This window comes from Epinephelus fuscoguttatus, linkage group LG8 (genome assembly GCF_011397635.1).
Source record: "Epinephelus fuscoguttatus linkage group LG8, E.fuscoguttatus.final_Chr_v1".
NCBI lineage: Eukaryota > Metazoa > Chordata > Actinopteri > Perciformes > Serranidae > Epinephelus > Epinephelus fuscoguttatus.
This window is the reverse complement of record NC_064759.1, coordinates 31,366,326-31,427,273: the sequence shown is the minus strand read 5'-3', so window position 1 is coordinate 31,427,273 and position 60,948 is coordinate 31,366,326. Positions and strand designations below refer to the sequence as shown.

At 40.0% G+C, this 60,948-nt stretch overlaps 3 protein-coding genes across 5 annotated transcripts; all 3 read left to right on the top strand.

The window, feature by feature from the left end:
* Positions 1-1,006: 1,006 nt before the first annotated feature.
* On the top strand, positions 1,007-16,245 carry gapdhs (glyceraldehyde-3-phosphate dehydrogenase, spermatogenic). Its single transcript, XM_049583528.1, has 11 exons — positions 1,007-1,099; positions 10,217-10,272; positions 11,677-11,773; positions 12,207-12,313; positions 13,112-13,202; positions 13,300-13,418; positions 13,566-13,647; positions 14,770-14,921; positions 15,031-15,193; positions 15,513-15,610; positions 15,753-16,245. Exons 2-11 carry the CDS (start codon positions 10,244-10,246, stop codon positions 15,820-15,822), a joined length of 1,008 nt encoding a protein of 335 aa, XP_049439485.1. The 5' UTR covers positions 1,007-1,099; positions 10,217-10,243; the 3' UTR covers positions 15,823-16,245.
* An 8,051-nt stretch (positions 16,246-24,296) lies between these two features.
* Positions 24,297-34,031, top strand: tmem147 (transmembrane protein 147). Of its 2 annotated transcripts, none has more exons than XM_049583531.1 (8): positions 24,297-24,377; positions 25,187-25,292; positions 28,116-28,185; positions 29,288-29,353; positions 29,506-29,642; positions 29,752-29,836; positions 30,248-30,369; positions 33,186-34,031. In XM_049583531.1, exons 2-8 carry the CDS (start codon positions 25,216-25,218, stop codon positions 33,304-33,306), a joined length of 678 nt encoding a protein of 225 aa, XP_049439488.1. In that variant the 5' UTR covers positions 24,297-24,377; positions 25,187-25,215; the 3' UTR covers positions 33,307-34,031. The 2 variants fall into 2 exon arrangements, with proteins under 2 accessions (XP_049439488.1, XP_049439489.1); XM_049583532.1 differs by having other exon boundaries at positions 24,302-24,377; positions 25,190-25,292.
* Positions 34,032-41,383: 7,352 nt separating this feature from the next.
* On the top strand, positions 41,384-57,821 carry sult2st3 (sulfotransferase family 2, cytosolic sulfotransferase 3). Of its 2 annotated transcripts, none has more exons than XM_049583530.1 (6): positions 41,384-41,771; positions 53,737-53,945; positions 54,580-54,706; positions 54,902-54,996; positions 56,094-56,274; positions 56,552-57,821. In XM_049583530.1, the coding sequence occupies exons 1-6, from the start codon at positions 41,636-41,638 to the stop codon at positions 56,665-56,667; spliced, it is 864 nt and encodes a 287-aa protein (XP_049439487.1). In that variant the 5' UTR covers positions 41,384-41,635; the 3' UTR covers positions 56,668-57,821. The 2 variants fall into 2 exon arrangements, with proteins under 2 accessions (XP_049439487.1, XP_049439486.1); XM_049583529.1 differs by lacking the exon at positions 41,384-41,771 and adding an exon at positions 46,758-46,912.
* Positions 57,822-60,948: the final 3,127 nt, after the last annotated feature.

Genomic DNA, 60,948 nt, shown 5'->3' with positions numbered 1-60,948 from the left:
GAACATGCCGTGTGTGCAAGTAATGTTGGTTAAGGAGCGTTCCTTCCTACTTGCGCAGACTGCACTGCAGGGATTTCCCATGTTACACTACTGTACTGTATGTACGCGTCTTCCCTCACGTAGGCTCGTTCACACTCTGACACGTGCTGTGATATGAGGAGAGGAGAGGATAGCAGAGGAGAGGACCAAAAAATTAAAGGGATAGAATAGAATAAAAATATCAGAAAAGAGTAATTCGACCTCAGTGTAATTAAAATACACTTCTTTTTTTAAATCGTTTTTCATCTACTTTATATTGTGCTACATGCAAACATAGCCTACAATAAATCAAGCCTGTTTAGTGGCAGGATAGCATCTCTCCATGGCAGCGTGACATGTTAGTTTCATGACCTCTTACATAACAGTGCTGCATCCATCCATAGGTACACTGACACACACACACAGCATCCATAGGCGGTCCAGTCTACAGTCCTTCACAGATCAATGCACAGTGGATGCCTGGTTATAAAACATGTGCCTGTATAGACCAACAGTCTAACAAGGCCCTGCCACATGCAAGGAGACCAGCCAACCAATTGCACTAATACTGTGTGGGTTTTTTTTTCACTATTGTGACCTCCAGCTGCTCGTTTCCTGTCTCTGCCCATTACAAAGAAATGGTGTCCATGTATATGCTTCCCCAGTTGTCCATCATATGCACGTGACCAGCTCTACACATGGTGGGAATGAGACAAAATGCTTCATCATTCCCCCCATCGCTTCCACGTTGGCACCCTGCCAGTGTCTCTGTCCCTTTGATGTCTCATCTGTCTTTTCTCTCTACTAAATATCATCTTCCATCATCGACACAACCCTCGGCTTTATCATATGAATAAGATGTGTGAAAAGGATGTTAACCAGACCAGCGTTTCATCTAGTTACTATAGCAGCCATTAAGAGCCCGTGACTAGTCCCTCGTTCCAAATGGAGCCCAGCAGCAAGAGATGACGTGACGTCACGTCGCCAGGGCGACCAGGCTCCCCGAGGCACGTGTCTTGTATAAAAGCGGAAGGCGGCACTGTGAACTGCGCACACAGACTCAAGAAGCATCAGCCGAGAGGTAAGCTGCAACACCGACTCACCCTACAGTGTGTAGAGGCCCTTGCGACGACGAGCTGATACACATTTGTTCAGACTATACTAAACTGAAGACGTTGAAAGTATTTGACAGGATTCAGACGTCACTAGTTTCAAATGTTAGCTTATGTGTCGGTGCACTACAGTACATCACCTTGGTTAAGATACTAATGCAGTAAGCTGACGCAGTTTTAAATGAGAAATTTAACATATAACGGTAAATTCGTCGTGAATTTCCCCCAGACTGTTGCTGCTAAAAGTCGAAGATGAAGTGCGGAAGCGACCTTGTAGCCTTGAATTTCGTCTAATTACCATCTTTAATTTAATCAGCCACGCAGCCGTTAAGTTAGCGCACGAGACACAGGCACGAGGATGAGGAGAAGAATAAGGTTAGCTCAAAGTTCATATAGCATAGGGGTCTGTAAAACAGCCTCTTTCGCAGGATGCACGCTGTAATGGTACAGGAAGAGAAAAGCGAGGGTGGGAGGGGATGCAGTCGTGGCCTTGCAGTCTGGGGAGAGGCTGTCCGTTGTGTAATGCTGTGTACTTGAGTCGTTTCGTTGCATCATATGAAAAATCCAATGAAGCTATAAGCATCCCGAAGCATTTGAATGATTTAGCCTTGTTGTAAAGAAAATCTGTATAACTGAGTTATAAAGCATTCATAATGTATAATTCATTCATCTGAGGCTAAATTGTAGCGGGTAACGTGACATTGGCAGCTCCCATTGCTGCATCTTTGCGGAAGTGGATTAGACTCCATGTTACGTAACGTTAACCTAATACAAAAAATATATATTTATCACAGCAGAACAATAACCTATATAGGTAGACATGTAGCCGGGATTAAAATGGGGTTTAGCAAAAGATGTAATTTTACTGTAATAGTCGCGCTAAAATATTGTACAGAGCTGTAATGATGCACGAGGTGAATGAGTGCATGTGAATGGAGGTGAAGCTACGTGCTCCTCCTTGTCCTCACGATGAAGTCTGTCGTCGTTGCGTCATTAGATTTCAGAGATGAATTGTACTCTCGCAATGACAGGAAGCAGAGGTCTTAGTGATGCAAGAACCGAAACGGGTCAAACGAATAACCTTGGTTTTATTTCATGTCGAAAGATGAGAGAGGCGTGCTGAAAGCCTTCCTGTGATGACTCTGAAGGGCACAGAGACAGTGTGTAATGTCGCATGATTCTGCCGCAGTTTGACTTCAGACTCGACAGACCTGTTGATGCGGTTTGCAAAGAGGCCTGTGCTTTGGAAATTAACAATAGACAAAGCTCAAGTTAATTTCCAAATTATAAGGCTGCTTTATCATACACACAGTGTACTGGTGCAACGACGGTCTAATTAAAAAACTGAATAGTGGAATCAGTCAAGCTTGTTTAATGGGGGAAATTAGGGGGACACTAACAGGAGAATGATGTTATATAAGAGTAATTATGTCAAAGCTACACAGTCCACCTGTGCAAAAATAGACAATACTAATGTTTATGAACTCATTAAGTATTTAGTTTTATTTATCAAAGCAGTAATACAGAACATACTATTGACAATCCTAATGTTTGCTTAACATTAGCCCCATTCAGCTCATGTAGGTGTGGTACATGCAGATGCAGCCATGTCTGGCCTTGTCTCACTCTTCAAGGTCATTACTCCAGCTGAGGAAGGTCAAAGTAGGCCCAGTGCTTCTGTTGTGATGCTGACCAGCTGCTAACCCATATTCTCAAACTCCTTATTAGTTTGAATAAGGTTATTCTTACTGTGCTTATGGATTTATGGATGGGGAGCCACATCTCCTAGCTCAGACTCCCTGGATGAGTGAAGGTCAATAATAACAGGCCCGATCCTGCCTGAGAAATGTTAAGTATTTAGGCTGTCTGTGTTGCCAAGCTTCAGGCTCTATGATAATAGTTTAGGAACAAAATTACATTTGCCATGCATCAGCAGATAATAGCTTTGCAGTATTTTTAATTAACATGATTTATGATTATAGTCTCCCTCTAAATTGATTTCTGAAACTGCCTTTCAAAGCACACGTATAATTTTATTTAGAGTAGGCATTTCTTGTCCAAGATCCTGCCTAGTGAATATATTAAAATGGCACTAACAAGAACTTCAAATGAAATTAATCTACTAGTTTCATCAATACATTTGCAGTAATAAAATGTTTCACAAATACATCGTGACAGGATAGTACTGGCCGAAGATGTGCCTGCTCTGAGTAATATTATTATTATTTATTAGTTAATCCTTGCATATAAGGTTCAGAAGTTAGTAGCTTGTCATATCATGCACAACTGACAGTCATTATGCTTTTGCAGGTGTTGCAGAATAGGGTGTCAGCTGTATATCTGAAGATGTCAGCTAAAACATACAAGCAATACACAGGACATGTAATTATAGCTTACCAAGGACTACAGCCATGTTATTAAAGAGATATGAACAACCCACACATGCTACTTGTGATGTCTCTATGACACTAGTCAAAGAGGTGGACTAGGTTTTCAAGTGCTTGCCATTAGAAGTATATATGCTTATTTTTCTTGTAGATTAGTGTCTGCGTGCTACTCATGTTAGTCAGGCCAGAAAACTTTCCTCTTTTCTCTGTTACACATGTCAGGGCAGGCTGCCTGGGTTTCTGCAGTTAGTAAATACGTCACGCCCAAAAGTACATTTTGTTATGAGACTAATTTACATACAGTCATTCGTTCCTCTTGAGTTGGTTATGACTTGTACTTTCTTTCTTAACACAAGTTTTCCACTTCAAGGTAGTGTGGCTGTTTCTAGATCGAGGTTTGAATGAGTGTCCCTCCCCATTATGCTCTGCAGCTGACTTATCAACCAGCCATCCTGTCCAGGATGTGTGTGTGTGTGTGTGTGTGTGTGTGTGAGTGAGAGAGAGAGAGAAGGAACTCCAGAGTGACTCAGCATTCTGCACCAAACTGTCACCAATTTAAGGGAAATAAAACCTAAAATAGGGAAGGACAGACACAACTGGGACATAAAATGCCCTTACTTGTACTACAAAGCAGTTTGGCCAAGTTTTTTTATACGGTTATTCAAAGGTGCAGATGTTTGCTACATTTCTTATATCATGCTAGCTCTGCAAGCACAGCATTAAACTGTATTACTGTCCATTACTTTGAGAGACAAGAGGCAGATGACAGGGTGGAAGTCTTAGGAAGGATATCTGTCATCTGCTTGCTGACATAAGCTCATACAGTGGACAGAGGGAAGTGTGTGTGTGTGTGTGTGTGTGTGTGTGTGAGTGTGGTCCAGCATTACCTCTGCAGAGTAGTCACATGTCTCTTTCCTATTAACTCTTCTGCGGTTTGATAGAGCACACCTTTTAATAATTCATAATGGGTGGTGTATGTTTGTTCTTGTGTGTGCACACGTGTTTGTGTGCATGGACAAGTCCTGGTTGAACTGCAGTAGTAAGTTACTACATTCATAAAACCTCTCTCTTATCAGCTTTATCTATTCTTATCATGAATATATAAAGTTATTAAATCATCAAACTACTATAAATTCAGTTTATGCTTATCATGTTAATTTGCCTCTGGTGAATTGTCTCATAGAAACAGTGAACCTCCTATGCGTTTGTCCCTGTCAGCAGGAGATCATGCCTGCTGAGTAGGACACACAGCCTGCGGTGTTGTGTGTACATGTATCTGACAGGTGATGTAATGGCGTTGGACACTTAACTGACTAGTTTACGGCAGCAAAGTGACATTGTCTCAGTGATGAAACTATTAAAAGGAAGGAAGCAGGTATACTGTTAAAGAGGAGACAAAAGAAAAGATATGCAAAAGAGAAGTTGCTGAAGTTGAATACATAAAGTTTGACGCCACTTGTGCGTGTATGTAAGGGTGCATAACTGGCATTTATGGTTCAGTCACGAATGTATATGATTTATATGTTTCAATGAGAGGCGTGCAAGGAGAGAGAACATTACCTAATTGGATAGTTTGTCTGGCCTTTAGCCAATCAGCCTGCTGCAGTGGAAAAACACCGGAGGGAAAGAGGGTGTGACAGAGGAATAAAAAGCTGGAGGACGGTCTGAATAGGCAAGATACACTGAAAGAAGGGCGGACGAAGGAGGAAGGCAGGGGGAGTGGCGTAGTGGGCAGGAAAAGCGAGAACGGAGTCAGTGAGTTCATTGACTCACAGTGGCAGTTTTACTCTTAAACTGTAACAGCTTTAGAAAACAGTGACTCGACAACATATTAATGGTCATCACTCACAGCATCACCATGGATAACTGTATGAATATTTTATTTAGTCTGTATCCTGCTATTATGAAAAAAGAAAGGCCTGGCCTTGACTCAGTTATGTGAAGGGAAAGGTGTACGGTGATCTGTCTGTGCTCCTCAAAACTCAGGTCCATATAAGGGTGAGACTGGAGTCCACACAATGTCTCACTGCTCGTCTAAGACTGTTGACATATTACAGGGAAAAGAGGAATCAGTGTTTGTTTGGCAAAGTGTTGGTGCTTGACAACAGAGAAGGTATTGGCAGAAGTGACATACCCTGTCACACTCTTTCCTCTCCTACCTCTTTCATTCGCCCAGCAGATTTTGTCTCAATTTTAAGATTTTACCACCTGATGCAGCCAGATTTCTTTGTGCTTTTCTGGTCGACTAGTTATGAGTCATCTTTCCCGCAGTGGGCCCTGCAGGGCACACGCATACGCGCTGGCATGGCGACCCTGTCCTGCACCCCCCGTGGTTAAACTTCATGTTTGTGTGAGGAAAATGGGTCGCAGCTCAGAGGGAGGGTCAGGCTGTGCTAAATGAGGAGGATCAGACTGACAAAGATTTGCGAGGACAGGGAGAAGGAGGTAGCGGGTTGAATTTTAATGATTAGTTTGGGTGGTGAGGCAAAGAGGAGGGGAGGTTGGATATTCATGAAGCCCAAAAAGTGGGGAAGAGACAGTTAAGAGTGAACCAGGGGAGGATTTAAAGGGAAAAGAGAGATGTAGCAGATAGATGAGAGCAGGTGGACGGTGAAGCTGAATAAGCCAAACAGATTGAATGAGACGAAATATTAGGATGGATGAAAAATAGGTAGAGTATACAAGTGAGTTGCCGGGTGTACTCCTCATTAATTAGGATTGAACACAAGTAAAGCTCCTCTGGTTGGCTGGTTCCTCGCTTTATCTAACCAATCAGAGGAGGAGATGGGTGCACCACCCCTTGTCAAGAGACTGAGTCCCAGGTTTGGTCTGATCTCAGGTTGGTGATAAAGGAGATGTGCAATTTATGGATCAGGGAGGTAAGACAGAGGAGGTGATGATGGGGGGTGGGGGGGATGGGGGGGGGGGGTGAACGGTGAGATAGAAAAAATTGGCTGTTGACTGGCCCGCCAATCAGAAGAGGAGGTGGCTGCACTGCAAAACAGTTTTGACCAAAATTGTGAGGAAGTAACTTTACTACCACTGTATACATCTGGCTGTCTGTCTGCCCCTTCTTCCTACATTTAATGAGTGTCAGCAGATTGCAAACTGCAGTGAACAACGTGTACCCACTTTGCTCTGCTCCACTCAATACTCCCTCTATGAGCTGAGACATGTCTGTGTGAGCTCTGCCACAGACTGTGTGCTGAATACCAGATCAGGGCTGATTGGCCTTCAGTCAAAAGAGGTGGGACGATGTGGTAGAGAAGTAGAAAGAGCTGTTGGCTATATAGTATGCATCAGAAAACATACCACACATAAAAATTATAATGTTAATGCTCGACATAGAAATCCTATTATATTTTGATTGAACCATATTTTAACCATTTTGAGCAGAGTGGTTGTAAAGGTTGCTATCAAAGATTACAAATTGTATTACAACATATTTTGCATATCTCACGACTGCCTGAGACTTATCAAGCACTAATTTGTAAACTAAACAGTGATACTGAAGTAGAGTATGATGTTGCAGCACCAGGTTTTGGTTCCTTTTATTCATTCATAAAAGCTGCATTGAGCAGGGTTTTGTCTTGGCTGCTCAGTGTGACCTCTCCCTCTTCTTTCTTTGATTGGCCAAAGCCCCACACTGTTGCTAAGCAACAGTAACGGACGGACGGGGGGGGTGTCAGCAAGTTCGTACTGTGCAGGCAGTGAAAGCTTGCGGATATGGATTAAACAGAGCAGTATCACCAGAGATCGTGAAGGCAGTGTAGTATAGTTCAAACGAGACAAGACCGTAGGACACCACGAAGACATTTTAAAAAATGACATAATGACACAAATCCACAATATAGTGAAAAGAATACTCCTTCCATACATCGTGATGTATTTAGTGACCTCACAGACCACCACCATCTACAATGCTGCCTCGGTAAAGGTACAATGTTATGGCCTCCTCCGCTGTAGCCTTGTTTCTTGTTGTCTGAAATTTTTGACTCTGCCCTCGAGTGCCATCTATCGGCTATAGCTATACTATCATAAAGGACACATGGAACTATGAGGGCACTGACGTTTACAAGGATTGAAACGGACATATCTATTTTTCGTAAGTAAAGGGAGGATAAATGAGCCTTGATGAAAAAACTGTGGCCGCCAAAGGGTGGGGAAATTTTTGTGGACTGACCAACCAACAGAGGGAGCTGTTGAGCTGCTGACTCAGCTAAAAATCATTTTTGATGCACAGTCAAGTAGTCAAGTTGTTAAATTCTCTACATTTGGAGCCACAACCCTGTGTCTGAGTCAAACTTTCCACCTGCTTTAGTGAAGCAGAAGAGCCCACTCAATTCATTCAAACAGTAGTATCATTTGTTTATAGAGCAGCCATTTTCTTTTGGAAAACCAAGGGCAACTGCGCTGTTTAGAGAAAAAGGAGAGGTTAGCATAGAGAGAGAGAAAGCCAGCAAGTGAGACAAAGAGTGAAAGTGCACAGGCAACAGGGGGAAGGAGAGTTCAAAAGAGAGGAAAGAGAGAGGGTGACTGCAGAGTTTGTGAATGCACAATAGGTAATGGTGGAAACCAAGTATAAAGGAGAGGAATAGAAATGTGAGAACAACTTGGTCATACTGTAGGCACCCTCTCTCTCCTTTCTCTCTACCTCTTTCTCTCCTTTGGTGACCTTGTATAATGGATGCTAGCAGCAGAACACAAAATGGCTGCTCTATACCCTGAAAGGAAGGTGCTACAAAAGGCACACACAAAAATGCCCCAGAGAAGTGTGACCCTGTTGGAAAATTGACTGTTCACAATACATTCATTTTGACTGGCATCAGGCTTACAGTTCCAGTGAGACAAAGCATCTGATTGTGCTCAATAACAAGTGAATAAATCCAGGTTAAAATGGTCAGTAATTATCGACCATTGTTAGAATGAGAGAGACGATTTATCCTAATCTGGTTGCCCCTTTTGTCTATTTAAAGTGCTCCCACAATGCATTTCACCAGATCGACAGCCTGTCCTACATGCTCCCCACTGGGACACACACACATACACTCACAGAAACACACACACATACACTCACACACACAACAGATTAGGAGATTACAGTAGTCTAAAATGACAACCAACCAGTTTCAAGGACAATCTGGGTTGCCCTTCCTTACTTGACCTGCGCCTGTCTCTCTTACTCACACACATTAGCTGCTGGTCAGGCTAGTACCTGGTCAGTGCAACTGAGCTGCCTGCTCATCTGCATGAGTAAATGTTTGGGTACATGTTACATGTAGAACTGTAACAAATCCTAAATGAGTCCATGAAGTAATTAAGATTTTTAGATATTGAAACACTCCTCAAATCAGGCAGTTAGTGCTAAAATATAATGATAAACTGAAGAATCAGCTCCCTTTTTATGCCTAAATTAACCTACTAGTCCACATACAAAATCTATAATGCAGTTTTAGGCAGTTTTCTTTGCCAAAAGGCAAGTCACATGACTTTGGAATAGATTTGGAGCTAAATATAATATCAAAGTGCGTATCCCTTCTTGCACAGACAGATCAAGGACAGTGAAAGAGAGGAAGGAGGTGGAGTCAGAAGATGAATGACACGAAGGAAGGAAAGGAGAGGGGATGCAGTAGGTAGAAAAGATGAAAGCTGGAAAAGTAGCAGGCGAGGACAGAGGAGGTGTGGAGAGGAGAAACGGGCAGTATGAGAAGGAGGAGGAAAGCAGGAAGAAAAGGAGGTCACATAGTTGAATCAAGGCCAGGCTTTCTCTTTGTTCCCTTGGCAGACAAGTCTCTATTTGTTGCGTACCAACCGCTTTCTCCCTCCCTCCTTATCCCAGTTGTTTTCTAAACATAGCCCAGCATGATGCACCTCCCTACTCCTGCAGCAGATGCACATAAAACATGCCATTTGACTGCCTGTATTTTTCTGTCACTGACAACAAACAGAATCACACCCCTGCGCAGCTGCAGTTTGGTGTTCTGGTGCTTCAGCTCAAGTGCACACCAGTGTACTATATCACCTGGGTGTGTTTTCACCCTTTAATGCTAATGTGTCACACTGCCTGTCTATTGCACTGTAAGGCTACAACTACTGCATGTTATTATAGCATTTTCAAATGTATGAAGCTACATGAAGACAGCACATTACTACTAGCACATTACTACACTTTACTCTGTGTGTTTACACAAAAAGATGGGGAGGACAAGGCAGTGGAGAAGACATACAGGGCAGATAGAAGAGCACAGATGGTGGCAGTGTGAAGTGCAAATTGCAGGCTTTAAAATAGCACATGGAATAGATATTTTTTTCCTAACGGTTTGTGGAGCCTGAACAAGAGAGTGTTCACAATAAAATAGTGGATTATGCATGGTCATGTTACAACAATGTAACACACACACTCATTGTGTGTTGCCAACAACTTAACTAACCTGATTATTAAAGCTACCCCCTGCTGCCAGGACAACAGTTTATCTCACTACCAAGCACTCGCGTATACTTCAAATGTTTAAACTCTGTGTAAAAGAAAAGAGGGCATTTGTTGGCACATCGTTAAGCCCCAGTGATTTTTGGTCATCAGACTGAGCATGTATCCAGCTAGCTAAATGAGATTGGATGCATTTTCATGTTACTTGTATCATTTTGTTGCTGTTATTTTCTAATGTCATTGGTTTCTCTGTTTCTTTTATTTCTCCCTAGTAACCCAATCCCCCCCAAGCAGCAACCATGTCAGAGCTCTGTGTTGGAATCAATGGGTGAGTTTGAAAACACACACACACACACACACACACACACAAATTATATGTACAGGATGGTTCAGTTATATAGATTATATGATGAGGTTAGGATGTTGATGAAGCACATTTTTGGGATGGCAGTTCACCATTTTTTACAAGTTGACGGTCTTAAAGAAAAGGGCAAAATGCATTAGCTGTCAGAGTGAAATACATTTCAAATAATTTTAATAAAATTCACCCTTAATTTAGTATGCCAAATTTTGATATGACAGTGTGCCCTTGTGGTACCATGTATGAATATTATGTAGAACAGCACAAATGGACTTTATCAAATAATAATTGTACAGTAAAAACTGTACTTTGATCACATGCTGGTGGTTTGAAATTTGCCTTGTCACATGCAGCTCTTCACTGTGGCTACATGGTCTTCTTCTGTTTCTTCTTTAACTAAAATGGAAGGAGTCTCTGTCTGTATGTCAGTCCTTCAATTTTCTCAACAACCGCTCACCCAAACAAACTTCACACTTGACACATGTATTGCTGAGGACCCAAGGGAACTACAGTGTCCAGTTCAAGCCCTAGAGAGCTATGGGACATATTTATTAGTTGTGTGTTATGTACAAACTGTGTTGTGTATTGAGAGGGAACATTTATTAACTGTTTCATCAATAAATGGCTCACTCTCCACTGCTTGCTTCAGTACATTCAAGAACAGATGAGGAAAGATAGAATGGAGATGGTTACTGTAGTAAATTCATAATTTTAAGCTTTAGGGATGTAACTTTCAAAATAAAGGATTATTTTCCTGGAAATAGCCTGATCCCAAATATCTGGCTGTTAGCATATGATGTGTATACTCTAGCATTGCTTGGGGATGCAGCAATGTCAGAGCAGGTGTATTGAAGCACAGTGTTAAATGTGACGTTGATGAGGATGAGCGGTTTTCAAAAAAGCTGCAAACAGCAATTCTAGAGGCCAAACCATCAACTGTTACAGGCCAATTTTGATCGGGCTTTGCACACGTAATAATGATATGTCAAAATGACCTGACAACAAAAATGTCCCATGAGTATGGATTCTCTTCCTGATTCACAATAAAAGCTTTCAAGCTGTTGGTCATAGAAAAGCTTTTATTGTGAACTAACAGTGAAAAGTGTTTATCTGACATTAATCAAAGCTTCAGCAGTACAGCTGCAGGAGTGCAAGAACTCACGATTTCTGTTGATTGGCATTAATGTGCAGGGCTTCTCTGTAGCAGGTAAACTACTGGAAGTTTTGTTGGACTCTAATGACATCACAGATTGTGGCTTTGTTAGAGGATTCATGTGAGCTCCCACGAGTGGTCCGACATCCTGAGAAAGTTTCCCACCATTTTCCCAAAATAGCTATTATTAATAATCTCTCTCCCCCCTCACTCTGCAGTTTCGGTCGTATTGGCCGTCTGGTCCTGAGGGCTTGCCTTCAGAAAGGCATCAAGGTTGTGGCCATCAATGACCCTTTCATTGACTTGGATTACATGGTGAGAAAACTTACATGCACATACTTGCTTACAAATAATAAACATTTATTTATATTACAGTGGACTACTGTATGAGATTTACATCATAATTACCTTCTTAAAATGTTGGATAGAAAAACAAGATTTAAACTGCAGTATGTTGTTGAAAGAATCTGGTTCACAAAGCAACAAACAAAAAAACTGACCCATAGTTTCTACATGATCAATACCTGAGCTGAACGTGTTGCGTTCTCAATAGCTTGTTTGTCATTTGGTTTTAATTCTCTATCAAGATTACAAACCTAAACACTACCAGTAACTCTCCAAATTCAAAAAAGGAAACAGAAACTGTCAAGTATATGAAATAAGATACTATAGTGTGATAGTAATAACTTAGAGTGTGTCTCTCCCATCCTTGTCCTTATAACCTCATTATTTTCCTCCTGTCTCCTAGATCTACATGTTCAAGTATGACTCCACCCATGGCCGTTACCATGGTGAGGTCTCCAGTGAAAATGGCAAGTTCATGGTTGATGGCAATGCCATCTCTGTCTACCAGTGGTAAGTGAAGCTGATGTTTAGTTGTGAGTAGCATTTGCTGTGAAGGTATCAAATATCAATGAGTTGCTGTTGATGTAAACTGGTGGCAACAAGCTTAAGTGAGGCCAAAATCCGGCCAACCGATTTATAATGAATGAAATATTTACTCACGTGCCACTTATGTACAATTTTTATTGTATCAGAGAGATCTCTGTAATAGATGCAGCCACCTCAGTGTTCAGTTTGAATTATTACAGACGTTTTGGTTTCCTGAGTGAATTCCAGGCAGTGGAATGAGGCTTTCTGTTGACTGGGGCCTCACTCATACAGCTAACCCTCCACTGACTGTACAGGCTGTTGTTTTAGTCCTTTGAGTTAATGGCACCTCCCCTCTGCAAAAGACAACACCAACAAAAAGGAGGGTTAGAGAAGAGACATTCCTGTTCCACTCTGAGCACTGAGTGTAAATTATTGAGGTGCCTCTCCTTGAGTATTTGGTTTTTACAGCACCATCTGCTTTTTTGGCAGACTCTTAACCTCTACATACCAAGGTGTTCATTGAAAAATTATATATATGTTTCATTACATGCATGATGTTATCCAAAGAGGCTCTGCAGACAATTTTAGAAAGCACAGGATGTACTGTTCTAACAAGATTAACCCTCACTTCTCTCTCACCATATGTAACTTGCTCATTATCTCTTTTCTTCTGTAGTATTCTTGTGTTCCTTGTCTTTTGTCAACCCCAAGTTTAACATTACTAAATGGTAGTTATAATAATTTCATCTTAGACTGACTCTGTTCTTTATCTCACTCTAGTATGAAGCCAGCAGAGATCCCCTGGAGCAATGCTGGAGCCGAGTACGTTGTCGAGTCCACTGGAGTCTTCCTCACTGTGGAGAAGGCCTCTGTATGTACACGCATGCACATATACAGAAACAATTATACAGGCTGCCAGATGGTCCAGTTTCTAAATTGTGCCCTTTTTCTCTCCTGTCCAATTACAGTCTCACCTCCAGGGTGGAGCTAAGCGCGTGGTTGTGTCTGCCCCTTCACCTGATGCTCCAATGTTTGTCATGGGAGTTAACGAGGACAAATACGACCCTTCCTCCATGAACATTGTCAGGTAACACCCCCTTGGTCTTGAACATACGTTCACACTGTACATTATTAATTTTAACAAGCATGTTCCTTTATGTGGAGCAATGTCATTACATATGTCAAGAGAAGTGACTGTAGTAGTTAATGAGCATGCCTGTTGTTCTTTTCATAGCAATGCCTCCTGCACCACCAACTGCCTGGCCCCCCTGGCCAAAGTCATCCATGATAACTTTGGCATTGAGGAGGCTCTCATGGTAAGTCACAGTAAATCTGTGTCCAAATGTAATGGACCTTTTTCACGGCAGACATGTTGACACCTCAGAGTAGGAGCAACACAGGTGTGTTCAATGACACTAATGACAGCTGTGTTCCACTTAGGGGAAACCCTGGTATTGTCCATGTTGGCTAAATGTTACTAGCTTACTGGGACACTGAATGGAACTCAGCCATCCTTAATGTTATCAATTTCACCTGTGCTTTTTCTACTGACACAAGTCAAAATGTCTGCTGTGAAAAAGGTCCATACTGAGATTTTCAGCCATTGTTGTGAGGAGGCCTTTTTCATCAATGTTACTGTATTTGCAGCCTTAAAGAAGTATTTCACTGCTGGAAAGAAAGATGTTTGGCTGTCTATGCAGTAGAAAGGCAAAAATACTGTTGAAATTGGTGTTACATGACCAGAGAAAACAGAAAAAAAGGCTGTGGCATTTGCTTTTGCTTAAGTAGTAGAAAACTTGTAATGACAATAAACAGTCCTGTGGTGGTGGGTGACATAATGCAAGTTTCTCATCCAAAAACAACATGGTGGCCAGCTGGTAACAAACAGTTTTTTATTACAGTTGTACTTTAAGTGAAACTGGTACTGCAGCACTGCCTACTTTTACTGTTTGATATCACTTTTATTCAGCCTATGTTTGCACAATACAGGAAACAGTATGGAGCCCACCTCCTGTTCACAAACTCTCTAAACTATGTTTCAGCAAACATTTTAGGCGAGAAATAGGCAACGCAGAAACAGAATATCGGTTCATTTTTTATCAGCACAGCCTAGTTTTACTGTTTGATCTGAGCTTAGTCCCAGTTTGAGGTCTCTCTCTGTCTCTCGATCTGCTTTTTCACTCTTCGTGTCCTAATGCAGAAGTACATTCTGTAATTTGAGCAACAGCCCTAGAGCCAAGGAAAATATGCAGGATGATGCGAAATCTGTCATCTGGCAGATTGACGTTGAGACATGATGGAACGAAGTTTACCACAGTTTATTTACACATACTATGCACATTGTAATGATAGAAAGCTGGTTGAAAATCAGTGGAGTATCCCTTTAGATGTATACTAGAGTTACTGATGTTTCATGTAATATACTCTCCACTTTGTAGACTACAGTCCATGCATACACAGCCACCCAAAAGACAGTGGATGGCCCCAGCGCCAAGGCCTGGCGTGATGGCCGCTGTGCCCACACAAACATCATTCCAGCCTCCACCGGTGCCGCCAAGGCAGTGGGCAAAGTCATCCCTGAGCTCAACGGGTAAGGACAAACACACTTGCTGTCAGCCTGATAATCAGCTGCACCTTTTGTAATTTTGCAAGCAGGTTAATAAAAACTAACTTTTTCTTCTTTTTTCTTCTCTCTATAGTAAGCTGACAGGCATGGCATTCAGGGTGCCAGTTGCTGATGTGTCAGTGGTGGACCTGACATGCCGTCTGTCCAAGCCTGCATCTTATGCTGACATTAAGGAAGCCTGCAAGAAGGCCGCACATGGGCCCATGAAGGGAGTGTTGGGTTACACCGAGGATCAGGTAACACTCAGTGTTATTTCACATGTACTGTGAAGCAAATACAGGGCTAGTGATAATGTAAGAACTAAAGCTTTAAGTTAGTGGAAGTAGAGTGAGGTGTGGTAAAGAGGTTCAGGATAGGTTATGTGCTTTTGTCCATTTAATTTGGGTGCCTGGATTAAGATGAACATTTATTCCTATCTTTACTGGATTGTGATTCATTTAATTGAATGATGTAAATGGACACTCAGAGATATGCCCTTTGTGATTATGAATGAGGTTGTTTTTTCCAGTTAATAATGACTTGAATCTGACTTGTAGTGGGGTTTGTGTTTTGCAGGTGGTGTCCTCCGACTTCATTGGTGACACTCACTCCTCCATCTTCGACGCTGGTGCCGGCATCTCCCTCAACGACAACTTTGTCAAACTCATTTCCTGGTTAGTTTTCAATGTCTTGGTCAGTCTCATATGTGAAACAGGGAGTTAGTGTTCATTTAAAGAGGAAAATGAATAAACAGTTTAACTTTTTCAAAGCCAAGCAATTAATTTCTTCTCTTCTTTCCACTCTGTCTCTCTCCAGGTATGATAATGAGTTTGGCTACAGCCACCGTGTCGCTGACCTGCTGCTGTACATGTACTCCAAGGAGTAGACACTTCCTGTCCAAAAAGGAAGTCAGGAAAGGGACCACCCCAACCATTATCCCTCACCCGCCCTTCTCTTTTACACACAGGCCCCACCCATAGCCAAGTCATAGCATCACAGCCCTTAGCTCTACTACAGTATACGTAGGCAGCAGCAACAGTGTGTTTGAGTGTTCTGAGTTTATCTGTTTTATTTTCCTTTAATGAGACGATCGGTGACAGTATTTGTGTCCGTGTGCCCCCTCTCCACCTCCCACTGCCACTTTAGATGTGTCCTTACGGCTCAGTGCTATGGTAACTACTGTATCCATCTCGTTGTTGGTGTGTTTTAAAGGCTTAATCACCAGTGGACGGAGGAAGCTGAGAGGCAGAGCTACTGTAACTCCGCTTAAGAGTAATGAGACCAAGAAATAAAACTTAAAAAACCTTAAGCTGTTGTCTTGTTTTATTGTCATTTTTCTGTGTACTGTTTCCTGTGGAGCCTCGAAATGGACAAAAGGTAGAAAAAGGTTATCAGACCAATCAAAATATAACTAAATGCATCAGTAATATTGTTAGTGAAACAATTAACTTGGAGCACAGGAACTATAAAGCCTTGGTTGAAAAAAAGGCTTTTTTTATTACTGCTGCTCATATCATGAAACAAATTAAAACTTAATTTATTATAGTTTAATTTGGGACTAGATGTTAAAACCCCTGATGCACATACTTGAGACAATGAGTGGGAGTGATAGTTTCCAAGTGGGAGCCAAAAAGTTAATGTTAGATGGATAGATAAGTAGGAAAGAGCATAGGTAGGTAAAATAGTATGGAGCAGAGGGAGGGCAGAGCCAAGGAGAGATGTCTGTGCAGACTTAACTCTCCTCTGATGGGCCATGCACTCTACCTCGCCCTGCTCCCTTATTTGATGAGGGAAGAGAAGAAACTTTAAAATTCCTTAGTTTTGGGGGTTTTTTTGGTATTTGTACATGCTTAATCATTTACCTAGTCCCTATTTTCCCCATTCCCCATTTTCCTCGCCTGTCAAGGGAGAAAGATCATTATTGTGAAGACATGTAAAAATGATGTTAACATAAATGTTATATAACAGGGGTCTTCAATGTTTTTCAGGCCAAGGTGCCCCAAGCTGAAAGATAGATGAAGCAGGGACCCCCTACTACATACATAGTATAAAATTAAGGTTGCATATTTAACTCGATCTACATCAATGTGTAGGTTCGGCCTAAAGTGCCATGTAGACATAAACCATTATATGGTGCATACAATACTAAGCTATTAAAATTATAATTCTTCACAGATTCATTAATTAATGCATCATGGTCTCATTTGTCATGGATTCATGGGTAAGCCTATCATCAGTGTTGTGTGCTGTATATTAAATAGGCTGTGATTAATCTTTGACAGTGATATGTTGGATCCATGTTCATATGTAGTTTCAGACATGACAAGAAAAAACTTCCAAAAAATTAACCCATGTACTCAGAGCATTCCCCTGGGTGCTTTCAGTGTCATCTATAACATCTTTCCCAATGCATTGTCTAATGAGCAGCTCCTTCACTTTATACCCTATGACATCACAAATTTGAGTTTTAGCATTCTAGTTTTTGGATTTGGGAGGGAGCTGTTAATGTTCACTAAGATTTTTGGACTGTTTTAGATCTTAGTAGTAACATGTATACATTTTGAAAATGGGCGTAGTTCCACTTTAAGACGTATACCATAACTAATAAGTCAAAAGCTCAATTAAAGAGGGAGAGGACAGATAAAGGGAAGTATTGTTGGACTGAAAAAATTAAAATTCTCTCCTCTCGGCCCAGTCACCACCTCTGTATTCTTAAAAACTAACCTTTTTCCACTCTATGGGTCCCGTTACGCCTCCTATAGGAGCGACTCAGCCAAAACATTTGCAGGAGTAGAGGGAGAGTGACTCCACTGTCACCCAGTCCCCTATTTCCCCCAAGTGATCCTCTGTGAGGGAGGATGGATGGAGCACCCACTGTTGGGAACCCTCAGAGCCACCTGCTGCCTGTTTTAGAGCACTGCAGCCAAACTCAGCATACAGGATGCATCCTAATATAGAAGAAATGTCTCCCCTCTGCTTTTTATTGCCTTCACCACGTTATTCCCCATATAAAGGAACTGACATGAAAAGCTTATAAGATGTTTAGAGCAAGTTTGCTGCAGCACCACCTACTGTTATACTGAACATACTGCAATAGAAACAAAACATTTCACACATCTATGGGCATGTCTATGAATTGGTTGCATATATTCAGAACAATATCACTTTTTTTTTACTGACAGAATTTAAAGTCATGTTCACAAAGACTAAACAGAATGTCTCCAGCTTGTTCAAAATGCTACAATTAGAATTTTAACATGCACTAAACATTAAGACCATAGTACCACAGCCTCAGCACATCTGCACTGGCTACCACTAAGATTCAGAACTGATTTTAAGATTTAAAAGCATTTTTTACTGATTGCTTTTAAATCCCAGAAAGGTCAAGCCTCTAGCTATTTACTGAACCTTTAACTCATTATGAGCCAGAATGCAGCCTTACATCCTCAGGCAAGGCTCATTTGGTTTGGGTTTAAATGTTATTAAAGCACTTCTTAAACACTGATTTTATCATTCTGCTGACACTCACATTTCAGACTGGTGTCAGCTGCTTTTGGAGTAAAACACAGTGACACATTTTGTTTGAATGGAAAATATCTTGCTGAAATCTTTAGGTAAAAGGAGCCAGGTGGATAGAGGTCAGCCAAGGATGTGACCTTTACCATCTGTCGACTGGAAAGATTAAAATCTGGTCATTTGCCTGCAGCCTGATTTCCCCACCATGCGTGGAGACTGGACAGTATTGAATGTCGAACATTTGAATTTAGGTTTCAGATTCAGGGGAACAGAGCCTTTCACTGCATCACATGACTGAATTTGGGTCCAATTTGCTTTTGTTTTTGTAATTTGTTTAAGTACACCATGCACTGACATGAAAAGCAAACTGAGGCCACGCCAACACTATGGTTCATTGTATTTTTTTTTTTTTTTTTGTATTGCATTGTATTTTGTGTTTTTTCTCAGTAGATTAGATCCAATGATTTCTGGTTGTCTCCTGTTTCCATTAAAACTTTGATGAGTGAAAAATAGAGATTTCACTTAAGGCTAGAGAAGAAAAAATGAACATCAACACTTGCATTAATTTGTGTTCCCCCAGACTTCATCACAAATGGTCCTCCTTTTATGTAAGTTTTATGAAAACTGTTTGTGTTTAACTCTTTTCAGAGTAAAAGTTAATATCCTTATGATTTTAAAGATAGGCTTTATACTATGCAGGAATTTCCTGTATGAATATGAATATATAGACTTATGCAACGGCCAACAGCCAGGTGCCAGACCTTAAGCAGCAGGCATCCAAGAGACACAGTGCCAAAATAGCGAGGCAAAATGCCAAACGAGAGTGAATCTGGGGTTGGTTTTTAGTTTCACTTTTACTCGTGAGAAAGTTTACAAACAATAACCGACAATCCTTCCTGGTTCACCTTTGATGAAATCAAACCCGACTTTTACTTTATGTATGGCCTAAAATTCTACATGGCCATTAAATATATTTGCACCCTATGTAGTAGTTTTCATGGTTAGTGGTGGAATCCGCCATTCCTGCCCTTGATTCAAACAGCCTTTACCTATGGATACCTACAACATGAGTTTGTTTGGCTGCACTATAAACACATACAAATTTGGTTCCTCTGCTGTAATAATAACAAAGAACTGTAGCTGCTCAAGGAGCGTTTGCTGTAGTATTAAACCACACTAGCTGTTACCATGGTAGCCACTGGTGTCATCAAATCAACCAGAGCTCAGATCTTACAACCTTAAGGTGACAAGACTGATTCAGGTCAAAGAGAAACTGAGGCATGTCCTGTATCACTGTGACAAAAAATATACTCAGCATCACACCAATTTGTAATCCTAGTTGTATGCTGATTTTTCCTGTAACAAAAATATGTGGATGTATGTAAGATATGTGTATATGCTTTTCAAAATGTAGGAATCCATACCTCCATTGTCTGTAACCGCTTATCCTGGTAAAGGGTCGTGGGGAGCTGGAGCTGATTCCAGCTGACACTGGGTGAGAGCTGGGGACCAGGTGCAACCTGGACAGGTCGCCAGACAATCACAGGGCTGACAAATAGAGGCACACTCACATTCATGCTTACAGGCAATTTAGAGTCAACAATTAATGTCTTTACACTGTTGGGGGAAGCCAGAGGAAACTCACTAACTGCTGCACCACCATCCACCTTAATCCCACCTCAACTTTTGTTTTTCTTGTATAAAATTAACTAAGTTACTCACCAATCTTATTCTAGTACCCCTGGTTGGGAATCACTACTCTAGGCTACCTGAAGGATCTTCTTATTCTGATAATACAATATAAAAATGGCATGACGAACTCCATCTGGACTGTAACAGTTGACTGGTTTGGAGAGGTAATACTGGTCAGCTGTGTCAGGTGTGACCATGTGGGAGGGACTAGGTATGGAGTTGCTTGCTATAAGAGCAGAGTGATAGCTCCTCGCCATCCACTGAATGGGCTGGTAATAAGGGTGTTGCAAACAGACACATCTTTGAGTTGACATGAAGGCAAGACCAATCATGGGGAACAAGAGCAGCTTTGAGCTCACACTCTCCTTCCTGCTCATTGCCTCTCTCTGCTTGCAGGCATCTATCATAAGGAGGTACAGATACTATCCAGAGAGGAAGATGAACTGGATAGAGGCAAGACAGTACTGTCAGGGGAACCACATTGACTTGATTACTGGGAACAAAGCAGAAGGCTATAGTCTGGCTAAGGAATTAAAGGAATTTAACATTGAAGAAGTCTGGATTGGTCTACTCAGAGACCCTGCGAATGACACAGCCTGGAGGTGGATAAATGTGAAGTGAGTACCCTGTTTGAATTTATGCAGATTTCAATACTATGAAAAATACACATGGTAAAATTTAGTTGCTAAGCAAGATTTCCCCCATTTGTTTGTTTCAGAAGTGGAGAGGGGATCTCAGGAAATGACCTCTCACAGAGCAGCAACTGGGCCGTTAGACAGCAGAGTAGTCACTGTGCAATTGTGGCTGATGAGTTTAAGTGGTACAGTTTGAGATGTTTGAGCAAACGTAACTTCTACTGCTCACAAGAGAACAAAATTAAACATCACAAAATGTTGCTTACCTGGTTCCACGCTTCCCAGTACTGTCAGAGTAACAATACTGGTGAACTAGTCACCATCACCAACACAGATCATTTAAAAAAGACTGGCTGGATTGGACTGTATCGAGAGGCTGGTGAGACCTGGAAGTGGACTGGGGATCAGCCATCTGACTATCGAAACTGGGCACCCAAAGAGCCACTCAGCTATGACTGTGCCTCTTTTAATCTTGGAACTAAAAAGTGGTTCGGCAGAATGTGCTCCACAGAGCTTCACTTTGTCTGCCATGATGACAACCTGGTGGTGGTGAATGAGAACAAGACATGGGAAGATGCCCTGAGTCACTGCAGGAGCATGAAAACCCCATGTGTGAGCCAAAGACCCTGCAAATACAAGCATGACCTCCTGAGCCTTGAACTGTCTGACTACAGCTATGTCAGAGACAGGATCTACAGAGCCACGACTGATGAGGTGTGAGACTGGGTAGCAAAAAAACCCCCCAAAAAACAGGAAGTTATTTTCACTGCACACTGTCTTAAAAATGAATCAAGTTACTAAAAACTGTTTTTTTTTCATACAGTACTGGCATGTAACCCTTTAAAGTGATGCAAAATATGCCACTCTTTGGTTGTGTTTTGTAAGAAATTCAACCAAAGAGTGATTTTCCCCAGTTTATTTTATAATTTTTGGAGGCATGCATAAAACAAGTGATCAAATATCTCTCTCTCTCTTTCTCCCTCAAAATGAATAAATAAATAAATACAATTAGAATAAAGCCAGAATAAATAATCATAGCAGAATTATTTCATACTTACTTTTTTGTTAATCATCTCACAACCCCCCAGATTTATCTTGCATCCTCTTGTGGAAATCACTGGGATGGAATTTGATGGACACATTAAATGTAATAAGCTTCACATGCATTTTTAGATTTCAAGGTTTTCAATTATTAATAATTCAGTTAAAGACAGAAAATAGAACTGTAAATTGGTGTTTTGAATTTAAAATTTTTTCATGCTATCATTAATTAATTAATTCATTCATTCAGTATCTGTAACCACTTATCCCATTCAGTGTTGTGAGGGGCTAGCTGTCGTGGAGCGAGGTTAATATATCATTTAAAACTAATTATTATTTAAAGTTATAAAGGCTCTTTAAGATGCACCCATTTATTGATACATTAAACATTAAACACTGAGGGGTGGCATACTCCAGTTTTTAAGACAAGTGCACCTTTTGAATAGATTGAATTGCTTTATTTCTTTTTGCCAAAAAGTAACTTTAAACTTCAGCAATTAAGGTCATGCACTGTCTGAACAGCGAGATAAGAGATAAATGTATTTTTGCACCCTTATTTTCACAAGCTCCAAGTTTCTTCAAACTACAGCCTCCTTAACAAACCAAGCATGATGGGAGTTAAAGTGTGAGGAGTCACGGATTAAACATTTTTAAAAGACAGACTGACACTCAGAGCTTGCCCTGTGTTTCTCAGGTTTGGACGAGCCTGCGCTTCCTGGGAGGGAAGTGGTGTTGGGTGAATGGAGAGATGCTGGAAGACCAGGGGATGCTGCCAGACTGTCCGTCCCAGTGGAGGCACTGTGGGACCCTGTCCAAACATGACACAAACAACTGGATCATCAGGGACTGCTCTGAAAGAAGAAACTTCATCTGTTACAGAAAATTATTCTGGATAGTGTAGACTGTGTTGAATCAAAAGCTAGTGTGACAAACACTGGGCAAGGTTAGGTTTTAGAGCTTTTCAGTGCTCCATAAGACATGACTGTTTTGTCTATTACAACGTTCTGTATTCTATAGTGATAATCTTTTGCTTTAATTACAATTACTTATAATCATTTTTGAAAAAAGAAGATTAGATACTAAGAAATATGTATTTCCTGTTTTATTTTGCTTGTGTGTTACCACACAGAGAAAGTGAGAAAGTCCTTCCTCTCTGACCTACCTTTATCAATAAGAGATGTTTGTGGTTGAAAAAATATATATATTTTTGCTTGTTTCTGTGACTTTACCCTGCTTTTCATTTAATCACTTATCAGTCATGTGAACGCATTACTTGCTCCAGCTGGGTTCCTTCAGTGCTGCAATCCTACTCTAACTCCCTAATGCTGTAAATAAAACACTTCCTAGGGCCTAGGCATCATGTACGTGTTTATGACTGGAAATTTTGTTTATTTTTTCATAAAAAACAATAAACAAGAAAGGTAACACTTTTTTTTACAGAAGTAATAGCAATCAAAATGAGGTAATAATACATTTTCACACATTTATGTGTTAATAGTGCAAGTTCATTTTGGCTTTCAGATTTTTGAAGGTTATCATCAGACACTGAGACATTGCAGTTCAACAACCAACTGAAAGTAAGTGCAAAAATATGTGAAACTTTATTGGAAATTAAAGCCAGTGTAAATATTATTCATGAACCTCTTATGTCCAAGGAAACAAACTAATTTTAATCATTTGGGTATTCAAATAACGTGTAGCTTCTTATGTAGCACCTTCTCAGCACCAGAAAGTAGGCTATATTTGTCCGACTTTTAATTCTAGGAATGTGACACTAACTGCTCTAAATGCAAGGCTAGCAAGAGAAGGAAAACAGTGTGTCTGGTTTTTTTTTTGTTTTTTTTTTTTTACAATACTTAAAGACAGCTAGAGTGGTTATAAACATTCTACAGTTAATACCAATAGTTAGCTATTGTGACCTGTGTTTCGAAGTTTAAATTTCTTACCCCTCAGACAGGCATTAGTTTCTATGAATTGCCCTAAGCATATATTGCATGAAATCCAAATGTTGCTAATCCATCTCAATGAACAGTTCATCCTCTTTTTATATATTTAGCTAGCCTATATGTTTGTCTTTGACAATCTGACATTATCATGACTAATGCCTCATTCTTTTGTGAGCTGGTACTTATTTTGTAAGCTCAAAATCTACAGTATTATTTAATGTCCATGTTTGCCTGCTTGTCATGAGGGTTGGATTTCTGACAATATAATTGTCTCGGATGTCGGTGCGTCATGAATGCACCAGAAAAGGTGGTTTTGAAAATAGTAACCAGGATGTAAATGTCAATAACTTACCCATATTTACAATACTGTGTGTGTGTGTGTGTGTGTGTGTGTGTGTGTGTGTGTGTGTGTGTGTGTGTGTGTGTGTGTTTATCTAAGTGTGTTAAAGCACATTATGACGCTGCGTGGAGAGCATCTTGTGGAACATATTATTAAGTTCCCACCGATGACGGAGTCGGAGGCATTTCGGGGTTGCACCAACCTTAGTTCCGGTTGTCATTCAACGAGACAGTTGAACGACAATCTGCCTCTTTTCGGCTCTTCAGACACAGTAAGTGCTGGCTCTTAAAAACTCTGCGTAACAGTCGCTACCGTGTGTTCTAAATGGTAATTTAATAAAGACTAGCTTTATGGTTAAAGTCGACAAAGATACAATATCCCCGAGACTTGTTTGCTCGATACAGGAACGTGTCTGTAGTGACACCAGCGTCGGGGTTGTAGCTTAGCTAGCTAATGTAACGTTACAGATCACTCATTTCTTTAATGACGTTATGGTTACGCAGCTTTGTAGCTCTGTATATGAATAATGAAATACACCCGATAAACATTTTACCTGGCGGTGACAGACTTGTTATTGCTTTGCAAATGCTGTGTGCCAGCCTGTTTGTATCAATGTAACGGTACAGGCGACAGTATAACGTTAACATCTTACAAAACTAACGGTCTAATAAAGTACCAGAACACATTTAAATGTAACATCAGTGATTTAAAAAAAATAATAAACATGTCTTCAAATAATCGTCATACAAATATTGAAGCAATTAAGCAAATAATCGATTAGTCGATCACAGAAAATTAACCAAAAACACATTAAGACAGTCAAACTAGTGAGCAAGATGCTACATTCCCTGGTTTTAGCATCTGACATGCTCAAATCTCAGTTTTTTATAAATGTAAATGTACTTATATTTGAGTTTGAGGGTGTGTGAGAACTTGTGAGGGGCACTTCTCTATTTTGTGACGTGTGTGTGTGTGTCTGTGTGTGTCTGTGTGTGTCTGTGTCAAAATGTTTCACTAATGAAAAAAGCCTGTTGTATCAACAGTGTATTAACCCCTGTGTTCTGTATCCCTCTTTTTCAGCAGGGAGCTGAATTTTGTGACCAGACATCATGACACTTTTCCACTTCGGGAACTGCTTCGCTCTGGCGTATTTCCCTTACTTTATAACATACAAGTGCAGCGGCCTGTAAGTATTTGTTTAAAGCAGGGATTTGCAACATGCGTGGTGAATGATGCATGACTCTGTACCATATCATATCCATTATGGTTTTTTTTTTTGTTTGGTTTTTTTTATTTGTTTATTTAAAGAGGACAGCGCACATTAAACATACATTACTGTAGATGTGCCAGTGTTAGCCAAAGGCTAGTTTCCAACCGTAGTCCTCCGGCATGGTGTTAAGAGCCATTAAAACATACAAGGGTCATAATACATAATAAAAAACAAAACAGAACAGAACAGAAAACAGGGACATAGGTAAGATACAATTTAAAGTAAGAATACTACTATCAAGACACTAACAAAGGGACAATCAATACAATACTACCAAGACAGATAAAACAGACAGTTATACATAACAAAAACCATTATATGCGGTGCAATTAAAAACAAGATGAACTGTCAGGGATTAGTAATTGAGATGAAGGTGCAGCAATGCAAACACCAGAGCAGGGTTTCTTGTTGGAGTTGTGCTAAGATGGATTGAGAAACACAACGAAACCATGGATATAAAGTGCTACAGTGCTCATGGAAAGTGCTGCAGTGCTCTGCTTATAGAGATTGTTGTCAGATTGTTGGGTTAGTTGTCAGATGTGAGTAAATGGAATGGAAGTGCAGCAATGCAAAGACCAGAACACAGGTTATTGTTGGAAGTTATGCAAATTGAGATAAGAAGAAGTAGTACATATCTAAAGTGCTACAGTGCTAAAGTGACTTGAGAAGAGGTAGTACCTTGTAAAGTGTTGCAGTGCTTCTTGTGGTTTACCCATGTCACTGCGCATGTCAGTGAGGGAACATGTGCAGCGGCATGGGGAGCTAAGTATATACAGTTAACAATGATTACAGGTCTGGTTAGACTTGAGCCAGTCTTTTAAATGTCTTTTAAATATAAGAAAAGAAGAGCAGTCTCTTATGGAAGTTGGCAGGCCATTCCAGATTTTGCTGCCTCTGACTGACAGAGCAGACTGTGAGAAAGAGGTACGCCTAGATGGAATTGCGCAGTCTCCTCTTGTAGTTGCTCTAGTGTTGATACCGTTGGTGGATTTACGTTCAAAAAACTAACTCGGGGTGGAGGTGCCAATCCGTTCACAATCTTATACACACAACATGCAAGTTTAAGCGTGATAAGACTGTCAGAGCTCAATAGATTATGGCGTGTGATGATGTCACAGTGATGATAGGAGAATGGTTTTTTGTCAAAAGTTTTTAGGGTTTTTTTATAGAGAGATTCAATTGGTTTAAGTATGGTTTTTCCCGTAAAAGACCAACTTGTGAGACAATACTCAATATGTGAGAATATCATAGAGTGCATGAATATTTTTGCTGCTTCTTCAGTTAATGAACATCTTATTTGCCTGAAATTGCTCAGATTGAAATTAATTGTTCTGCCTACTCTTTTCATGTGCTTTTCGTATGATAGGGTCGGGTCTAGAATGACTCCGAGGTACTTAAACTCTGTCACCAAACTGAGTTCCTCCCCTCTCAGAAATACATTGGAGTTTCGCAGAACAACAGATCTTAACAACAGATGTATGCACCAGTTGTGAAATTTTGGTACTATACTTATGATTAGAATAATAATATTGGTGATAGCCAATACCCATGTTTTTTGTCATTGATTTGTTTTTTGTTTTGTTATTTATTCCCCCTTTTGTGCTAGGGAAACCAAAGTCATTCAGCCCTTTATTACACTATCTTTGAATGAGCTCATACTCAGTCACACATTTATAAAACAACCTTTGAAATAACCTTCACAAAAAACCCTAACCCTTCTCTAAATTTATTTTATATTGCTGTGAAAACATAAACAAATGTATCATTTAAACAACTGTATTTATTCAAGTTTCTCACCAAAAACTACATTGTACATGATCACATGTGAGCACATCATGAGAACATTATTATTATTTACCTTTGCCAAATACTATTTTTTTCTGAAAAGAGCTTGAACACATTACATCTCAATGTGTCCTCCAACTCAGCAGTTAGTTCCAGTCATTAGCTGCTAACAGCTAACGTTAACTAACGTTCCTCCTGTCAGTGTCAACTTGTTCACAATTAAGCATTATCAGAGAAACAATAGGGGTTTTCCTGACGCATTGGTAGTGAGTTTACTGCTCCCTTTTGTTCAGAAGGTGTCCCAGTGAAGATTTCTGTTCCTCACAAACACGTTTTCTTTTGTCCCTGGGATGACGGAATGATGGTAAATTCAAGCCCTGTTTTTTTAACCTGTACAAGATTGATGTGACACAATGGAAAAACATCAGACCCTGCCATCATTGAATGTCATCTTATTTGCCGATAGGCCGATGGCAGTTCACAAGTGGAATATCAGCACATACCAATGTGCAGCCAATAAATTGGTGCATCCCTATATCCATCTGTCCAGTCATGGCCACTGAAGCATAGTAAAGAATAAAAAGTAAAATACTGTGTTGTACTACTCTGAAAATTTACTGCCATGGCCAATTTTTGCATCATTATTGCATAGTTTCTCTGTAATCCAATGTTCCTAGGAACATATGGTCAGAGACAAAGAAATCTGTTCATAATCTACTTAGTAATGTCCAAGGTTTGGGAGGGGGTCCACATAATCCTCTTAGAACTGTCAAGCGTGCTCTTGAATTTGGCAGTACTTTTGCTTAACAACATAACTTTTGTTATTGTCAACATTAGTGCACTCTAGTCTTAAAAACATTGTGCCAGTTTCTCACAGGACTGCCTTGTATCTGTGGTGCCTCCTTATTTTACTGTTCTGCCATTTAACTCTGTGTTTGTGTGTCCAATCTTTAGCTCAGAGTACAATGCCTTCTGGAGATGTGTCCAGGCTGGAGCAACCTACCTGTTTGTCCAACTCTGTAAGGTGAGTGGGCCTTCTGATAATTAAATATCCAAGACCCTTGACCTTATATTGTAAATGAGCAACTATAACTCCATAATTTATTGATTATTATTTATTTTCAAATTTGCAGTACTGACTTAATGATACAATCAATTTGTGGAAAGTTGTCTTACGTGTACAATAATTTGTGCAGTAATTCAACTGCTGCAATATGCTTTTCAACTAATAGTCTTATTTAAAGAATATTAAATAAGAATATGTGTAGGATTAAGGAGGCTTTAGTAGCATCTAGTGGTGGGGATTGCCGAATGCAACCAGCCAAAACTTCTCTTGGTTAAAATTCCTATAGTGTTAATTGTTCAGGTTTTTACCAGGAGCTGAGGTCTCCTCCTCTCCAAAGCTGACAGACAAGATGATTAAAATGGGTAAAAAAAAAAAATACTGATTAAATCAGTTTCGTGTTAAAAATTCAGTGTTTTTCTGACGCTGCTTGTTGCTGAAGATCTGTTAACTACAGTGGCTGATGTGAAAAAGCAAATGGCCCCATCTAGAGCAAGTGTTTGGTTTGTCCATTCTGGGCCACTGTATAAATGTGTTGATGCACCATCGCACTCTCCATTAACGAAGACCCCCTCTCTATGTAGATATAAATGGCTCATTCTAAGGTAACGAAAACACAAGGATTCTTACTTTCATGTGATTTTACACTAAAGAAAACATACTTATTATATTAGATTTCCATTTCTGCTGATATATCCCCCTAAATCCTGGAACTTGAATTTTTACTTATACTATTCTTGTATTTATATTTAACCCACTTTGTCATACGATGAACATACATGTACATATTTATTATTTTTGTCTTATATTTAGTTTTATATTTAGTAGCATAATGCACACATTTCTATTTTTATACACACTTCTTATCTGCTTTTTCTTGTGATTTCTCTAGGCTTATATATAAGAGCAGCTGTAATGTGTCTTAATTTTCCCTGGGGGTCAGTAAAGTACTTCTGACTCCCGACTCCATTATAAAGTTGAGCAGAGGAGATTGAGGAAATAAGGCACAAACTGATGTCATTAGTGTTGGTAAACAGGATTTGCTTATCTTTCTGTGTTTCAGATGCTGTTCCTAGCTACATTTTTCCCCACATGGGAAGGAGGAGCTGGAGTTTATGACTTTGTTGGGGTGAGACTTGTTGTTCCATCGCAGTAACAACATAAAGGAAGATTCATATTTTCTCATATTTGTTAATTATTATAATTACAAAAGAGAAACAAAGAAAGCTGGTAGAATACCAGATTGTGTGGGAGGCTGTAATGTGGGCTTTTGTTTTTCAGGAATTTATGAAGGCAACAGTGGACCTGGCAGACTTGTTGGGTCTCCATCTGGTGATGTCTCGTAATGCTGGTAAAGGGGAGTACAAGATCATGGTGGCTGCCATGGGCTGGGCGACAGCAGAGCTTGTGATGTCCAGGTGAGCACTAATTCTGGTCCTGCTGAAGGAGCATTAGCTTTACTTTGTGAAATTATTAAACATATATAACAATAAAACTTACAGTTTGTGAACTGTTACGGTTCTTCAGGTGTCTTCCTCTGTGGGTGGGAGCCAGAGGGATTGAGTTTGACTGGAAATACATCCAGATGAGCTTTGACTCTAACATTAGTTTGGTGAGTAGCTGTCTCTTCTGCTTTCTCACTACTCCCCTCTGTGTAATGGGTTTTACGTCAATTTTTCCTTTTCCTCTCATCCTGCCGTTTCACCTCCTGCCACTGTGTTTTCAGTGCTGGCACATTTGGAATTTTCCTTTGCAGTTTTTGTCCCCACATTCACTCACATTGTTGACAGCAATGATTCATAGAAACAATTGAAATAAAATAACTGGTTATTGTTCCTGTGTTCAGATAAACATGGATCTTCAAATGTTTAATTCTCAGTGTGCTTTCTCTCTGTCTATCCCTAGGTTTATTATATTGCCATTGTATCTGTAATGTAAATGTTTATATGATGTGACTGAAGTGTGTAAATAAAATATTTATATTTATTTATTTATATAAATAATTATTTTTGTTTGTTTATAGATTCATTACATCGCCATGGCAGCAGTAGTGTGGATGTTCACACGATATGACCTTCCTAAGAGCTTCAGACTTCCTGTTACTGTGCTGCTGGCCCTTTGTGTCTACAAGGCCTTCTTAATGGAGTAAGCCTGACACACTTTAACACACTTCTATGCTGAACATTTATTTATATACAGTACAGGCCAAAAGTTTGGACACACCTTCTCATTCAATGCGTTTTCTTTATTTTCATGACTATTTACATTGTAGATTCTCACTGAAGGCATCAAAACTATGAATGAACACATGTGGAGTTATGTACTTAACAAAAAAAGGTGAAATAACTGAAAACATGTTTTATATTCTAGTTTCTTCAAAATAGCCACCCTTTGCTCTGATTGCTGCTTTGCACACTCTTGGCGTTCTCTCGATGAGCTTCAAGAGGTAGTCACCTGAAATGGTTTTCCAACAGTCTTGAAGGAGTTCCCAGAGGTGTTTAGCACTTGTTGGCCCCTTTGCCTTCACTCTGTGGTCCAGCTCACCCCAAACCATCTCGATTGGGTTCAGGTCCGGTGACTGTGGAGGCCAGGTCATCTGCCGCAGCACTCCATCACTCTCCTTCTTGGTCAAATAGCCCTTACACAGCCTGGAGGTGTGTTTGGGGTCATTGTCCTGTTGAAAAATAAATGATCGTCCAACTAAACGCAAACCGGATGGGATGGCATGTCGCTGCAGGATGCTGTGGTAGCCATGCTGGTTCAGTGTGCCTTCAATTTTGAATAAATCCCCAACAGTGTCACCAGCAAAACACCCCCACACCATCACACCTCCTCCTCCATGCTTCACAGTGGGAACCAGGCATGTGGAATCCATCCGTTCACCTTTTCTGCGTCTCACAAAGACACGGCGGTTGGAACCAAAGATCTCAAATTTGGACTCATCAGACCAAAGCACAGATTTCCATTGGTCTAAAGTCCATTCCTTGTGTTTCTTGGCCCAAACAAATCTCTTCTGCTTGTTGCCTCTCCTTAGCAGTGGTTTCCTAGCAGCTATTTGACCATGAAGGCCTGATTCGCGCAGTCTCCTCTTAACAGTTGTTCTAGAGATGGTCTGCTGCTAGAACTCTGTGTGGCATTCATCTGGTCTCTGATCTGAGCTGCTGTTAACTTGCGATTTCTGAGGCTGGTGACTCGGATGAACTTATCCTCAGAAGCAGAGGTGACTCTTGGTCGTCCTTTCCTGGGTCGGTCCTCATGTGTGCCAGTTTCGTAGTGGCGCTTGATGGTTTTTGCGACTCCACTTGGGGACACATTTAAAGTTTTTGCAATTTTCCGGACTGACTGACCTTCATTTCTTAAAGTAATGATGGCCACTGGTTTTTCTTTAGTTAGCTGATTGGTTCTTGCCATAATATGAATTTTAACAGTTGTCCAATAGGGCTGTCGGCTGTGTATTAACCTGACTTCTGCACAACACAACTGATGGTCCCAACCCCATTGATAAAGCAAGAAATTCCACTAATTAACCCTGATAAGGCACACCTGTGAAATGGAAACCATTTCAGGTGACTACCTCTTGAAGCTCATGGAGAGAATGCCAAGAGTGTGCAAAGCAGTAATCAGAGCAAAGGGTGGCTATTTTGAAGAAACTAGAATATAAAACATGTTTTCAGTTATTTCACCTTTTTTTGTTAAGTACATAACTCCACATGTGTTCATTCATAGTTTCGATGCCTTCAGTGAGAATCTACAATGTAAATAGTCATGAAAATAAAGAAAACGCTTTGAATGAGAAGGTGTGTCCAAACTTTTGGCCTGTACTGTACATATATATCTATATAGCATTTTGTCTATGGGGAAATTCATCTTTGGTTTGATGTGGTGGCTGCTGTTTATTTTGTGAACCACAAGACGGCACTAGTTAATGGCATATGCATAGTAAAATTAGCCTGGTTAAATCCAGACCCAAATCAAGAAAGATTTAATTCAAATTGTGCTCTTGCGAGAACTCCAGATTTCCAGGATATATTAAAATACAAGTGCAAGTAAAAGAAACATACAGTTCACTTGAAGATGATTTTACGGAATTTCAATTTTGTAAACGGGTTCATTGTTTTGGTGTCTAGATGTTAAACAAAATGCCACAACTAAATACTTGACTGTTTACTTGTGTGTTTTATTTACTTGGAAGAATTTTAGAACTGAAGGCTTTAAGGCATACTTCACCCACAAATTGACCATTTGTATATCAGTCAGTCAGTCATGCTGTGTTTCCTTGAATACGTAAAGAAAATGTTTTTCTTGAATGCCTCCATGGAAAACGGCGAACATAATGATTTATTGATCGACTGGGGACCACGTTTAACAACAGCAAAAGCATGTGAAGACATCAGTTTACAAACACTCTGTTGTATAATCCAACCAAATATTGCCTAGTCCTTTCCAGTCCAGTCCTTGCTTTAACCTTAGTAGTCTGGCTTTGAAGAGAGAGAAGATACATTTCACTTTCAGTTCAGTTTTAGATTGTAATGTTTTAGCAAAAGTGCATGTGTTTGTGAGGTATTGAGCGTATGACTGGAGAAGTGAGACTTGGATTATACTGCACAGGTTGTGTGAGTGTTTGTAATCAGATGTTTTGATATTATTTTGCTAAATCAATATGTTTGCCGTTTTCTGTGGAGGCATGAGAGAAACAAAGCTTTCTTCACAAGTTCAAGATAACACTACACTACACATATTGATTTACAGATGGTCATTTTGTGGGTGAAGCATTCCTTTCAGTGTGGTCCAAAGGGAAGAGAAGAAAGGAGTTTTTAAAATCTCTGACAATCAGTCGCTCTGATGGATGGTTTCAGCAACACCCATGCACCACTTTTACTTATTTAACATTATAACTCACGTTGTGCCTCTCTCTCTCTCTCTCTCTCTCTCTCTCTCTCTCTCTCTCTCTCTCTCTTCAGGTTGTTTGTCCATGTCTTCCTGTTGGGCAGTTGGACAGTGTTGCTGGTGAAAGCTGTGCTGACTGGTGCCATCTCTCTCTGCTCACTGTTTCTCTTCGTCACTCTGGTCCACAGTAACTAAGTACAGCTCGGCACCCTGGGAAAAGCCTTCAACAGTCTCTTGATTGTGATAAATCAGAAGCTGACTCCTGATACCTTTTCAGTCTACATATCACCATACAATCTACCAAAGACTACTGGAAAATTATTGTTGATACTGGGTAGCTGGACTGGTCTGATGAATAAACAAGGTCAAGCTACCAACCAGTAAGCTAACCAGTGCTACCAGTTTGTTTTGATCAGTCTGTATGGACCATTGATGGAAAACATACACTGAAGCTTTGTTTGTGTTTAGTCCACCAGTTCTAACTGCAGGTTGAGTGGAGACATCGGGGAAGGTTCCTAAATGATTTGTTTACCTGAGCTGTATTGCTTTTGTTAAAAGTTGAATTTCGTACAAAAACACCCACAGATGAACCGAGACTTTTTGCATACTTCATTCTTTTTTATGTGTTGTCCAATAAGCCAGCGTAAATGCTTAGATCATACAGTAAAGTGAATTTATAACAATCACACTGATAGTTCCTCTTTATCAATTTATTTATATACAAGTAAATATTACAATTAGTTCAAACCTAACTGTGACTAGATTTTTCTAATTATTGAAGAAATTGTATGAACAATTTAAAGTCAAAAACAGGCCCACTGAATGAATAAATTGAGGTCCACTCAGCATTATGACACAATGTGTTGTATTGTAACACCTGTGATTTTGTCATGAAAATAATAAATGTTTTTTTTGTCTTATCTTGCCCTCTGAGTTTTGATTGATCAGACTGTGGCATTTGTTTGCTGTCACAAATGATCATATGTAATATTGAAGAAAATCATTTTAAACTCTTGAAAATCTTTTGGGCTCAACTCAGGGACAGATCATCTGAGCATACATGATGAAAAAAAATCACTGAATTTTAACTATTAATCGGTTTTCACAAATAGATAAAAGGTTTCACAAATATGAAACATGATTTTAAACAGTCACTAGGGTCAACACGTGCATGCAGTCTGGGTTTGACTGGTCTAAGTACAGAGATTTTTATCCAGACCTGGTTTTTGGTGGTCTCTACAATGAAAAAAAAAATCAAAACTGACTTTTTATCTGTTTTCGAATTGGAAACATGGTTAATTATATAACAAATCATATAAATGATCATTGTATTTAGTTTTTTATTATTAAACCAATATTAGTTTGAAGTTAGTCCTTGAATCCCCTTACTCCTTCGTGTTAATAACAGCACATTGTTCAAAGCAGTTGATGACTCATTTTTGTGATTCACATGCACCAAAATTCACTAGAATGCAGAAAAAGGAAGTCCTGAAACTAAAATTTTCCTGTAGGAGGGCCTCTCAACTCCCTGCCTAAAAAGTGTCCGGACTGGGGCTACATGTCACATTTTATTTCCTGGCCTGAATGATTTTCCCAGTTTGGCCCAGTCTTATCCTGAGTAGTTATGACATTTATTACTTCCAATTGCATGGGTGACAAGATGCCAGTAAAGCAGCCCATTTCCTCCATTGCCTTCTGCAGTGCTGCCTGCAATGCGGCCAATCCAGGTGGCACCAAAGCATGGTTGCAGCCTCTTTTCAATAGGTCTCAAGCTCCACTTGCCATGCTAGCATAGCAGTTGGTGATCACTGCTTTAAGTCCACTAATGCTGAATCTTCCATTGTGTATTTTACTGTTGTTAATTACTAACTTGTCAGATGTTTGAAAGCATGCAATTGGTCAGTCTGTTACATCCACAAAAATGTTCACTGCAGCAGCTCAGTGTATTTCTGCCAGATAGAAGGCAAATAGTTCTCTATCTGATCCCACACTTCTCCTATTACATTTGACAAAGAAACACTGGAGTATTGAGGAGGCACACTGGGAGAAAGAACAACCTGAATATGCCTGTGAATGGACTGGTCTCCTGATGGAGGGAGGGAATGAAAACATTTTAAAGGAGTGTCAAAGAAAAGGAAGACAAAGAGACTAATGGACGTAAAAGAATTTGGTTTCAAAAACATCTTAAGTGTTAACAAGACAAGATGAAGAATAAAAGAAAAGAAAAGAAAACATGATCAGAGTAAAAGGTGGAGAGAGGGTCTTTACCTGAACCTCACCTTAAGTCCATCCCTGCTTACAGCCAAGAGTCATGTTACAAACAAGGGATAATGAGATAACGAGTACTAAATTGGACACTCTCAATGGTACAGGAGTAGAAATATCTCAGCATTTGAGATGATACCTGGAATTTCCTCAAGTATCTAAGGTGAAACTGTCTCTACCTTGCCTTTCTCACCACTGAGTCAGTATGCAGCTCCCAGGTCAGGCCTTCGGTGAAGCGGACACCAAGGTATTTGAAGCTATCCACCCTCTCCACCGAGGACCTGTTAATATTAAGGGGGGCATAATTTCTTTGCTCCTTCTTCCCAAAGTCCACTATCATCTTAGTTTTGCTGACATTCAGGAGTAGGTTGTTGTCCTGACACAGGCGGGTCAGGTCCTCTATGTCTGTCAGGTAGACATTATCATTGTTGACTGGCAGCAGGCCCACTACAGCTGTGTTGTCAGCAAACTTGATGAAGGTGTTAGGGTCTGAAGTGGCTACACAGTTGTGTGTGTACAGGGAGTACAGCAGGGGACTCAGCACGCAGTCCTGAGGTGCTCCGGTATTAATGACGAGGGTAGAAGAGGTGTGTCTGCTGATTGTCATCACTGGGGTCTGCCTATCACGAAGTGAAGGATCCACATGCACAGTGGAGTGTTTAATCCGAGCCCCTTGAGCTTTGTGACCAGCCTGGAGGGAACTATGGTGACAAATGCTGAACTGTAGTCAAGGAACAGCAACCTGACATAGGTCCCTTTTTTACTCAGGTGAGACAGGGTCGTGTGGAGGATGGTGTCTTCTGTAGGTTGGTTGGGACAGTAGGCAAACTGTAGTGGGTCCACTGTGCTGATTCATGAGGAACAGATGTAATCCTTTACCACTTTAAGAAGCATTTCATCGAAACACTTCCTTATTACAGAGGTGAGAGCCACTAGGTGGTACTCATTCAGGCAGGTTACTCTTGTTTTCTTGGACACAAGTATGATCGTGGACAAGTATGGTCACTTGTAATCTGTCATACTTTTTAGTCCTTGCTACATGCTTCCTAGATTGCCTTCCTGGAATTGTAGGTCCACTTTCTTCCTGTAGTCCCTTTTGCCTCTTTTACTGCTCTCCTTACACTGATGGCTGCTGCTACATGCCTTACTTCCTTATTTTGAAGTAGGTTTAGTTAAATAAATCACCTTTGTACCTTAAATTGTTTGTGTAGACTCTCTTTTGTTGCAAACTGTGAGCCAAGTTTGTAACAAATGGGGGCTTGTCCAGGATGAATTGTCTACTGTGGTGAGTAAGAGACAGTGATTATTACTTTGTAGCAGTAGCTTAAATTGAAGCATTAGTTTTGGAGGGAGTCTAACACGTATTTAAATGGTACATATGTGGTGAGTCAGTGTGGCTTGGATTTCAGGCTCAGGTGGTTACACCTGTAGGTATTTGTTAACCTGCCTTATTTTTGTGCTTGCCTCTGATCTGGTGTGAATAAAACAGCCTCGTCAGTGGAACTACTTCCCCGATAGGTATTAGAACAACATCCATCCGTGGATTTGTTGTTTGTTGCTTTTGTGCATTAGTATGGCCACAGCATTTTTTTTGCTTTGGGTACACTTCCGTGATTGTCTAGGTAGGTTGCCATTTTAATGGTTGCCTGGCCGGATCATTGGGCTAGGTGTTTAAATCTCCCACCAGCGCTATTGCATGAAGACTAGGGTTGAGACAGACAGCTAGTTTCCCGGGTAGATAGTTAGCCAGGGGGAAGGACGTTCCACATTGTGGCTGTCACATCGGGTTGGTAGTAAACTTTTGTGGTCAGTTTGGGGCAGGTTAGCCTAGAGTGTCAGGTGTAAGTATTTGGTTTGTGTGGGCCAGCTATTGTTCCAATCATGTCTGCGACTGAGGATTTTGTGCAGAATCCCAGTGAAGGTCTATTGGAGACTTACACCAAGGATCGGTTGGTAAAGGTGGCAGAGCATTTTGGCATTGAATCCCCAGTCAGGGACGTAAAGATCATATTTTGTGTGCAATAAAGGATGGCTTGGTTCAGTTGGGGGTTTTGTCTGCTGCAGGAAAAGGTAGTGACACCCAGTCAGCCAGTGAAATTTCTCCTCAGGTCAGTCAACCAGAGCTGTCTCTAAAGTTTGTGAGGCCTTTAGCCGGGATTGTGGTGACTTTAACTTTTGAACAACAAAAAGAACTATTGATTTTGCAGCATAAATTGGAAATGGAACAAGACCAGGCTGTTCGTGCACAGGAGCAGGCTGTGGAAATGGAGAGGTTGAAATGTAATGTGAAGTTACATGAAGCTGAGCTGCAGCAGGAAAAAGTGTCAGGAGTTTGAGCGTTACAAACTGGAATTAATCAAGGAGGCACTGGCCCTTGACGTTCTTGCATTCCCTACAAAACCCAAATCAACGGCTGATGCCTTGGTGTTTGTTCTTGCAGCCATTTAACCTTGACATACGCCACATTAAAGGTTCTGTAAATGTTGTGGCTGATGCATTGTCTCATGCAATTCCTCTCTATTGTGTTTTACCAGGTGTCCCTTTTTGCTCTGAACTACTCTTCTCTCCCTCCTGCTCTGAATCTGCTTCTCCAGGTATCGGGTTGCTGAGTGGGTGTGGGTTGGGTGAGTGGTTTGGAAGTGGATTGGGCTGTTCCGGTAAGACGAGAGAACTATTGAAATGTTCCTGTGTTATATAATATGGTATTGTATGGTTCAGCTTTTGAGGCACCCTTGGGGCCTCATTTTTATGGGTGGGGGTGTGACGGCCTTACTAATGTGTCTGTTCCTTCACAGCTCTTCCTTGTGGCTGAAGAGGCGAGCCGTCCAATCTTCCTGGCCACACCTGAGGGTGTGGTCTCACCTTATAAAAAGGCCTCAGTTGTCAGCTTGCTCATTCTCTCTCCCCTGACTGAGCAGCTGACTGCTATATGGTCAACATGGTGTAGTTTGGTTTGCCTTTGTTTCATTTGTTCTGCTCCACACACACACACACACACACACACACACTGCAGCCACTCACGACACAACAACATGCTTTACTTCCTTATTTTAGTAGGTTTAATTAAATAAATCATGTTTGTACCTTAAAGGCGCTGTATGTAAGAATGTGGCCAAAACGGTTACTGCACTCAAATTCAAAATACTGCCGCGAATCATGTCCGCCCCCCCCCCCCCTACAGATTCGAGGTTGCTGGACAGCGGCACGCTGGAGACTGATTTGTTTGCCCACGGGCGGCTGCCGTGGCAGGGCTGCGTCGCCGCGTCCTTGATCTTTGGTTTTCCAGCGGACCGTTTGAGCAAGTCTGGCCTCTCTGCTGCTAACGCTGCTGCCGGGATACAGCTGAGGAGGAGCTGGCTGCTAATGCTATGTACTGGGACACTGCTAATGCTGCTTGCCGTGCTGCTGTAGCTCAGTCGTAACTGTAACTGATGTTGAGACTCTACTGACTGTGTGACTGTGTGACTGGTAGACGGCGGTGAGTGGCACAACAGGCCAAAACACAAATTCAAAACATAAACATGATTTGTGGACCGTAAAATTTTTTTTAAATGCAAATATTCTGGCCGTACTATTGTTGTCGGGGAGATCAGTATGTTGTATGAACATTATTCCTTAGTCTCTGTGACATATTAGGAGGATTTTATGACTATTTGCTTTAGATTTCTTACATATAGCTCCTTTAAATTGTTTGTGTAGACAGTATCATCCAGTGAGCCAGCGTAAATGCTTCGGCTGTCCTTTAACGAATTAGGAGTATTCCCCTCCCTCCTTTAAATCCACTAATGCTGAATCTCAGATGTGTCAGACGAGGTGTATTTTACCGATGTTAACTGGCAATATTTTAGATGTTTAACCCTATGTGCGTACAATCGCTTTGTTGCTGCCATGTAGTAAAACGCTCTCACTCTGTTCCCACACCTCTACTATTGCACTCCAGGGAGAGAGGGTATGAAAACACAATAAAGAGGGAGACAAAGAGTTTAATAGACATGCAATCCAGTGAAACATGTTTGTGTTTAGAAGGGTGAGGAGCGGATTACACAAAAGTTGTTGCAACAGGAAGAATGGTTCATAACAGAGGGGGGATGCAGCAAAAAAATTCTGACACAATCAAATTCAACTCCAAGCATGTGTAGTAAATAAAGCTAGTTAAATTCACAAGGGTTATGCTCCAAATATTTTATATTCTACCTTCTCTTCACACAGCACACCTCCTCTGTAATCACACCTCATGTTTTTTCCCTGTTGCCCCTTTTGTGTTAGTGTAGCTCACTCTGCCTGCGCTCTCTGCTTCTCTCTTCCTCCTCTCTCAGCTGGGGTCCCTGGAGTCCAACAAAGCTGTCATTATTGAAATGCCACAATAGGCTTTGCTGTTACCTAATACACATGCACACTACCTTCTCTGTTTACTGTTGCTGCTTGTGCCGTTGCTGCAAAAATCACGCTCGTTTGTCAGAGAGAGAGAGAGAGAGAGACGGCTGCAGTGACACACTAACATGAGCCATGCCCTCGTGAATTTCAGTGGAAATAAGACAAGTGTGACTTCAGGATCAGGGTGGTACCAACCCAGGCCCGTGCGTGTTTATGCACACTTTATGGGATTAATAGTATGGGCGTGCTGAACATTAGGAGCACCATTATTTCCATTCCAGGAATGCATTAACATGGAATCACAGCAACGTTTTGTGTCAAGATAAGTTTCTTAGCACCTCCTCAAACAAATCGTAGATACCCAGAGTTACACAGAGGAGACTTTTGAGAGTGCAGATCCCAAAGCACCCGCCCATTTAAAATAAATGATTGTGCATACCAATCCTTTAAACCTGGCCCTCATGGTCATGTGGAGGACCAAACTCTTGAGCAAGAAAACAGCTGGGGCCAGAAACGGAACATGAGATGATGAAACAAGGGTCCAGCCAACAGGAGCAAGACACACAGACTTTTGGGTGGTTTTGCCTCTTATTTTGTTGTTTTGCAGCTCTTTGGAGTCATTTGGGTCTGTTTGATAGAATTTTGTGTCTTTTTGGTCATTTTGCATCTCTTTGTGGCTGCTTTGCCCCTCTCTATAGTTATTTTGCATCTCTTTGCAGTTGGTTTCCACAATCAGTGCAACTCGCAAACAACTTAAAAACAATATTATCTGTCTCTCAATTGATATTCAATATCCCCTTTATTATTTCACCCACAGCTATTTCAGCTAAAAGGCGTGTATGCCTGAGGCTTGCGCTATGAAGCAAGATTTGGAGTTAGTGGTGTGACTTCAGGGTTTTAAGAACTATGAAGCTGGTTCTCTTATTACCAGGATAAATCACTGTGGTAACTTACGCTGGACAGCTGACCTGCTCTGGAACAGGTTGGCCCGTTCAAAGTAGCGCATCACGACCCGTCAACATCACTGACCATCAGATCACTGGAAAAAGAAATATCCCAACATGGACAAAAGTCTGGAGTGACATTAAGAGAGTGGGCATATATATTGTTATAGGTCAGAAGAATAATTTCATTGCAACTGATTTTAAAAAAATAACATGAGACACCTGTGTGATGAGAACTAGAAAAAAAGATTATGATTTATTACTGACTGACTCCCACTATTATTAATGTAACAGATGGACCCCACCAGTCATGAACTACATTCCCACCCTTCATTTTGCTATCAGAAACAGTCTGGCATCACTTTAAAGTGTTTTATGTGACATAATCAGAGTAGTTAGTTCAGGCAGTGTTTTACATTTCACACTGATGACCTTTTACTGTCCCCAAAACCAAACTTTCCCCCATATCATTTAATCTCATCATAGAAACACGTGGACATGCTCGTGACTGAACTGATAATTTATAACCAGCTTCATGATGCCGGTTTTTCATACTGACAGTGTTAAGGCCAGATAGTAAAAGATATCCTTGGCAAGTTGAACTGGCTTCATAGTAGGCTACATTCATCTGGTCTGAGGAATCATGACCAATGAATCACCTCACAGTCTTCCTTTATAAATACCAGATTGTGGTGGAAAAGGCATAGGAGTAGTTTTTGTGCGTACACATCGTTTATGCATCTGGCCCCTGATTGTTTGCAGCAGAGTTTAAATTCAGAAAAATGTAGAAAGAAAGGAAGGCTCAGAGAAACGTGACCATATGTAACAGAAGAAACTCCCACACTACCTCAGAGAGGCAGCAAGGGAGAGAAGAAGGAGCAGCGCGTAGGTTATCCAGTTCCTTGCGCAGCTTTAAACATCTTGAGCCGGCCACAATCATCATGTCGTCTCCCCAGTACATTGAGTACCGCGGGTTTCTCCTGCCATCTGAGGCGCACAGCGCGGAGAGCTTGGAGTACGCGCAAAACTTCTCTGTGGAAGACACCGACGTGTTTGCTGTGACTTACCCCAAGTCAGGTAAGGTGTAATGGCTTTCACTTTTAAGCTGTTAAACCAGTCCCTGAGAGATACACATTTTAAACAGCATGAGATGTTGTACGAAAATTCACCCTGATTCAGTATCACAGTCTGTATAGGCTTTATGAAATGATAATTTCAGTGGCTGTGTTTGGGTGCCCTAGAGTATGGAGTTAGTTATTCTCAATCGAATTGACAGCTGGGTGAGGATCGTCTTGGGAGGTGGAATTCAACTGAATCACTCATCATCTGTGTCATCATCTTACCCAAACATTGGAGTCTCCGCTCCCAAATAACGCAGCCCATCTATGCCGGTGAATCGACCATGGTGGATGAATGATTCAGTTGAATTCGACTCCCAAGACGATCCTCACCCAGCTGTCAATTTGATTGGCACTTTGTAACTCTGTCTCGAAAAGCTTATTATGAATAAAGTTTATTGCTGTTATTATTACAGGGTATAAAGTATGAACCTTCACTAAGACAAAACCAAACCCATCCAGAGGAAATACCAGGCTCTTGCAGCTGTGCATTTGAGGGGGTATTTATTAGTTTTCATAGTCGAAAATGAAACATTATATATACATAGATACAAGAACAAACTTTTCTCCCACCCCACCACCCACCCCAGGGGACAAGCAGAAAAAAAAAAAAAAAGATACAGGAGGTTTCTTTTTGAACAGGAAGCTTTCTAATGACTCCTCTCCTCTCTTTTAAAACTAACACTTCTACTCCTCTTGGACTCATAGCTTGTTGGGCAAAATGTCTAAAACTTAACATCAATCAATCAATCAATTTTATTTATAAAGCCCAATATCACAAATCACAATTTGCCTCACAGGGCTTTACAGCATACGACATCCCTCTGTCCTTAAGACCCTCACAGCGGATAAGGAAAAACTCCCCAAAAAAACCCCTTTAACGGGGGAAAAAAAACGGTAGAAACCTCAGGAAGAGCAACTGAGGAGGGATCCCTCTTCCAGGACGGACAGACGTGCAATAGATGTCGTACAGAACAGATCAACATGATAAATTAACAGTAATCCATATGACACAGGGAGAGAGAGAGAGAGAGAGAGCGAGCGAGAGAGAGATATGCAGGTAATGACAGTATCTTACAACAACATTAATGGAAGTAATAATATTATAGTTATAGTTCTGGTTACTGTGGTACAATATGTTGAAAGTATGTATTAATACCTGGCAGTATACATGTGTGACAATAATCATATGTGTATAATAACAGAAGAAGTATGACTAATGACTAATGATGGCAGCAGCAGCAGGAGGCATCTGGCGGGACCACGGCAGCAGCACAACCACACACGTCACGCTGTCCAGGCACCGCTGCGATATGAGTTAATCTGAGAGACAGTGGAGCACAAAGGCTCCGGAGAAGAAGCCGAGTTAGTGACATCCAGAATGGCTGGGTTAGCTAGATGCAGTAATAGAATACAAGAGAGAGAGAGAGAGAGAGAAGGAGAGAAGGGGCCCGGTGTATTATAGAGGGGTCCTCCGGCAGACTAGGCCTAAGTCAGCCTAACTAGGGGCTGGTACAGGGCAAGCCTGAGCCAGCCCTAACTATAAGCTTTATCAAAGAGGAAAGTCTTAAGTCTAGTCTTAAATGTGGAGACGGTGTCTGCCTCCCGGACCGTAACAGGAAGATGATTCCACAGGAGAGGAGCCTGATAGCTAAAGGCTCTGGCTCCTGATCTACTTTTGGAGACTTTAGGGACCACGAGTAACCCTGCGTTCTCAGAGCGCAGTGTTCTGGTGGGATAATATGGCACTATGAGCTCTCTAAGATATGATGGAGCTTGACCATTTAGAGCTTTATAAGTTAACAGTAGGATTTTAAATTCAATTCTGGATTTTGCAGGGAGCCAGTGCAGAGAAGCTAAAACAGGAGAGATATGATCGCGTTTCTTAGTTCCTGTTAGTACACGTGCTACTGCATTCTGAATTAGCTGGAGAGTTTTTAAGGACTTACTAGAGCTACCTGATAATAGAGAGTTACAATAATCCAGCCTTGAGGTAACAAAAGCGTGAACCAATTTTTCTGCATCTTTTCGGGTCAGGATAGGCCTAATTTTCACAATATTACGCAGATGAAAAAATGCAGTCCGTGAGGTTTGCTTTAAATGAGAATTAAAAGACAAATCTTGATCAAATGTTACTCCGAGGTTTCTTACGGTAGTGGCAGGGGCCAGAGCAATGCCATCTAGAGAAACTATGTCATCAGATAAAGAGTCTCTGAGTTGTTTGGGGCCAAGAACAATAACTTCAGTTTTGTCTGAATTTAACATCAGGAAATTGGTGCTCATCCAAGTTTTTATGTCTTTAAGGCAATTATGGAGTTTAGTTAATTGATTGCTTTTTTCTGGCTTCATTGATAAATACAACTGAGTATCATCCGCATAACAATGGAAATTTATAGAGTGATTTCTAATGATGTTACCTAAAGGAAGCATATATAGAGTAAACAGGATTGGTCCGAGCACAGAACTTTGCGGAACTCCAAAACAAACTTTAGTACGTAAGGATGGTTCATTGCGAACGTCAACAAATTGAAAACGATCAAATAAATAAGATTTAAACCATTCATTTAAACATGATGTGTAAAATCTTGCAGTATGGGGTGCCGTTTGTAAAGTGGCTCACGCTGAAAATAACATCAACATTTTGCCACATTTAACTTCAAACAATGTTTAAAAAAGTGTTGTGAATTTTTTAACGTCACCTTTTACCACATTTAAAGCAATATTTGTTAACTTAGAAATATATTAAATAGTTAAATCTAAATATTAAATGTGGCACCTAAATGTTAAATGTTAAATCTAAATATTAAATCTAAATCTTGCATACTCTTAAAACTACTTAAAATCCAGATTGTTAAAAAAAAAAAAAAAAAAAAAAAAATTAAGGGAAGGTCAAAAAGCTTCTGGCTTAAATGGACCTCCCCTCAACTTAAGGAGAAAAACAAACAACAAAAAGGGGGAAAAAAAGGAAAAAAGAGAGAGTGCTGGCTTTGTTTCATTTTGTAACAAGTAAGGTGAAGTCGATCATCTAGTTTTGTGTGAATGACTTTGGGAATTAGATTTTAAGAACCTGCTTAACAATGATGATAAGAACATTTGTTTTTAGGTAAACACACATACATCTAATGAATATTTGTGTCATACACTGAAAGAATCTTCGTCCTGAACAGTAGAGGCCTCCTCAGAGTTTGAAAAATTTTCCAATCTTACAAACTGTTTTTGCAGCATACAAAGTTTATAAAGATTAAAGATGGATCAATGTGAGTAACATCCACGACTTAAAATAGTATGTTGGCAGGTCTGATCAGCTGTCTGTCCAACTAGTTTTGAAAGTTCACCAACACTTTTATCTTTTTTAAATCCCGGAGGCTTGTTGAGGCAAAACGAACATGCACGTACGTTATGAAGCATCCAGACCCCTCAGATCATCTGGAACAGGTTTACTCAGTGTTCCCAGGATCAAAACCAAACAAGGTGAAGCAGCCTTTAGTTTCTATGCTCCCCGCCTGTGGAACAAACTTCCTATGGCAAGCCGTTTTAACATTTAATCGCTAAGTTTGACTATCCGGAATTACTATTATAGATATCTATAACGTCATTTTGACTAGTAGTAATGTCATTGTGACTAGTATGAATTTTAATCTAAGACTTCTGACTAGTCAAAACTGAATTACAGATATCTATAACATCATTTTGACTAGTCAAAACCAAATTACAGATATCTATAATGTCATTCTGACTAGTCAAAACTAAATTACAGATACGTCATTCTGACTAGTAAAAACTGAATTACTGATATCTATGATGTCATTCTGACTAGTCAAAACTGAATTACAGATATCTATAACATCATTCTGACTAGTAAAAACTACAGTTACAGATATCTGTAATTCAGTTTTGACTAGTAAGATTCAAACTATTTTTGCCATTCATGTGTATGGGGTTTGTCTTTATAGATATCTACAATTACATTATGACTATCTATAATTCCAGTTACAGATATCTACAACATTTGTATTGTAGACTAGTCATTTTGACTAGTCATAATTCAGTTGCAGATATCTACAACGTCATTTTGACTTGTCATAATTCAGTTTGAATCTTACTAGTCAAAACTGAATTAGATTGTAATTGTAATTAGAGTTTTGACTAGTCAAAATCTAATTACAGATATCTTGAATAAGAGTTTTGACTAGGCAAAATTATGTTGCAGATATCAGTAATGAATATCCAGTCTAGCGATTAAATGTTAAAATGGCTTGCCATAAACTTCCAGAATATCTGAGGTCGGCTGAAACTGTCAACTCATTTAAATCAGGATTTAAAACATTACTATTTACTGCAGCTTACCGGTGAACTAGATATGTAACTTATTGTTAGGATAATCTGTAGCTATTGTTTTTATATTTGTCTGCTGTTGCTTTTGCTTTATGTTTGCTTTTTAAATGCACTTTCTGCACTGTTTTTAACTATTTATTGTCTTGCTTTTAGCTTTTGTTTTTAATGATCTATTGTTCCTTTAATGTTTTATTTTAATGTATTTCTCTTGTAAAGCACATTGAATTGCCTTGTGTATGAATGGTGCTATAAATAAAATTACCTTGCCTTGCCTCGCCTTGCCTTGCATGTGGGAGCAAGGTGCTACCTTCAGGGCGCTCGTGGAAAGTTGGGCTATATATTTGTGTTGTTTGATGGTTTTGTGCAGTCGGTTGGTTTTGCTCATGTATAACAAAATGAACGCTTCACTAATCGGATATTCATCAAAGAGATGCAGTACATATTTAAATAATTTGTGTTTAAGATTAGGAGTCGTGAAGTTTCAGTAGCCTATTTTGCTCGGTCTAATATGCGTGTCTATCAAAGTTGCGATTTTTCCCATATACGAGAACGCAGCAGGAAGAGATCTTCCTCTTCTCGTGATTTATCTCAGCCTGTCATCTGAACTGTATCCCACATGAAGCAAAATGTCTTCTGAGGGAAAGTATCTGCTGTACAATGGACTTCTTGCTCCCAAAGAGACTCACTCTGTGGAGAGCTTCAAGTTTGCGGAAGAATTCATGTTGAAAGACGATGACGTCATCGGCGTCATATATCCGAAGTCAGGTCAGTGTTCTGTAATACCTGTTACACCTAAGGATTTTTCTGTTGTATTTGATGCTGTGCCTTCAGGTGTTATGTCACTGTTTAAAGACTTTAAAACAAACGACACTTGCCCTGCACTACCTGATGTGACTAAAACAGTTGTTGGAGAAGCTTGTTTTTCTTTGAACACTAAGAATAGAAACAAACTTATTCGTCAACTTTTTCAACAGGATATTGTTAGCACACCCTCTGCTATATCATACTGGTCCTCCTTTGTTGGAGACATTTGTTGGGAAAAAGTCTGGCTATTGCCTCATAAATTCTTCTTGACAAACAAAGTCAAAGAAATAACATTCAAAATGCTTCACAGATTTTACCCAACTAATCTTTATCTGCAAAGACTCAAAAAAGACATTGATGTGAGCTGTGCCTTTTGTGGATTTTCTAATGAAACCCTTGTTCATTTATTCTGGTCTTGCCCGCACTCTCAACAGCTGTGGAGAAAACTGTCACGTTACATCATTGACCATGTCTATCACCACTTGACTTTATGCTGGAAGAATGTACTGGTTGGATATATTGAATTTGACAAGAATCTTATCTCTAAATTTTATGTAATTAATTTGCTTATTATTATAACTAAATTTTATATTCACAGGTCTAAATTCTCAAACAAGAAGCCAAATTTTTTAGAGTTGTCTGCATATATCAAACAGTACATTTCTTCAATTTCTGACTGTACGAACAAGAAAGCAATTAAAACCTGTAATTTTTTCAAGCTTTACAAAATATTTACTTAGATATTCCTTTTATTTCTATCTAATTTTTCCTTTAATATTATCCCCCCTGGCGTATTTATAACACTGAACTGTCTGTTGTCCAAGTTGTATACACTAACATTTGTCATACACACACATTGTTGTGTATACTTGTATTTGCACTATGTTCAATAAAGCATTAAAAAAAAAAAAAAAAAAAAAAAGGTCAGTGTTCTGTAACAATAAACTGTCAGATAGAAGTTGCTCGTCTCACCCATAGACTGTATAAAATAGTATCAGTGCAGAGTCATGACAGAAACATAGTCCAGTCATGTGACGAACTATTTTTTTTGTTGTCCCAGCTTTGATTTAAATAAGTGTTGTGTTCTGTACTAGACCCTCTCTTGGGAATGTGCGGAATGCTGCAAGATTTTACACGTCATGCTTTAGACATGCCCAACAAGCTATGAGTCCAAGAGGTGTATAAGTCCAGTGTTAGTTTTAAAAGAGAAAAAAAAGAAACCTCCTGTGAGCTACATCCATAGGTCACTGCACAGCTGCAAGAGCCTGGTATTTCCTCTGGATGGGTTTGGTTTTGTCTGAGTGAAAGTTCATACTTTATACCCTGTAATAATAACAGCAATAAACTTTATTCATAATAAGCTTTTCGAGACAGAGGTACAAAGTGCTTTACATGGTTGAACCAGGTTTTAAAGCAATGCAGGAAGCACATATCACCAATGAAACAGATAAGCAAAGATTGTACTGAGACTTGAATAATACAAAAGAAAAATAATACAATACCCAAATAACAAGATAAGATTCAAATAAGACATGTTTAATATAAACAGTATGATAATATTAATAAAAAGCTTTTTTGAACAGACAAGTTTTACAAAGTGATTTAAAAGATGTCACTGATTCAGCAGCCTCAGGCCCTCTGGCAGTACCAGAGCTGTGCGGCCACAAAAGCCCTGTCACCTTTAGTTTTGAGGCGGGACTGAGGAACAGCCAGCGGAGCCCTGCCTGAGGATCTGGGGCTGTGACCTGGCTTATAGTGTAGCAGCATGTCAGCAGTGTAGTTGGGGCCAAAATCCTGAAATGCTTTATAGGTGATCAGTATAATCTTCACTCAATTCAAAACTGACTGGTTACCAGCGAAGAGAGGCTAAAACAGGGCTGATAGAGCAATTGCGATTTGCATCAGATGAAGGTGGTGTGAGATGGCTTTTGGCTCAACACTTTGAAAAACAATGAGTTTGTCCCACCTTTGTCCAGTACTTTTAACTAGTAATCATTCACAAAATGTCAGAAAATAGTTTGTAAAATGCCTATCACCATTTACCAGAGCTTCATATTCTTTCTGAAAATAGTTTGTTTTGTCCAACCAACAAACTGAATCCCGCTGATATTTAGTTTCCATCATATTAGAGAAGCTATTTACAGAGTAACTTAACATTTGTCTAATAAACAGTGTTTTACTGCCCTCTTTGGTGGGGAAGAGTTGCTTTAACATCATCACTACATGTTATTTGCACCAGTGACACTGTGGTCAGCAGGGTGCTTTGTTCCACCTGTTACACACCAAACAGCAATGTGTGCTGGAGTACACCTGTATGTCACTGCAGCAAGGCAAGAACTTGAACCACTGGAGGTCAAACACAAGATTTTTAGTATGTGTGAAGTAATTCTTCCTATCATTGGCAACATATCAAGTCTTTGGCCAAGTTAATATCAGACAGAGAAATCAAGCAAAGCTGCTGATGAACTTTCTATCAGTGGAAACATATACTGATTGATGTTCTACTTGTTAAATCCTTCACCAGCATGAACCAAAGAAGCCTGAGTCCACACTGCCAAGTAGAAACACTGCACTGTGTGCTTAATTTTCACAAGATAAATGATCATGTCCTCTCTCCTTTGACCGAGTAGGGCACAAATCAGTCCGTTCCTGGAGGAAGGATGGCAGTATTGTGTAAATGAAGGTGTGCAGGTGGCAAGCCCATTTCTGATATAACCACCTTGTGCAGCTGTCATGTTGCCTCTGGTGAACAGAAGATGACTGAGTGTCTTGGATTAAATAAAATAGTAGTCCTGTTCAGTTGAAACTTTGCTTCTTGGTGGTATCCTCTCTCCTGAAATAGTGGAGTGTTGATGTCAGCTTTGATATTCCTCCGTCAGCTTTTTTCTAAATATATTGCCACAAGTTCAACCCTGCTGAATCTGCTTAAAGACCTTGATCTGGGAACAGTCATGTCCACCGACAATTACATGTGTTAATGTGGCTTTCTTATGCCCTCTGAGACTCATTCTCCATGGAGGACACTGATGTATTTGCTGTGGTGTACCCCAAGACAGGTACAGTGTATTTACAGCAAATGAGGGCACAAATTGAATAATAGTCTGTTTTTCACAAATTCAGAATACATATGCAGTGGCAGACTCAGGCTGTCTGAGGGGCAGGGAAGAAAAATGAGAAAGGGCATAAGCTACATACAGTGGTGCACCAGTGCATAGAAAGTTTTCTCACACTTAGGGCAGCATATATGGCACTGAATAACCTTTTCTCAATTTTAAGGCCCCCCAAAAGGGCACTTCATCTTCATTTCTTCACTGGAACGCACCATGCAGGTATAGGGCTGAATGACATGGGAAAATAATATAATTGCAATTTTTTTTAAGACTAATGCAATTCATTATGATTTTTTTAATGCTTACCTTCTGTATTATTCACTACACAAAAGTAGTAAATTGTTTCCATAATATAACCAGCACAGCACTGGATATAATCAACGTATTCTCTGCTCTGCTGTGTAGGCCAGACCTGCGTGTTAGGATAAAATGAGATGAACTGATATGAATAACATTTATTGAGCGATTGAATAGAGTATTACATGTATGGCATTTTTTTGTTGGCTGACATGGAAGTTAGTGTCATCCTGATTCCCCTTGACAAAGAGCCAGTGGGAGTTTTCCTTTGGATTTTGGATTATTGCAGAAAATAAGCTCAGTGGTAACCAAACTTTATGATACATGCAGGTTTTATTCAGCAAGATAATCTTAACAAATGAACACCACTTAATGACTTTTGAAGCTAACATTAGGCTAAAAAAAGAACTACACCATGGTCACATGCCTTCAAGACACCACAGCAAGGCTGTAAAGCTGCATTTGGCATGATAATGTTCTGTAGTATCATTTAGCCACTTGTTAGGAACCACCTTTTTAAAGACACATAAAAGCTTAAAAATTCACCAGTGGGGTATTTACTGACATATTGTTGATGTCATATTTTATTTTTATTTAGCCTTTATTTATCCAGGAAATGTCCCATTGAGATACAAGATCTCTTTTTCCAGGGAGTCCTGGCCAAGACAGCACACATAAGTTCCATAAAAACATACATATACGATGAAAACATGAAATATAAAAAATCAACAGTAAAGGGCAATCTTAAAACAAAACAAAAAAGTCTCTTGAGCTTGTGTTAACCATAAACCTTATTTCAAGCATCTAACCATAAACCCATTCAATAAAGCCATTGCGTTTGAGATGAGTGAACAAGGAATGGTTGCACATGGACTATGGCTGTATTGCTTACCTCACAGTAAACAAGCCGTTAACTGTTCCTGTTTCTGCTTCTAAGCGACGGTCTGGAAGCACACGGGCTCTTCACTCAGATCACAGACACTGGTCTGCTGTCAACTCATCGACCATAACGCTTTCTCTCTTGCTCGACCCAACACTTGCTCACAACAGCAAAAAATGTAATATGCAAACATGGATTGCACTCAAACCTGGCCTTTGCCATTTTCACAAAGTAGTGATGTGAGCATTAAACCTTCTTGCATGTGGCGTTTTACAAGTTTTTTCTTCATCTTCTTAAAACCCACCTGTTTTCCCTGGCTTTTAACACTGTGTAGGATGTTGGTTTTTTATGTGTTTTTTTTTTTTTTTACATTTTTTATTTTCTAATTATGCAAACTGTGCATTTCAACCTATTGTGTATTTTATACACAATATTTGCTTCTTATTTTCTCTGCACAGCACTCTGGGACCTCAGTGGTTGTTTTAAAGCTCTTTATAAGTAAAGTTGGATTGGATTGGATATATACTCTCAGTCACATTTGTCAGGTGGAGCGTAGCGAAGTGCACAGGATGTGTTGTTTAAGACCCGGTGTGTTTTTTATGTCTTTGCACCAGTGATAGCTGTGGCTGGCGTTTTTATCAAATTTGGTACAAACATCCACTTGGACTCAAGAATGACCAAATTAGAATTTGGTGATTGGTCAAAGGTCACTGTGACCTCACAAAACATGTTTCTGGCCATAACTCAATAATTTCTATGTAATTCTGACACAACATCACACAGATGTCTCAAAGGATATAATGATGAGGTGATTACATTTTATATCCAAAGGGTCAAAGGTCAACTTCACTGTGACATCATAATGTTCTGCAAAAACACTTTACACTAATAAACTGTATGTGCAACTTGAGAATAACTGATTATAACTTGGTAATTCTGTTTTGTTTTTGTTTTTATTGCAACTTTGGAGATTTAAAAATGGCATTCTATTACATCACAGTGTCAGTTTGAGTGTGTTTTATCATTCAGCCCTTCCTACTGCTGAGAGCACTGCATCATGTTTTATCTGTCATAGGTCACATCAAAGAGCGCACTTTTGCTGCTTTTTCTTCTTTTTTTCTTCGAATATGGGGGCAGCATGCCACCCCCCTAATTTTACCATTACATGTTATGGTTGATATAAAGTACACACATGTTCTAGAGAGCAGAGAGCTGTGCCACAAAGCAAGTTCAACAGAGCCAGGCTCTCTTTGACTGAGCTGGCTCAACAAACCCTTAAGCCTCAGCCAGAGATAACGTGCATTTCTAACGTATTCCCTCAGATGACAATCTGTATCACTCATATATTGAATATTTTCTATATAGTATGGCGCTACTTAAAGGAGCAATGAAAGGTGCTTTTTAAAGCCACTAATCTCACTTTGTGGTTCACCCCTCAGGTAATGGGAACAATGTGTGAACTGGTAAATTAATTATAGTTAATACTTTAGCAAAAAAAAAATATGGCACAGATACTGCACATTGTGTCTGCTGCCTCAGCACAACACAAATGGTTACACACAGTCAACCAAACTCTTCATTCAGTTACTCTCCAGCCAGCATGTGGGAACACTAGTACAAGTGAATGAAAGTAGTCACTTCACTACTAAATTAAATTAAGCTCTACCATGCGATTCTCTCAAACCATGAGTAGTCTTGTTTGCATGTTAAAAGTCATTGGTGAGCTACTCTGACATTAGTTACGAATGATTTCAGGATATCTTTAAAGAATGTCTTTTTTTTCTCTACTGTTGTGTTGATTTTGATTCATTTCCTCCGTGGTTCAGATTGTGTGTTTGCACAGAGTAGAGCCCTCCACACATTACAATCAGTTCTCACAGAAAAACAAGTTGCAGACTGAGAACTGTTTCCAAGGGGTATAACCTCATTAGGATAACACTAGCACATAGTGTGTGTGAGCGTGATGTGCGTTTGAAATGGAATGTGCTCTTTTGCTCATTCATTGATTTACTTTCCATACCTCATTCCCAGCCAGGGTCATGGGAACAGAGGCTTTTGAAGGATGTTATTATTTTCAATGTCAATTGCAAATGAAAATCCGTAAATCTGTTTAGAAGTCATAGAGCAAGGCTGCAATTTATAATGCCAGAACTTGCTTGAGAATCATTTCATTTTTATGTTTTCTTCAGTATCAAAGTAATCCAGTAATAAATGTGTGTATATCCATACAGTGCAAACAGGAATTGCTAATTTGGCATACTTTTATACTTTCATTAAAATGTATACAGATACAGACTAAAAACAGGGCTCAAGTGGGAGGTGTTTGAGGACGAAGTTGTTTTAATTTTCTCTGAGGGGGGACCCACAGTGTCAGACTTTGAAAACCCTTGATTCAGACCATATGATGTTGCTTCATCTTGCTGTTGGTGCATTTTCCTTAAAGCAGAACTTGCAGCAGTATTCTTATATATCATCTGCTGCTCTATTCTTCTCTGCAGGTACAATCTGGATGCAGGAGATCCTCCCACTGTTGCTGAATGGAGGCGATCTGACACCGATCCAAACCATTCCCAACTGGGACAGGGTCCCCTGGCTGGAGGAGAAAAGACTGGCAGAGGTGGTGGACCAGTTGCCATCTCCACGGGCAATGGTCACACATTTTCCTTACCACCTCATGCCCGCCTCCTTCCACACCTCCAAAGCAAAGGTAAAAGTATGACATCAGCATCCTTGAGAAATCAAAATATTGTAGAGGAGAAAACACAGATATCTCATGGTACATGAGCGATATGAATGAATCATTGATCATCTTTCTGATGTTTGAAAATAATGATGATTGAGATTTTACCGCAATGGTTTTTGGAAACGTGATGAATTAGTGGTGCTGCTACAAGTTGCCACAGCCGTGCATGATGACAGCTGCTCTGGTACCGTTGAACAATCTTGCCGATGAGACACAGTCGGTGAAATTGCACTTTCTTTACTGCATCTCTCATTGACAGGTCTAATGAATGGCTGTGGCACAAGTATTGATATGCAAACAGATGTTTGAGGGCATTTCTACATCCATTTATGGTGAATTGTGGGTGAGGAAAATGAGGCTTGTGGACGTGTGCCAAGTGCCACAGTGATTGAGATTTATAAAACAGGATCAGACGTACGCATGGCTTTACAAATCTGAGTGTGCATACACATAGTTTTAGTCATGAATCTACATAGTTTTATGCATTTGGCCCCTGATCTGTAACTAACATCATCTTTGTCATAGTCTCTTTCTATAATTATTAGTACACACTTCACTTGACATGTTATTGAATAAGTCTCACGTATCTTTGCCACAGGTAATCTATGTCATGAGGAACCCTAAGGACATCCTGGTGTCTTCATTCTACTTCCATCAGATGGCTGAATTCCTTGAGGATCCAGGAACCTTTGATGAATTCATAGAGAAATTCCTAGAGGGCAAAGGTCAGAGGTCTCATACCACATAAATACTTTACTCTGAAACATGTATGAATTTCAGCAGTAGAGTGGTTCAGCATTTTGGTGTATTACCACATGAACAGATTTTGGATTTTGATAGCAGAAGAAAGACAAAGTCACCCCTGTTGAGCCGTGGTTGTGTGCATTTATACTGTGGTCTGTTGTCCATGTTGTCTTCAGTGCTGTTTGGAAAATGGACAGACCATGTGAAGGGCTGGAAAGACACAGACCTGGGAGACAGAATAATGTACATCACGTATGAAGAAATGGTTCAGGTAAGACACTACCCTGAACTCTCACAGGCTCTTAATGTGCTGTCTCTATAGCCCCTTTTACATAGCCTGCTCAAGGCCAGAATGTTGCGCAGTTATTCTGCTTCGCAAATTTGTATTAAAGGCAAAACAACAACAAACAAGGAATGGAAACAGAGTTGTTTCACCTTTGAGCTGGCACTGGAGGTTGTAGAGCCAGTAGAGCAACTGAATTCTGTTGAAAAAGTGTGAGCAGGCAGTACAGGATGGGTGTGATGTTTTGCTGACATGTGACATGGAAATGATTGCTATAGTCATGTTATGCTGTGGTTATTGTTTAGAAAGCGCTGCCTGATGCTTGTGCTATATGTCACACTGGATGCCGATGTAGTTGTGCTACACATCACATCCGTCAGCCCGCTTGTGCTCTTTCATAATTACACTACACTGATCAAAAAAGACACCACTTCATTGACAGTAGACATGTCAGATTTATCAAGAAGTCTGCAGACTCCCTGACAAATCACGCATTTTTGTGAGTTGTGGAGTTAAGGGAAACTTAATCAACTTTGTGAAACGCTGATTATGGCAAATTACTAGTGCCTTGTTTTAAATTAGGAAAATGTAATACAATATGTTAGTTCTTTCTTTGTGTAAAAAAGTTTGTGTCTTGTCCTGGTCTGTTTAAGATCCAGTGTGTAGGATTTAGGGCAGTGGTTCCCAATTGGTGGGTCGTGGGTCCATTCTGAATGGTCCGCAAGTGACTCAAAAACATGTCACGTTTGTAAAAAAAAACACACTTTATTTTGAAGTACAGTAAATTTCTGGCACATTGTGCCACTAAATCATCCTAAATCTTACACACTGAACCTTTAAGGTATCACTGCAGATAAAGTCAGATGAGTACCACAGATGCAGTTATTTCTTAATGCATTTCCCACCTGTATTGCTTTGTATTCAGTGCAGTTCTATTGAATAAGAAGGTATAATCAGTAACTAGACATGTCTCCCTCAGCCATCTCACTACAATAGCTCACTTATATTTTATGCATTAAAAAAAATCTATCTATCTATCATGCTATGATAGTAATCATTTAAAGTATGCTGTGCCCCTCTTTTAGGACCTGCCTGCAGCTCTCAAGCGCATGTCTGATTTCCTGGGCCGTAATCTGAGTGATGAAACCATTCAGAAGATAGCAGAACATTGCTCCTTCAAGACCATGAAGACCAACACCATGTCCAACTTCAGCCTGGTCCCTAAGGTGTACATGGACTCAGACAAATCTCCGTTCCTCAGGAAAGGTGAGGCTGGGTGTGTTTGTCATCACTTCCTCTGTTTTTGTCAGTGGCATTTACCTGTCTGACTGGACTGAAATGTCAACCTGAATGAAAGCTGATCAGGTCAGTTTAGTCCAACACCAGTGTTCAAGTTGCATTACTAGGACTTAGACTCATGTTAGTGGATTTCAGTCTCCATAAAAATGTTTGACTTTACTTTATCTACCCAACAGTTCATTTTCTTTCATGAGAGATTTGTTGTGTTTATGTGACCATCTTGGTGTGTATGTTTTTGTATTAGGCATTGCAGGAGACTGGAAAAACCATTTCAGCTCAGAGCAACTGGCCAGATTTACATCGGTCATTCGCAAAGAGCTGGGGAAGGAGAGCTCCTCTCTGCCATGGAGCCTGGATTGACCATCGGTCAGAGCAAAGACAGAGAGGGAAAGAGCTGTAGAAATAAAATCAAGGCAAGTAGGAAGCTGGTGCTAACTGGGCCAAAATTTTTAGCTGTTTTTGGTTTTAATATTTGGTATATGACTAAGCACATTTTATTGATTTAAAAATAAATACATAACAAAGAACCTCTTTAAAGTTGGTTGGATAAATATGTTGTTACCTGATCCGTCCCGAATGGAAATGCAGCATCTACAACAGTACACCCTCTGCAGAGAACACATTTTTGCTATTATGTGTTAAACTCGCAACAATTTTTTGGATCTTACTGCAACTTTATGGTCCAGTATGTGACATATTAAGTTGGGTTTTTTTTACCCTGAACATCATTAAAACAATGACGCAACACTTATGCAAATTTGCTGGCTTCTCGCTAGCTCGCATAATATCTCTACATAATGCTATATTGAACAGAAAACATGTTTTTGTGCTAATTACTGCATTGATCTTGTGTGCAGTTTAAAATGTTTGTCTCTACTACTTAGTGTCAAACCACTAATATGTAATTACTGTGGAACAAATGTACAAATGTTTTTAGGCATTTACTTCAAGTATTAACAGTTTTCATAGGGAGGTATTGCCTAAATCTCCAGTGAATGCTTAATATCTCTGTAACGGCGGCAGTAGCTCAGTCCATAGGGACTTGGGTTGGGAACCGGAGGGTCGCCTGTTCAAGTCCCCGTCCGGACCAAAATATGGAGCGTGAACTGGTGGCTGGAGAGGTGCCAGTTCACCTCCTGGGCACTGCCGAGGTGCCCTTGAGCAAGGCACCAAACCCCCCCAACCGCTCGGGGTGCCTCACCAAGGGCAGTCCCCTCACTCTGACATCTCTCCACTTTGTGCATGTGTGTGTCTTTTGGACCTGTGTGTAATTGACAAGCAAGAGTGAAAACATTGAATTTCCCCTCAGGGGGATTAATAAAGTAAATAAATTTAAACTTAACTTAAACTTAACACTCATTACTGTGTTTTGGTTCATAAAACACAGGTTCTTACCTATTTGTGTATGTCTGAGGGAACAAACTACGCTAACATCCACACTGATATGTTTTTGTTCTAAAACCAAAACAATTGCATTCACACTACTCCGGCGTTTGCAACCCTCAGAATTGAGACCTTTGAACAGTGAATCTGCTTTTACATCTGGAACCTCCCGTCTACAATGGGCTTGGGAAGCGCCTGCGTTGAGGACTCGGTTCAGATTCAATCAGTTACTCTCTTATTGTGCAGCCTCCTTAAGGAACCTGCTCCCATTTGTTTTGGTAGTGGGAACCTCTTGCGGCCGCATGCCTTTGCTGACATCAACCCCAGCAGGATTCGAACCCTGGACCTGGAAGACGAGTGCTCAAACCACTACACTAGGGAGGCCCCAAGACCTTTGAACACTGCTGACCCCGATTTAGATTTAAGAACTCCAGGGTTGTGTATTAGTCTGGACAGGCGGAAATTAAGACTTTTGAAAATGATGATGTGGACACTCACACTCACTTCCAGAAAGCGTTTTATCAGTTATGACATGTGAAACCAAAACATAATAGTGTGTTGTGATTTAATCCTCCTTTTGTTGGTATTCCTTTCCTCTAGGGATAGTACCGCTCTAGTATGTCGCCGTATTTGCTTTACGATGACTCCCAATCTGGTTTCTTGACCGCCTTATACTCCTGTGTTACTTTCAGTAACAGTTCACTTTGTCGTTGGTCCAAGCAAAGGAATCTCTGGTCTTACTTTTTGTCATCTCTGTAGTATTATCTGTAACTAACCAACCAGAGAGTAGACAATCTGCTTCCTGTTTACATCGACATGTACATGCCTGGTTAACGTGAATGGTTGTGTGTTCTCAACTCTGACGGAGATTATTTCTAAAATGGTGCTAAAATGCTTGTGTTTACGGATGTTGTTTATATTTTACGGCACTGTCTTAAAATGAAAGCGTATTAGTGTGGATGTGTCTCAAATCATATCTGACAATATGCTCAACAAAAGGAGTAAAAAAAACACCTGATGTCATTTAAAACAATCTGCTGCGATCACTGGATTACTGAATGGATTGGGTAAAAGTATTTCCCAACAGTCTCAATCTGCAAAACTCCACATTATTATGTGTTATCAGGTTCAAATGATTTAGTCACTTATTTACACACTTATTCAGTTATACTGTCAGTGGGTTTTAATCATACACATTTTTATTCTTCAATTATGACTTTTTCCGGGACTGTCATATTTTATTGAGTCATTAAGTAAACTTTTACAATTCTGGTGTCTCAACTTTTAAGTCATGATTATTGAATTAATACTGGGTTAATATGCATTCCTTCAATATCTTAATTGTATTACTTGTTGCGTGCTTGCTTTGGCTCAAGAGTAAAAAGTACATTAAAACTAAAGGAAAAGTCAAGTCGTCTTGGTAATTTGTCTTTTTTAAAGTGTTCTCTTTAAGGGATATGTCTGTTTTTTTCTAGCTGCTCCATAAACATGGGCCCCATTCTTTGTACGTGGATGAACAAGTTCTTCATATTAGATTTTTGAGGATTTGACATGCGTCTGGATGAGTGATTCTTCAAAGTTTGTGTAATCTTTAAACTGGTATCAAATCAGCAAAGTCCTTCAAACTAAACAAAAAGCTTCTTAAAGGTAGGATCTGGAGGATTTTCAAACAAAACAAAATATAGACATATACAAATAAAATCCTGCTTAATCATCACCTATGGGCTTCTACTCATGTGTGGTGGTGACTATGTTTGCAGAGCTCCTGCCCTTTAACTGTATTTTGATGTTTTTGTGAGCTCGGACCGCTTCTGGGCAGAGATTTCCCCAGCCAATGAGAGAGTGCAGGTGCCCTGCCCGAGCGTGTCCGAGCGTGCACCAGCACAAGCCTTGCCTGAACATCCTCTGTGAAGCCTTCGGGAGAGTTGAGCCTGATAGGAGGGGCCAAGTTTGAATGTGTGTTTACAAACAGCAACTGGAAAATCCTCCAGACCCTACCTTTAAAATGGTTTATTCATCTTTTATTGAGTCCATTTTAACTTTTGCTTTGATCTGCTGGTTTGGTAACCTCAGCATTTCAAATAAGAACAAGTTGAGGAATGTGGTCAAACTTTGCCAAAAAACAACTGACATTAGCTTGAATGATCTTGAATGCCTGTATCAAGCTAGAGCCACTCAGAGGGCAAAGGCCATTTTGGCGAACCCTCTCCATCCTCTTCATGCAGAGTTTCAGCTTCTCCTGTCTAAGAGAAGGTACACTTTCCCCTGTTGGGCCAAATCAAACAGGTATCTCAAATCATTTGTTCCATCTGCCATTAGGTTTTTAAACAAGCTGTAGGCAAGCTTGTTGGGAATGTTACACTTGTTAAACTGTGATGACTGTATTTACTGTATTTATTGTATTATTTATATTATTATGTAAGATTTATTGTGTTGTTGACATGTGAGATATGTGTGTTGTTACTTCTGTTGCAAACCAAATTGCCCTTCGGGAACATGAAAGGTTTTCAAATCAAATCAAATCAAAAACCAGCATGTTCCTTGACTTATAGTTACTGATTGACAGATTGATAAGTTACTGATTGTCTGATTAATAGTTTCTGTATCATTACCAAGAAGTATAGTGGTGATACAAACGTTCCTTATACATGATAAAATGTAGTTTGAGATATGTTAAACAAAAAGAAAAAACTCAAACATGATTCTGACTGTCAAAAGAGCAAGAACATATGGCATTTATGTTTTTTTTATTAAAATGGGAATGTGCTATTTATTATTACTTTAATTATCAACTGCAGAACTCACTTTGCTGAAAAATATTATTGTAATTAAAGCTACCTTTTAAGAGATTTTAGAAATGCAGACCTATGATTATAACTTCATAACTTCCTAGTCTATATATATTTACATTAACTATTCTAAACTAAATATTATTTCATTCATGCATTTTAATTTCTGCACTATTTCGTGTTGTGTCTTAGATTCTCATTTTTACTTGTGTGATTTTCTTTTATTAAATTTTGTATGAGGGGCAGCACGGTGGTGTGGTGGTTAGCACTGTCGCCTCACAGCAAGAGGGTTGCCGGTTCGATCCCGGGTGTGGGAGCCCTTCTGTGCGGAGTTTGCATGTTCTCCCCGTGTCAGCGTGGGTCCTCTCCGGGCACTCCGGCTTCCTCCCACAGTCCAAAGACATGCAGAATGGGGACTAGGTTAATTGATAACTCTAAATTGTCCATAGATGTGAATGTGAGTGTGAAT

Excerpts from the sequence above, each read along its gene's own strand:
- gapdhs (XM_049583528.1), top strand. The coding sequence starts at position 10,244 with ATGTCAGAGCTCTGTGTTGGAATCAATGG. Across the intron at positions 13,648-14,769 it reads GCATTGAGGAGGCTCTCATG|ACTACAGTCCATGCATACAC; the intron begins GTAAGTCACAGT and ends TCCACTTTGTAG. Across the intron at positions 15,194-15,512 it reads TGGGTTACACCGAGGATCAG|GTGGTGTCCTCCGACTTCAT; the intron begins GTAACACTCAGT and ends TGTGTTTTGCAG.
- tmem147 (XM_049583531.1), top strand. The coding sequence starts at position 25,216 with ATGACACTTTTCCACTTCGGGAACTGCTTCGCTCTGGCGTATTTCCCT. Across the intron at positions 25,293-28,115 it reads ACATACAAGTGCAGCGGCCT|CTCAGAGTACAATGCCTTCT; the intron begins GTAAGTATTTGT and ends TCCAATCTTTAG. Across the intron at positions 29,643-29,751 it reads GCAGAGCTTGTGATGTCCAG|GTGTCTTCCTCTGTGGGTGG; the intron begins GTGAGCACTAAT and ends ACGGTTCTTCAG.
- sult2st3 (XM_049583529.1), top strand. The coding sequence starts at position 46,774 with ATGTCTTCTGAGGGAAAGTATCTGCTGTACAATGGACTTCTTGCTCCC. Across the intron at positions 46,913-53,736 it reads CGTCATATATCCGAAGTCAG|GTACAATCTGGATGCAGGAG; the intron begins GTCAGTGTTCTG and ends TCTTCTCTGCAG. Across the intron at positions 54,997-56,093 it reads CGTATGAAGAAATGGTTCAG|GACCTGCCTGCAGCTCTCAA; the intron begins GTAAGACACTAC and ends CCCCTCTTTTAG.